This window comes from Aegilops tauschii, unplaced genomic scaffold (genome assembly GCF_002575655.3).
Source record: "Aegilops tauschii subsp. strangulata cultivar AL8/78 unplaced genomic scaffold, Aet v6.0 ptg000228l_obj, whole genome shotgun sequence".
NCBI lineage: Eukaryota > Viridiplantae > Streptophyta > Magnoliopsida > Poales > Poaceae > Aegilops > Aegilops tauschii.
The window spans coordinates 113,778-185,866 of NW_027332516.1; the positions used below are offsets into that span (position 1 = coordinate 113,778).

Sequence of the window (72,089 nt, forward strand, 5' to 3'; positions counted from 1 at the left end):
GCTAATGGTCGAACTATGGGTTGGCTAGGGTCCGGCTCTGTTGCTCTACGAGATTGTACTCCATAATTTTTTAGTAATAAAGAGTATTTTGCAAAAAAAGAAAAACTCGTCTCAACCAGTTTCCAAGAAAAAACAGAATAACTGGATTCGATCGAGTCCTTATCTTGCACGCATCAGATTCGTATCCGTTTTGAACAACATAATCATTAGTTTTTCTTATTGCACAAGGCATCGATAATTAAGTAGTCGATGCTCTTCATTATATATATGTGTAGAAGCGAATACGGTATTACGGCCGAAGCAAATCAAGTTGGACCGGCGGCGTTTTGCATTGCCTCTCAAACTCACGAGCCGGCTTCGTTTCCGTCGTCGATTTCGCCGACTTCGGTCACTTCAGCCATAGTTAACAACAAGATGCATTCCACCACCTTCCCCGCAGTAAAACGAAGATGCATGTCTCCTTCCCAGCTGCCTCCGGCAACCCGGTGCACCACATCGCGCGACGTGTGCTCCGGCGCATATTCCTGGCCAGCCTGGGAGTCGCTGCATGCAGATTTGGTTTGCCTGGTCGCGTCGGCCTTGCTGGCCAGAGGAGATCTACTGGACTACGTCCGCTTCCGTGCCGTCTGCGCGCACTGGCGATCGGCCACGCTCTCTCCACGCGGCCGCGGGGTTGTTGATCCGTGCTTCCATCCACGCCGCTGGATGATGTTCCCAGAGGACCGTGGCCTTTACCCTGGACATCCGGAGCTGGGTGGCTACATCCGCTTCTTTAACCTAGACTCAGGTGCCTTTGTCCGCGTCTGTCTGCCATTGTTCAGGAACCACTGTATTCTTGATTCTGTCTGTGGCCTCCTCCTCCTCCAGAGGGACAAGGACGCAGCCATCCGTCTTCTACACCCTTTCACCCGTGACATTGTTGAGCTTCCACGGCTCACCACTCTCGCCACACAAATGCCCGGGGGAACAAATTGGTCGCTCCAGCGGATGAGATTCATCTCTACGTGTGCTTCGTTTGTTGCAGGAGTCGTCACTGTCTTGCTTACCTTTAATATGTTTGATGGTGTGGCTGTGGCTACCTCCCTAGACATGCAATGGACAATGCTCAGTTGGGAATGCCCAGCGTGGTCAGATCCGGTTTCATTACACGGCAAGCTATACGTGGTTGATATTCCAGAAATCGATGTGACGGGTTCACCATTGATTTTCGAGCTGGACGCAGCGTACCACCATCGAGCCACACCAAAGCTGATCTTCACATGCCCCAGAGAGAAGCGCCTCTACTCGTGCTATCTGGTAGAGCATGGCTCGGAGATCTTAGTGGTTTGCCATGACGACGATTTCCTATCCCATATTACTGTCTATAGACTTGCCGATCTTGTCTTGGGGAAATTTATCCCGGTAACAGACATCGGAGAAAACACTATATTCATGGGACAAAGGAATATCTGTGTATCTTCCAAGGCATTTCCTACCGTCGAGGCCAATACTATTGTCTACTACCGTCCGATCAAGAACCGTTTTGCACAGTACCATATCAGTAACCGCACCTGGTCACGGGCATTAGATCGGAGCAGCCTAAATGGCCGTGCACAAGGCCCCCGTAGCCCTATGTGTCATATCTTAACTTGCTGCTCTCCCGCGCATTGGTACGTACATATGTGGGTTTTTTTTGGTGCATGATAATAGCAACCATATTGTTATTTATAATACACTTGGTTAACCATGGTTGTCTTTTTTTCTCTGTGCTTGTAGGAACAAAGGACTAGATTACCCATCTACAGGTTGTAGACGACCAGAGTGGGAGGTGAAACAAGAGTTTCGAACTGGGGTACAAACGTCATCAATCTTATTCTACTTGATACTATATAATAGTTTTTTAACCCTGAAAATGCAGAACAATTGTTCTACGGCAATTTTCCGTCATATGAAAGAAGAACAATTGAACTGGGATTTACAATAGGATGTACTACTACGCCATGCAATGTTTTTTGATTCGGATTTAGGGTCTTCTGCTTTTGTATTCTACACAACCAAATTAACTCTAATTAAGCTTGTAAAATGATGGACAAAATCAGTGCTGGAGAATATCAGTGCGTAGCTATTTTCCCTATGATGACGTTGTTCTGCTTTTTATGGTGTTATATAATGTTGATTATATGTTAGCATTGCTGGTATCACCCAATTATGTCTTCTTTTGTGCTTAATTATATATTTATTTCTCTTTCAGGCATAAATTAATGACATCTGTATGGGAAGCTAGCAATGGAGGACTTATGGCACCATGCTTCATGGCAACTGGATCATGTCTAGATCTTGCTATTGCAGTATATCAAAATTGTCGGGCCAGCCCATTAGCATATGTTGATTTACAAAGAGATTAAACGTTATAACTTAATGCATGATTCATGGTTCGGGCATGACAAACATTAATGGAAAGAAATTTCATTCTTCTAATCCTACATGATTTATCACCTTCCACGGTGGAGTAAGGTAGTATTAAAAGCCAGTGGAATTAGCTCTCGCTAGGGTACCTTCCCTGCCCCCCTCCGCTGCCGCAGGCCGGCCTAGCCCCCCCTCCCGCGCGCTGGCCGCTGGCCGCCGGTCACTCGAACCCAGCCCCACCCCTCTCCCCCCTCCCAGATCCGCCATTGTGCCGCCTCCCCGGGAGGTGGCCGGGGCGACGCGTGCCCCCTTCTCTCTCTCGGTGGTCCACCCCCAACTCCCTGCTGAAATTTGGGATGAGCTTTAGGCCCATATAGCAATTTCTGAAAAAATCTCTTAAGGGCCCATGTGGGTTTATTGGCACTAGGTGTAATGGGAAGTTTAGTCCCACCCCGGAAGTTGGAGAGGAGTTGGACCTCCTTATAAGGGTTTCCCTTCTACATGCTATTGGAGCTTGAGAAGAGAAGAGGCCCTCACACACTCCTCCGCCGCCAGCCTTGTCACGACGCGCCGCGGGTTGCGGGAATGAGCCGAGCCGAGCTCACACCTACGTGCTTATTTTTGCAAGTCAAAGAGTTTTCTGACAGCTGGGCCACGATCTGAGACGTCGGATCATGAACTGTCACGGACTCGAACGCCTACATAAGTGTGCGGTGTCTCCTAACCCTAGCCGCCATGAACAGATCACATCTGCTCCACACGCACGACAGTCGCCGTTCCTTTGATGTTGTTGCCGCCGGTGACTCCATCCCGTCCACCGCGTACACGGTCGACGGGAGAGCAGGTCTCCAAAACCCCGCCTCCCGGATCCTATACGGGAGAGAGACGAATAGGTTTTTGGGAAGCAACTACGCAACTGCTCGCATCCGTTCGTCTGCTTCCTCTTCGTCCGCATCGCCTTCACCACCCTCAGTCCGACGCCGACCGTCTCGCCGTTGAGAAGCTCGAGGCCGACAAGAAGGCCGCCGAGGACGCAGCTGCTACCACCGCCGTTGCGGCCTCTGCATGGCCTACTGGAGGGTATAACTCGTTTATCCCGCTCCTACTGTTTTCTGTTTTAGCCATGCTAGCGTTATACGTAGATCTGTCTGCAATTAGCGTAGTATTCCCTCCGTTCCCAAATATAAGTCTTTCTAGAAATTTCAACAAATGACTACATACGGAGCAAAATGAGTAAACCTACACTTTAAAATATGTCTATATCATCTGTATGTTGTTGTCCATTTGAAATGTCTAAAAAGACTTATATTTAGGAATCGAGGGAGTATGTGCTTGCATGATTGAATATCGATATATGTGATTATTTCTGTCAATGCCAAGGTAGTGATTTACTCATGGATTATATTAATCGAAAAATTGCCTATTTACTCAACACTCCCCCCCCCCCCCCCGCCACCCCCGGCGCTGGCCCAGGTGTTGTCGGCGGCGGCGGGACTTCCTGTCCCTGCGCGCGCATTTTCCCTTTCTGGGGCAGGGGACGGCGGCGATCGGGGCCCTGCGGGATCCATCTGGGTCCTAGTAGGCCGGCCCCCGGCGCGGCTTCGTCGCCTTCTGCACGGTGGGGAGGAGGAGGAGCTCGGACCGGGGGCGGCGACACCGACGGCGTGCCTGGCGGGAGCTTTACGGGAAGTGAGTGCTCAGCTGGGCCTATGGGACCATGGGCCTGGTATGCTCCTACTATTGCGTCCGATCGGCTACCGTCATTGACAGTGGAGGCTGAGCCCTCCCGCGTGCCGACGGTGCTGCTGCCGCTAGTCCCGATTCCTCTTCCTCGTTGTGCAGACCTCACTTCGTGGTGCCATGGTAAGACAGCGTGGAAGCTTCAAGACCATGTTGGCGCAGGGTGGGGGTCGGTTGGTGGCGGGCTCCGGAGCGCCCAAGGTGAAGGTTGGGATCGGGAGAAATCCCTACCGGCCACTCCGACGCCGACGCGGTGGCGCCTGAGAGTGCCGCCAGACCTTCCTGGAGGGCGTCGGGGGCCACCCTTCCTCTCCCCTGGCCGCATACCGGGGGAAACCCTTGGTAGCAGCGTCGTCGTCATCGCGTCCCTTCTCGGAGGTGTTAATTGGTACCGGCGCTTCGGAGTCTAGGAGCTCGGTGGGAGATTTCCACTGGACGCAGTGGTCGCGAGGCTTCTTCGTTATTGTCGATCCGCCGTTGTCAGCATTTGTTTCTTTTGTATTTTCCTTTTGGGTTCTTTTGGGCGTATTTGTGCTACTTTCGTCCAGCACCTATCGTTGGTTGTATCGGTTGATTGCTTTATAATACAAAGCGGGGAACCCTTTTTTGTCAGTAGGTAGTACTAGTACTTCTAATATTAGGGTCCTCCATGATTGGCAGTTTATGAATGTTATCTTAATTGTGTAGTACCGGCACTCGATGAAGGGTTTTATGTCACGCTAATTGTGTTCAGCCAAATGGATGGTGGCTTGCTTTGGGCTAACCCATATGTACGTGTGATTAGTTATAAGTGTTCTAAAAGAAGTGCGATTAGTAACGAGCACTAGACTATGACGTGTCAGTTTTTTCGTTATTGCAATTGACCTGGAAAGGTGGGTTGAGGAGGATGAATCCCTTGCGTTGTCTTGCCCGTACGTCTTCCTCTTTGGCCAGTGAATTATGAGATGTCCTAATTTCTGGTTTAACTGCTCTTTCTCTGCGTAAGCTTTTAGAGTCAAGAGACTCCTTGGCCAGTCTGAACCCTGTTCAGTTCAATAAGGATACAGTCAGGTTGCAAAATATCTGAGTTCTGCAGTTCACAAGATCGATAAAAGCATGTTAGCCAAGAGTACTCAAGGATTTCTCAATACTACAAGTCTAAATATACAATATTGGAAGTACTAGTAGATATCCCTGTATCACGTAGTAGCTCAGCAGTTGCACATTTGCTTGGCAGTGCAGATCAAAGGATGGAGAAACAAGCCTATTTTCTACTCCCTCTGTCCCATAAAGTCTAGTGTCAAAAACACGTCTTACATTATAAAACGGAGGGAGTACAATTTTGTAGGGACTGTCTAATCTTCAGTAGACTGTTTTCCATTTAGGTTAAAGTCAATTATTTTTTTGTCATATGGTGGGTTGACATGTGTCTTGTTCTCAGTCATGTTGTCGCGGGAAAAGTCGACTGACTTCACCTATGCTCAGATCTATAATACCTAAATAGTTCATCCCCATTATCTTATTTCTTTTAACATGCAAGCTATCCATATCAACAACCCAGGCACATCAACTTTTCCTTATAGACTTACAGATTGGACCCACCATTGGTTAACTAGCTATGGTCAAGCCACGTCATCTATCATCTGCTGATGCCATCATGTTTTTGCACCGAGAAACTATGTCCCAAACGGTGCACTGAGTGCCGTGTGACTCTCGATCTTCTGGTTGAACGCTTAGTTAGGATTAAATATGTCTTCGTTCGCATCGACTGTATCCGAAGAGATATGATTGCTCACCTTTATTTACCATCGTTGGCATCTCAAAATCATTAATCTGAACGTGGCCAGCGCCTCCAGGTCACACCATCATCCACCTTGAAACCAATACGGAGGGGGGAGGGTAGGGAGAGGCGGAACAGAGATAGAACGGCAGCGTGCGGGCTGTGTGAGGTCTGCATCTCGGACCTCCCCAACATGCCGCGGCTGCAGATCCTGCAGATTGCCGCTCAAATCAGCTATCCACTGTTGGCGCCGCCGCCTTGCAGCGCCGGTCTTCTTCTACCTCGAGCTCTCTCACACAAGAGAACACACACACACACACACACTTCTTTCATGGTTTCTCACAGGAACTTATACACACGCACTAACCCGGCCGCTATGCCCGGCCACTAACAGCACGCACACATTGGCCAGCCGCCACACTCGGCGCTGCTAACCCCACTAACTAATTCCTACATGCATGCATGTCCAGCCATCCACTCAACTGCAACGACCTTTTCTCTAGGCCACTAACTAACTCCACGACTAGGCTAATCCTGCATGCACTAACCAACACTACTAGCTTTCCATGTAAACGTGATCACGTCTCTACGTTGGTACACAGCCGCAGCTTTTAGTGTCACATGTCAACTACATGCATGCATGATCTAATCAGCACTAATAACAAGATTAGTTCCAACATCCACACCGGCACGCTGTGCTCACTGCTCACGGTGGCACGAGGTTTGGGACGAGTGGCGGCTCGTGTCCTCCTCACTCAGCCTCCGAGTCCGGTCAGGCGGGTAGCTAGGAGACGGGAGACTAGATCGCGTACTCACGGTGACTCGATCCAGCCAATCACGTCAAGGTGCTACTCAGCCTGGGCGGAGATGCACTCGGTTAGAACCAGACCTTGCCGTCCAACGTGCGGGACATGGCCACCTACCTATTGTCAACTTGATTTTCAACCTCGACGGGTCCCTTACCGGCTGCGGCTGCACACAACACGGGGTGTTTGTTCTGCGACAACCCACCGTGCCTGTTCGCGCCCAGAGACACAAGCACTCTATTGACCGTTTCTGCTCCGGTGCCCCCCCCCCCAATGAACGCTCGGAGCGTGAAACACAAGGATGGCTGAGATCTGTCAAAAACGATTCGTGAAGAGGGGCACGATCGTCTTTTTTATGTCCGCGTAGAGCGCGCGTTGTCGGTGTCAAAACCGGCAGATCTCGGATAGGGGGTCCCGAACTGTGCGTCTAAGGTGATGGTAACAGGAGGCGGGGGACGATGTTTACCCAGGTTCGGGCCCTCTCTATGGAGGTAATACCTTACTTCCTGCTTGATTGATCTTGATGAATATGAGTATTACAAAAGTTGATCTACCACGAGATCGTAATGGCTAAATTCCTAGAAGTCTAGCCTATATGATTATGATTGCCTCTACGGACTAAACCCTCCAGTTTATATAGACACCGGAGGGGACTAGGATTGTACAAAGTCGGTTACAGAGAAAGGAATATTCATATCGGTACGCCAAGCTTGCCTTCCACGCCAAGGAGAGTCCCATCCGGACACGGGACAGAACCTTCTGTCTTGTATCTTCACGGCCCATCAGTCCGGCCCACGTAACATAGTCCGGACGCCCGAGGACCCCCCCAATCCAGGACTCCCTCAGTAGCCCCTGAACCAGGCTTCAATGACGATGTGTTCGGCGCGCAGATTGTCTTCGGCATTGAAAGGCGGGTTCCTTCTCCAAATACTCCAAAATAGCCTTCCGAACACAGGAAGCGTGTCCGACTCTGCAAAACAAATACCACACACAACCGCAGAGAGTATAATATTTCACGAGTCCAATCTGCTGACAACTTTTAATAGCGTGACATCACGTCACCACCCGGTTATTATTTCGAACCGTTTTTTAGCCTGCCGCCCCATATTTCGAGATGCGGTTTCATTGGCACGTCTTGTCAAAGCAGAGATTGTGTCCCCTTATTGCGGGTTTTTCATCAATACGGGCGTGGGTAACCCAACCGTTCTGTTGGCATGATTCCTCAGGAATAGGCAGGTTTTAAGGCCTAGGAGGAGGCATTTGATATTCATCGCCTTTATAAAGGGGCTAAGACACGTCTTTCTCCTTTACGCCAACCCTTTCCTCAACCTTTCCAACCTCGAGTTCCAGCACCCAAGGTTCAATTTAATTGCTTCGCGTTTCCCAGTCATGTCCGGACCCGGTCCTCAAGGCCGATGGATGGCTTCCTCTGTCACAGAGGAGGATATTGTGAAGCTCCGGGCGGCAAGGTACCTGACCGCGGAAATCCCCCACAGGCTTCCTGCTCAAGGGCAGGTTATTCCTACTCCCAGATCCGGCGAGAGGGTCGTATTCATCTCCCACTTCCTCCGAGGGCTAGGGTTCGCTCTTCATCCCTTCGTTCGAGGGCTCATGTCTATTACGGGCTAGATTTTCACGATCTATCTCCGGACTCCTTTCTTCATGTCTCGGCGTTCATCATTATGTGTGAGGCCTTCCTCCGTATTCCCCCACACTTCGGCTTGTGGCTCAAGACCTTTAATGTGACGCCGAAGGTAGTCGACAGGAAAAAAGCGGAGTGCGGTGGCGCTACAGTGAGCAAACTCACCAATACTCCTTGGCCAAAAGGCTCCTTCACAGAAACTTCCAACCTATGACAGCGGGAGTGGTTTTATATCACTGAACCCCGTGGTACCAAGTGTGCAGCTACACCTGCGTTCCGATCCGGCCCTCCGTTATGGCTTGCATCATGGATTAATAAGGGGCTGGACTGGGGATCAATTGATGAAGTGCGGACGCTGCAAAGCCGCATCCGGAGCCTCATTGAAAAGGACACCGGCCTTATCAACGTAATCCAAGTAATGCTAGTCCGCCGGGTCCTATCGTGCCAGCGACGGCCTCTCCGCATGTGGGAGCTCAATCCGGAAGGACCACGAACCCTTCAGCACTTCTTTGGCACGATGCTCAGAGGAATGTGGAAATTATTCTTCGGGACACGAAAACAGTGGCCGGATACTACAGAAGACCTTGGCCTTGACTGCAACCATCCGGATACCTTAATAAGCACTCAACTCCTGAACACAGCTTAGTTAAATATCTCATAACAATATACTGAGAAAACCATATTCGGCCAGGGCTGGATAAAGAAGGCGGAGAGAATTAGGTGTTCGGCCCCTCTTCCCGAAGACTCAGCTGATCCGGTGTTAACAAGGATGCTGGTTCCGGCACCATATCAAGTGTCGGCGAAGGAAGACAACGAGGAGAGCAAGAAGGCCCAAGGTGGCCCTCATTCTGGAGGCACGCCAGACACCATGTCCGGGGAGATTAGAACTCCCCCTTCTGAAGACAAAAGGGAAGGAGAAACTGGCATCCCTTCTCCCCGTGGGAAGAAGAGGACCGCCTCCGAATAATTGAAGATAAAGGCTTCTAAGCGAGGGAAGATATCCCTGTCAGGCGGTTCCGATTCGGGAGACGACGTTGTCACGCGGTTCCTCCGTAAGGATAAGCCCTTAGCCGAATCGTAAGTGAACAAGGGTGTCTTAAACATATCTCGTTCTTTCCTGGTTGCAAGGGTAACATTTAAAATATATGTTTGCATTCCGGCATGCAGCCTTCCTCCACAGTCCTCCTCCTCGGGGGATCTTCTTCCGGAGATGATGGAAAGCGAGACGCCTCCGCAGACCTCCCCGTCCAATGAGGCAGACGACTCCGAGGTGTCGTCCCGGAGGATCTCTCCCGATCAACAAGTGGTGCGAAGGACAATGAAGACTAGGCCCGAAGGTGATACTTCGGCCGTCCAGGGTCCGGGGTGTGCGGCCCCTACGGGGACCAACAATAAAGGCCCTAGACTATCCGGTTTACAGCCGGGGACGACTCTAGGGGTGAATAAGCATATCCCTTCGAAGGGTGTCCGTACTCCTGCAGCCGTTCCCAGGAATTCAGAGGCGCCGGATACATTGATGGGTATGTTGCAACATGCGTCTGTCTCGGAGGAACATCGTACCTTAATGGGTATGGTAGTTGAGAGGGTTCTGTCCGCGAGAAGCGGATTGAATGAAGCCTTCATGGGCCTGCTAAGAGGCCTCGAGGTATGCAATGTAATATTTTCAATTGTGTTATAAATGCAAAATGCGCCTGTGTATAGATAGTAGCCCCTGAGACTCTGGTTGGCGTCCAAAGGGAGGCGGTCAGAGGATCAAGAAAGATATGCCCAGGAAATAATCTGACTAATTGGAACACGGGCTGTTACATCCCTGGCGACTGCCCAAGCTACAGAGGTTGCAGATCTAAAGCAGAAACTTGATGTGGCGGATGATGACATCGCGTTGATTAACAGGCGGCTCGACGAGGCGCAAGGTATGTCTTTGGGGCAGTCAGTATATGCAAGTACTATAATATGAGCATGACGCTGGGAATTGTATACTGAGATATGCATAACTGCAGATAGTGCCGCCGCAGTTGAGACCCTTCGGGCTGAGCTTGCCCGGGCCAAGGAGCAAGCCAGGTTGAGTAATGCGGCTGCCGAAAGGGCAGCTGCTGAATTAAAAGCCGAACAGGCTGCTCAGCGCCAGTGCGAGGTGAGAATATCTACTATGGCACTTGAGCTAAAGGATGCCACCAGCCGATGCGAATTTCTCAAGGAAGATAACAAAACCAGAACGGCCGATCTTGACAAGGCCTTACAAGAGGCGAGGGAAGCACGGTCCGAGTCCAGAGCGGCTCGGGAGGAGATCCGGCAAGCTGGGGAGATCGCGGCCGGTAAGCCTTTTTTATTACAAACTAAATTCGGCGATCCGAAGTATGCCCCGCTTAATCAAATGTGGATTTCTCCAGACGCATTTTTTGACTTGCTGAAGAGTGTCTCCGATGCGACCCAGTTTTTCCAAGCGCAAGAAGGACATGAGACAGAAAAGCTTTTCTGGTCACAATTCAGCATGCCAAAGCATCTGCTGTTGCTGAACGAACAGATGGCCCAGTGGGCCGAGCTCCACAAGATATCCGGATCTACCATGAAGGACGTCGTGGTCCGGCTGTGGCCGACTGAGCCAATTCCGAATAATTATTTCGGTTTGGTGCAGCGACTTGTTGATGTGGTGCCGCGTATCGATGCCGTTAAGCAGTCAATGTGCATAGAAGGTGCACGGATGGCCTTTGCCCGCGTCAAGACGTACTGGGCGAAGATGAAGGCCACTGATATTGCAACGAAAAGTCCACCCAAGGGCAAGGACCATCACACGCCAGAGCATTATTTTGAGGATGTCCTAGAGGGTGCCCGCTTTATAGAGGGTCGGTGCTCGAAAGATATTATGTTTGAGTGAAATGTACCAAATTGTAAAAACAATATTATGATATATTAGGGCTATGTTTTTATACTTTTGCCTCAAAGTTTTTGGTGCCTCATGTGCGGCCGTTTTTTATATAATCTGAAAGTTTACCAGTTGTCGGCTTCGGCCCCCTCGCGTATAATGCGGGGGTGTTCGGAAAAGAACTTGATCACTCTTGACCCAACGTCTTGGTCCATTAAGGAGGTGTCAATGCGGCGAACCAAGCAATCAGACTATAGGGCTTTAATACTTTCACTTAGCCATAGGAGTTTGACGGTGGGTCTATGATATAGCCCCTGGTATGTACGCGGTTATCCGAATAATGTGCGTTTACATACGTGACCAGAAGAATGGTCCTTCCTGTAATACGGAAGGAATCGCGAAGATTCCGAAGAGTCAGCGAGTGGTTGACCAGCTCTCGCCTCATCATGACAGTCAGTTTTCGGCTTTCTCTACTGAGGTGCTCATCCGGACAAACCAGGACACAATCGCAGTAGTTCTCCCTTTACTACCCTAGCTGATAGAGCGGAACGTAAGATAGTAAGCACAGGAGCCGGGCAACCCAACTATTGACCAAAGACATGATTCGGAGCTGATGCATATAAGGCCAAAACTCGTGATGCCGAAGTATGATATAAAGCTGTTCGGACTTGACGGCAACTCATATATTGCCATATCGAGCCCCTGGCAATATATGCCAAGGTGCGTGCGTGAAATAACCACAGAAGCAAAATTCAGTTCTTTGAGAAAAGTGAATACTGAATGCGGGTTATGTTGATTGGCATCTGAACGATACGTCCAGTGCGATCTTAAAGATTATAACGCTACCACCAAGGCTATTTGACATGCCGGGGATCGAAGGCTGAGAAAAAGGGCACTCTACAGGTTTGGAAGAAAGAGTGCGGTCTACAAAAAGCATTTGGTCCTCCTGCCGCACGTCTACGCTGCCTTGCCTTGGTTAAAGGACTTCTCAGCAAGAATAGTCACCTGTGGTAAAAGATAAAAAACAGTTAGAAAAAGGAAAGAGACTAGTAGAGTGCAGACCGCATTGTAGGTTTGTCCGTATTGTGCTTCCGCTGGTGACCAGGGTATTTTAAGTGCATAATTATGTATGCGCGGTACAAAGTTCGCGGCTATATGGGGCGGACGATGGAGGCCGAACTGCTAATCCAGCTCTGAGGTTGATCGGTCCTGTTTAATGGAGACCGGCGGCTTGACGGCCGACGAAATGCGCGGCTTGATAAGGCCACTTTGTACTTCGGCCGCAATAGCCGTAGTATGCTCCTATGTACGGAGGGAGCATTCCGTATTCCCGTTTATCATGATGATGCGGCGTGTACCGGGCATCTTAAGCTGGCGATAGGCGTAATGTGGGACTGCATTAAAACGAGCAAAAGCGGTACGCCCGAGTAGTGCATGGCAGCTACTGCGGAGCGGGACAATATCGAAGGTCAAGCCTTCGCTTCGAAAGTTGTTTGGTGACCCGAAAACGACTTCCAATGTAATTGAGCCCGTGCAGTGGGCTTCTACGCCGGATATTGTTCCCTTGAAGGTAGTTGTGGTGGACTTCATTCTTGAAGGATCAATGCCCATTTTGCGGACAGTGTCTTGGTAGAGTAGATTAAGGCTACTGCCGCTGTCCATAAGGACTTTCGTGAGATGGAACCCATCGACAATTGGATCGAGGATGAGAGCTGCCGGACCTTCATGACGGATACTGGCTGGGTGGTCCTTGCGATCAAAAGTGATTGGGCGGGCTGCCCATCGGCTTGATTTTGGGGCGACTGGCTCTATGGCGCAGGCGTCCCGTAGCACGCGCTTGCAGTCCACTGTAGGGATGTTCATCACGTATACCATGTTCACTGTTTTTACTTCGGGGGGGAATTGCTTCTGACCCTCGGTGTTTGGTTGGCGAGTCTCTTCGTCATCACTGTCACTGGGCGGCCCCTTCGCCTTTTGTTTGGCATTAAGCTTGCTGACTTGTTTAAAGACCCAACAGCTTCTGTTGGTGTGATTGGCTGGTTTAACGGGGGTGCCATGGATCTGGCAGGGCCGATCCAGTATCTTGTCTAAATTGGATGGTCCGTCTCTGTTTTCCTTGAATGGCCTTTTCCGTTGACCGGGGTTGGAACCACTGAATCCGGCGTTAACCGCCGTGTCCTGCGTTCCTTCATTATTGTTACAATGTTTATGTTTATTGCGTCATGGCTTACCGTTGCCGTCTCGGACTTCGGAAGTGCCCGGATCAATGGTGTTGTTGCTTCTACGGGCGAGCCAGCTGTCTTCTCCCGCGCAAAAGCGGGTCATTAGAGCGGTGAGGACAGCCATGGATTTTGGTTTTTCTTGACCGAGGTGGCGGGCAAGCCATTCATCCCGGACGCTATGTTTAAAGGTCGCGACGGCTTCGGCGTCCGGACATTCGACAATTTGGTTCTTTTTAACTAAGAACCTAGTCCAGAGTTTCCTGGCCGACTCCCCGGGCTGCTGGATGATGTGACTTAGGTCATCGGCGTCCGGAGGCCGGACATATGTACCTTGGAAGTTATTGCGGAAGGCGTCTTCCGAGTCTTCCCAGCTGCCAATGGAGTCCTCTGGGAGGCTGTTTAGCCAGTGCCGTGCTGATCCCTTTAGTTTTAGTGGGAGGTATTTGATGGCGTGGAGGTCATCACCGCGGGTCATGTGGATATGGGAAGGAAATCTTCAATCCATAGTGCGGGATATGTTGTTCCATCGTATGATTCGATATTCATGGGTTTAAACCCTTACGGGAACTCGTGTTCCATTACATCATCAGTGAAGCAAAGGGGGTGTGCGGCACCTCTGTATCGGACCAAGTCGTAACATAGCTCGGATGGAGTTCGTCTGCGGTATTCGGCCCAGTGGTGGTTGTGTTTGTGAAGTCCGGCTAGATGGCCGTCGTCGCGCGTCGGGGCGCCCCCCCCCCCCCCCCCCCGTGATCCGTAGATCGATCTGGTCTGACCTGCTCTGTTGTCCAGGTCCTGCTGCAGGTCGTATGTATGACCCCGGGCTGTTGTGTCTCTGCCCTTACGGCAAGGTGGTACGGGCTGGTGTTCGTCTTGAGTTGCCGCTTTGTCCCGTCCACGTGGTGGTCGGTCAGCCGCATTACGCGCTGATGGTACGGGCTCCAGAGCCTCGTCATCGAATTGGGGTAACAATTTGTGCTTCAGGTAACTTTTGGTTGGGCGCTCGAGGCCGTATTCCTCGGCTTCCAGGACATTAGTCCATCTGTCATTGAGCATATCTTGGTCATCTTGAAGCTGCTGTTGTTTCTTCTTCAGGCTCCTTGCAGTGGCTATTGGCCGGCGCTTAAAGCGCTCCTGCTTGAGAGGTTCCTGAGGCATGATGAAATCCTCGTCGCCGAGGCTCACCTCATCCTCGGAGAGCGGAAGATAATTGTTGTCCTCCGAGTCTTTGTTTACGGCCTGTTCATTAGGGCTGAATCGCCCATCTTCCCGTTTACCCTGTTCGGAAGTTGGCTCAATGGGGTCTTCATTGTCTTCGGCATCGTCTGGAGTATTATTTTCTCCTGTGCCGGTATTGCTGTTTTTTCCGCAGCGTGATTTAGAGCGGTGTTGCGGACGTCGACGTTTTGATTGTGTCTCAGGAGGTATATCCTCGACTGGATTTTTCTCATTATCGTCGCCACCCTCTTTGGGTGTATCCATCATGTATATGTCGTACGAAGAAGTGGCCGGCCAGCGTCCGGCGGGCGGCGGGTTTTGGGCCTGCTCTTCTCCGGCATCGAAGCCGTAATCGTGCATGTCATTTAAGCCTTCAACAGTGGCTATGAAGTGGGTGGAGGGTGGGATGTAAAATTCCCCGCCCATAGCCCCTAGTCCGGGCTGGGCGTGGTTCGGACGCTGCTCCTCTGTAATAACGAGGGATCGCATTAGGTCCAGTGCCTCACTTAAGGGCAAAGTTTGGCCAGGGAAAAGAGAGTTTGTGGGGCACGGCGGGAAGAAAACTCCTGGGTTGAGCTCACACGATATCAACTCCGAAGGTTCGGAGCCGGTGTCCGGATAAGAGTCCGGCTCTCCCGTGCCGGGCTCAACGGCCGCTGACAGTCCGGCGGGCTCAGGGATCCCGCCTTCGGGCCCGATGATGCGCTCCGGATTTAAGGCCAGAGCGGAGGTTGGGGTCGTGAATCTTTGGGAGATCAAGTCTCCTCGGATATCCGCGACGTAGTCCAGATTCCTAGAACTAATCTGGTGACCTGGGATGCAACTGTCGATCTAGTCTAGATGGCCAAGCGAGTTGGCCCGCAGTGCGAAGCCGCCGAATACGAAGATCCGACCGGGGAGAAAGACCTCCCTCAGGGCAACATCGTTGTAGATGATTGACGGAGCCATCGAACCTCTCGAAGACGACGCAGCGGAACTCCCAATGAAAGCACCAATGTCGGTGTCAAAACCGGCGGATCTCGGGTAGGGGATCCCGAACTGTGTGCCTAAGGTTGATGGTAACAGGAGGCGGGGGACACGATGTTTACCCAGGTTCGGGACCTCTCTATGGAGGTAATACCCTACTTCCTGCTTGATTGATCTTGATGAATATGAGTATTACAAGAGTTAATTTACCACGAGATTGTAATGGCTAAAACCCTAGAAGTCTAGCCTGTATGATTATGATTGCCTCTTCGGACTAAACCCTCTGGTTTATATAGACACCGGAGGGGACTAGGGTTGTACAAAGTCGGTTACTGAGAAAGGAATCTTCATATCGGGACGCCAAGGAGAGTCCCATCCGGACACGGGAGAGAACCTTCTGTCTTGTATCTTCACGGCCCATCAGTCCGGCCCACGTAACATAGTCCGGACGCTCGAGGACCCCCCAATCCAGGACTCCCTCACTCGTAGAGCCCTGTACGAGCCCTCATCGGCCCAATTACTTTTGTACGCTGAGGGTATACATGTATTGTACGTGGGCGTTTCGTTTTCCCTTGTCACGTTCCCCTTGTCACGTGCGGCGGTCGTGGGCTAGCCATGGGCCACGCCACGCATGAAAACTTCCAAAAAAGTCCCATCCTATAAGAGGGGGGGACCACCACCGGCCGCATCCCCCCACCATTTCCCCCCAAATCGGCTCACTCCCTCCTTCCTTGGCGCATCGTCTCCCCCTCGTCTCCATCGCCCCGCCACCGCGCCTACTCGCTCAACCCCACCGCCTCCCTCTCTCCGGCGGGTTCTCTTAGGCTTCGATGGAGCAAGGTCGTGGCGCTGCCGCCACTGCGCACGGAGTTGTGGTCGAGGCCGCGAACACCGCGGCAGATGCCGTCCAAGAAGTGGTCGCCGTCGGCGGTGCGGGAGATGTTGCACCCGCAGTCGGTGGATTGGTCGCTGCGGCGGCGGATCTGGTGGAGCAGGGGGTGGTGGGCTCGGACTCCGTCGTGCCGGACCTGGTGGTGACGGCGTCTGGTGGCGCACTGGATGTAGGTGCGGAGGCGAGCGACAAGCAGGTGGTGGATGTGGTAATGCTTCTCGTTCCCCTCCTTTCATAGTTGTAGTTGATAAGCAGAAGATTTAGTAGATAGGGTTTTTATAGTAGATTTGTGATTGAATGCGGCACCCCGTTCTGCTTGTTAGGGTTTTTTGATTGAATAGGGAACCCCATTTCAGAGTTAGGGTTTTTTGTAGTTGATTCGTGCTTGAATGCTACAGAGATCATAATGAGAGTTAGGTTTTTTATATTAGAATCTGGATTGCCGCATGTGCTCAGATTTTGTTCTGTCCTGTATATGTTGTTAGATTTGTTGTGCATATTCCCTCAGTGGGCCACGACAGGGGCTGAGCAGCCACCCAGTGTATCTATTAAAGTTGTTATTGTACAAATGAGGTTAAAATCCTACTTTCTTCATTTGAAGTCTATCAATTAATTGTTGAAATGAACACGGTACGTTTAACTAGTGCGCAATTTCAAAATAGTTAGGAGCTTCACTTCATTATCCATAAACTAAAATTGTAGGTAGGTTTATTTTTGATCTGTAGGATTGTTGTACTTATAAAGTCAACCATAAGTAGGTTTGCTAGACATGCAACTATGCCAGATGACCAACTCATATTAAATTCTTGTTGCATAACTCCATGCATGAATGCCATATGAAATAGTTTCACACCTAGCACCAAAAATTGCACAAAGATTTCCTTTCCTAAAGCTCATGGCATTACAATATACCATCTAATATAAGGTTCAGAGAATAGGGCAGCTGATGCACCACTATGTACATTACATGCATGAGCAGATGAACTAAATGCAATTACTTGTTGTCAACCACAATGGCTCACTGATTGGCAGAATGTACTACCTCCATTGGCAGAGAGCTGAGCACTCACAAGATTAGTGTTGGTGCCCAGTCTGGCATTATAGTTTGAAGGACCACAGTCAGCATGACCTAAAATTTTAGTTTGACCAAGCTATCATTGTAGAATGCTTGACCTTTGGGTACAGTTTAATTTTAGGTCAAAGTATCATTTTAGATTATTAGAAGCACATTGCAGATTGCTTGACCTTTGCATACTGTGTTATGTAGTTAGTAGTATAATTGAATTACTTATATTGCAGAAAGAGGAAGCTGCTGGCACCAAGAGGAAGCTGGCCATTGCTGGGTCCAACAACCCATCTGATTCTGACGACGTCGAGGAGGTGACCCCAAGTTGTTTTTTGTCTGTTTATTAATCTGTGTGAGATGTTGTTTGTTGATGATGCCCTATATGAATGCCTCTAAATTGGAATGTTATGTAGTTTATTCATTGATATCATAAAGTTGTGTTGTTTGGTCATTAATTAGCTCTAAATGGCATATTTGTGGTCTTTGTTCATGAAACCATATCTGAATGCATATAAATGGAAATATTGTGTTTTTTGTCCATTAAATTATTCTAAAATGGAAAGTTTTGTTATACTTCCAATTAATTCCTCTAAAAGTTGTGTTGTTTGTGCATTAATTAGCTGTAAATGAGTTATGTGTGGTGTTTTTTCATGAAACCATATATGAATGCATATAAGTTTGCTATTCTGTTGTTTGTCCATTAAATTCTTCTAAATGGAACTATTATGTTGTTTGTGCATTAATTAGTTGTAAATGGGCTATTATGTTTGTTTGTTCATTAAATTCCAGTAAATGGCAATTATCTGATGTTTGTTAATTACATTACTCTAAATGGGAAGTATGTATTTATGCAAATCATTTGTATGTGCAGTACAACTCTGGAGATGAGGTGGAAGAGTGGAACCAAAAGTCCTTCATTTAGCATGAAGCCAAGAAGATCAGTGAGAAGGGGAAGGCGGCGTACTACAAGTGGGGCAAGTTCAGGTGCCCATACTACACCACTAAGCCAATTCCCAAGGATGGGCTGTATGAGCACCTTATGTTGGATGCATGCGGTTTAGCGACGAGTGTGGGAGCGACGTGAAGATCAGGGCAGAGCATGCAGCCCTCCTGAAGGCCATGGGTCCCATCTAGTCACCCTCTGTGAAGCTGGTAGTGGTACTAATCATCAGTATAGTTGATGATGTTTTACTTTTGCACTAGTATGGTTGTGAACTATGAATCTGGAAGGTGGAAGTGGTTGTGAACTGTTTGAAGGTTGTAGTATGGCAGACTCTTAAGTAATCTAGTATGTCTCTGAAGTATATCAACTGTCTAGATGCAGATCAGCTATGCTTTGTTGCAGTGTTTATATTCTGATGCTGCAATGATCACAGTAGGTGCTTCAATGTTGCTTGACTGACGAGACATGCTGCATACAGTGGCCATGTGCTTGGTAATGGAGTGTGTGAAGAACAACAATGGAATGAAGATTTAAGGGATTTTTGTAATAAAAGCGTGAAATCCAAGAAAGAAATTATCCTATTTATTTGAATTTGTTAACTGAAACTGATTTATAAGAAAAAGAACGAGTAAATGTTAGAAAGAAAAAGTAGTGTTTGCAAAATATAACGTTTGAATTAGCATGGAATTTTTTTGTCGATGTTTTCATCTGTCGCATCTATTTGTCTTACCATTACAAATGTTTTTTATAAAGAAGTACACAAGCCTTATCTACATAGGATAGAAAGTGAAATACATGGACTTGAGGTTTTCATAAGTTAGCATGATTGAATCTTCCATTACAAATATATTATAAAAATTAGAAAATGTTGAAAATCATTTTTGTCAATGTTCTTAAGTTAGCATGATTGAATATTCCATTTCAAATATATTTTTAAAATTATAAAATGTTGAAAATCTTTTTTTGTCAATGTTCATAAGTTAGCATGATTGAAACTTCCATTTTAAATATATTATAAGAATTAGAAAAATTTGAAAATCTTTTTTGTCAATGTTCATAAGTTAGCAAGATTGAATCTTCCATTTCAAATATATTTTAAAAAGTGGAAATTTTGGAGGTGGTCGAAAAAATCACCGCCTTCCGGAGGGACCATTTGGTCTAACTTAAGGCAGTTTTTGAAAAAAGGTGATTTTTTGCACCACCTCCAAATCACCCAAATTTTCTTTTACATGGTGACCCACATGTGCCAAACATGGCTATGAAAGAAAATTTGGAAAAAAACATTTTACAATGCCCCCTTGAGGTATAGACCGATGTTTTGATCGTTACAGTTTCATTGCTACTGCTTTCTTCATGACTTATACATGTTCCTCTTACTATGAGATTATGCAACTCCCGAATACCGGAGGAACACTTTGTGTGCTACCAAACGTCACAACGTAATTGGGTGATTATAAAGATGCTCTACAGGTGTCTCCGAAGGTGTTTGTTGAGTTGGCATAGATCAAGATTAGGATTTGTCACTCCGTGTATCGGAGAGGTATCTCTGGGCCCTCTCAATAATGCTCATCACTATAAGCCTTACAAGCGATGTAACTAATGAGTTAGTTGCGGGATGAAGCATTACGAAATGAGTAAAGAGACTTGCCGAAAACGAGATTGAACTAGGTATGATGATACCGACGATCGAATCTCGGGCAAGTAACATACCGATGACAAAGGAAATAGCGTATGTTGTTATGCAGTTTGACCGATAAAGATCTTCGTAGAATATGTAGGAACCAATATGAGCATCCAGGTTCTGCTATTGGTTATTGACCAGAGATATGTCTCGGTCATGTCTACATAGTTCTCGAACCCGTAGGGTCCGCACGCTTAACGTTCGATGATGCAATAACTATGGACCCGAAGGTCTGTGGTAAACTACTCACGCTTCGTCGGAGAGGTAATGGTGTTGATGTAGAAGCCCTCTATGATCGAATCCCCCTCTGGCAGGACGTCGGAAAAGGCCCCAAGATGGGATCTCACGGGTACAAAAGGTTACGGCGGTGGAAAAGTGGTTCCGTGGCTCCCCCTGATGTTTTTAGGGTATAAGAGTATATATATGCGAAGGAACTAGGTCAGGGGAGCTACGAGGGGCCCACGAGTGTGGGGGCGCCTACCCCCCTGGGCGTGCCCTCCTGCCTCGTTGCGTCTCCGACTTCATCTCGAAGTCTTCTGGTTTGCTTTCGGTCCAAGAAAGATCATCGCGAAGGTTTCATTCCATTTGGACTTCGTTTGGTATTCTTTTTCTACAAAACTCTAAATAGGCAAAAAAAACAAAAATTGGCACTAGACCCTCGGTTAATAGGTTAGTCCCAAAAATAATATAAAATAGCGTATTAATGCTCATTAAACATCCAAAACAGATAATATAATAGCATGGAACAATCAAAAATTATAGATACGTTGGAGACGTATCAAGCATCCCCAAACTTAATTCCTGCTCGTCCTCAAGTAGGTAAATGATAAAAACAGAATTTTCGATGTAGAATGCTACCTAACATATTTATCCATATAATTTTGAGGTAATATCACCTGCAGTCATACAACTTACGCTCAATGTTCAGTTTGGTGCTAAAACTTTAAAAATACGAATTTGTGGTCATCTAACTTGCGTCCTTGTGCACATACGGTCACTTTGCTTGTATTCAGACGTATCCTGCGCTGATGTGGCATGCCAGCGTGGTTATGCCCACTGTCAATGATTGGGAACAGCTTGAACGAGGCGCGCATGTTTTTATTTTATAGAAACACCCCCCGTTCTATATTTAATTAAGCAGCAGCCCCTCAATAACACATGTGTGTACAACTTAATCGCAAAGAGAATAATAAAAAGGATTTGAGGGGATTTGAACTCTAGACATCGTATACACACATGCACTAGCTACATACTCGTGACTATAAAGAGATGTGCCTTCTTTAATATAGACGCAGATTCTTTTTAGATTCCATTTTTCCCCACGTTCAGCCAGGAAACCGGTTCCAAAAAATCTCACCTTTTTGGCCAAAAAATTTCAAATGAAATTCAAATTTAAAAAATCGCAAGTTCAATTCATTGTCGTTCTGATATTGTATGCATACGAGAGATATATATTTGACATGGTTTCTGTCATTTAAATTAAAAAATTCAGGCAATAACATATTTTTCCGGGGACCACAAAAATTTCTGGTAACCGATCTGTTATCAGAAATTCGGTCCAGGAGAAAAAACCTGAATACGAGTAGTTTTAATTTCCAAATATAAAATTTATTGTTTATCTTTTAGACAATTATAGGTACTTGGTGTAGTGGTTAGCTCCTGCGGTTTCACACTTGAGGTCGACGAATGGAATCCATCGGGCCCCTTTTTTCCCCGCGGAATTATCCATGCGCCCAAGTTACAAATTTTTTGTTGACTCACTGATGGGTGGGCCCTGTGTAGATTAGTCTAGTTACCTGGTTAGCCTAACCTGTTGTTAGTATCACACTGATTAGTGGCCCCACCCCTAAATTACCAGTTAGACATGTGTGTCTATTTATCTGATTAACCTGGACAAACTTGACATGTTTTTCTTTTTGAGAATAACTTGACGTTCTTTTGTGTGCAATCAAATAGATTTTAGTTGTGCATGTACAACATCAAGCAGCACTCGTGGGATGGATGTATTGTTTAATTAACAGGATGTTGGTTCGAACCCAATCTACCCCATCCTTTTTTCATTATATTTGACGTCTTTTGTCGTCATTAAATAAATTACATAGGGATTTTCTGAAATGAAAAACGGCGTGCTAGGGTCACCGAGCACCTTGTGCACTCCTAGTCACTGACAGGTGGGCCTCCGTCAAGCTGGCGCGCCATGTGGGCAGGCCATACGGCTAGATACGAGCGAAGTGACCGTATTTGCACGATAACGCAAGTTGGATAACCATAAATTCGTATTTTCAAAGTTTTAGCATCAAACTGAACATTGAGCGCAAGTTCTATAACTCTCGGTGATATTACATCTATAATTTTATTTATTGTGGCATGAACGTTTAGATCCGAAAGATTCAAGACAAAAGTTTAATACTGACATCTATATCTATACCTACTAATAAAAGAAATAGGTATTCTTGGTCCGTCATGGCGTTTTGCAGAAACCCCCTGAGTTTTTATTGTAATGAAACCGTGGTACTGATATAAGTTAAAAAAACGATTCGTTTACATTTTATAATAACGCCTTTGACTTTTAAAATAATCAACGTGCGGTCTTTAATAATAAAAAGAGGTGCACGCTGGGACTCGAACCCATGACCTCTCGCAGTGTCTCGGTACATGCCATAGTTAGTCCGACTCAGTATCAAAATAACACCCAAAAAATATACTCAATGAAAGAGTCCGAATCTTACTTAGATACATACAGGAGTCTGAATCCTACTTAGATACATACACCACGTTCACGTCCAGGGCCACATCATACCGGGCCGTGTATACGTACATGCCATAGTCAGTCCGACTCAGTACCAAAATAACACCCAAAAAATATACTCAATGAAAGAGTCTGAATCCTACTTAGATACATACAGGAGGCCGAAACCTACTTGGAGTCAGGTATCGCTGGTGCTACAAATACACCTGTACCTCCACGTGATTCTTACACAATCTCAAGTCTTCAATTCAATTAAATAGAATCAGTTTCACACGTCGCCTTCTAGATACCTTTGGTTCAATTAAGCTGCTAAGCTCCCAAGTCAGATTAACATCAGGTATTTTCGTTGCGTATTTTCATATACGACATCCTTCAACATCTCTTTCTTTTTGCGAATTCTTCAACATCTTTAGGAACACCGGTACCTGCCATGAAATGAATAAGTTTATCATTAGCAATTTGAAATTTCCGAACAAATAGTACACCAAACCGTACTTTGAGCAACAAATTTACAAGATTTTATATATGATACACTGAATCATATTTAAACATCATTGTTGACAAGGAAAAAATAGATGCAATTATTTGACTAGATTGCACACTGAACTAACATATACAAGTTTAATCAATTTTCCATTTCTAATATTTCTTACACTTCCAAAACTCTCATGCAGGCAAGCATTTTGATCACATTCTCCAGAGATGGATGCTAAGGAAAGAAGAAGGAAACTAGACAGAGAGCGCTATGCACAAATGGCCGATGAAAAAAGAGAGGAAAAACCCAAAAAACGCCGTGAAGGCTATCAACAAAAGAAAGAAAAAATATGCGCACAACAAAGGCAGATATATGCAAAAATGCAGCCGGAACAAAAGAAAGCTAGAATAGAACATATCAATGAATTGAAACGCAACACAGCAAGCAAAGACTCCATTGCACTGGAGAACCCTGCATATATCGCAACTGAAAAAGAAGTTGGTACTTCTACCTTTCCTGATTACAGAAAGCATGTCACACCACGAGAAAGGCAAACATTGCTACACCGTCGTAACAAAGAATTCACGACAAGACAGAGGCATGTATCATCGAAACAAGATGTATCTATGACGGAAACCGGCGATGCCAACACAGAACCTCTACAGCAACCAGAAGAAATGATTTACGGTAATACTAAATTTTACACAATACTCGCGTTCAAAATAAATATACAAATGTTTGTACAACAAACCATCTTTTATGGACAGACATCCCCTCATCAATGTTTCCAAGCATCAAAGAAGCAGATACACCAAGTGACGATCACAATAAGGTGGCGTTGTGGCCAGACATCCCGTCTTCAATGTTTCCAGCAATCAAGGAAGTAGATGCACAAATACAAACATTATACAATGATGTTCACGGTAAGGTTATAAAATTTCCTATATATTTTTATGCAATACAAAAATTACATATAAATAATTACTACACAGGCAAGGATGAGATTATATGTGAGCATGATGCTACCATGAAAGAAGTAGATACACCAACACAATCAATCAATAATGACGATCAAGGTAAGGTCATCAATTCCATATATGTTCTTATGAAATCCAAAGAAATATATTATACAATAAAAAATTGCAACACAGGTAATAATGAAGTCATATTTGAAGAGGACATAAACGAGGACGAATACATGTTCTCTGGTCAAGGTATGCTCAATAGAATTTAAATATATTTTAATCATTATATAGCTTCTGTACTAACTTTTATGCTACAAACCAAACTAGAATGGGACAGAGAAGTGGAAATTGAAATCAAAGAAGGCGAGGAAATGCACAACCCTGATCCTTATGATTTCGTCTATAGCAACATACCCAAAAAAACACGTGCTCAAAACAGAAGAAAATTGCAGATTCTGCCATGCAAGAAAATTCAAGTATGAAACTAAGAAATTATGCTGCAGAAAAGGACAGATAAGACTAGCCAATGCAGATACACCACCTGAACTCATGAGACTTTGGACAAGCAACGACTCTGACGCAAGACATTTTCGGAACAATATAAGATTTTTCAATGGCCACTTCTCGTTTACTACTCTATACTGCCATCTTGACAGAGACACAACTGACATGCGAACAACTGGTGGTATTTACACCTTTCGAGCACATGGTCAGATCTATCACAACATACACTCATTTGGTAATAGTAGATCAGATCCAAAGCATCTAGAGCTATACTTCTACGACGATGATCCAAGCTCAGAGCATCGGTACCGCCATTGCCGCGAGGAAATGTACGAGCAAGACAAGCATGTGATCGGGATAATAACCGACATCCTACGGGATAACCCATACTCTCAACAGTTTAGGAGTTTGGGACGAGCCCAAAACCTTGAGGACTACAGACTCGTCTTAAACCTGGACCAAAGATTGGACCAGAGAACATACAATGCGCCAATAAATTCAGAGGTAGCTGCAGTGTGGATTGAAGGAAATGAAAGAAGAGACACTTATGACAGGAATGTAATACTACATGGAAACAACAACGAAAAAGAGCACATTCGATCATATTACGGGTGCTCTGATCCGTTGTCGTACCCTCTATTCTTTCCAAGAGCTGAACTGGGTTGGCATAGGAAAATCCCAAAGAGGGATACAGAAGCGGAAGATATTGGTGCTGATGATATCAGTAATGATGATGACCCAGGTAAAATTTTCATATACTATTATATTCAAAATTCAATTTAACTAACTTTTGATGTCACAATATTTGCACAGATTCTGCCAACGGCCTGTGGGTAACCATGAAAGAATACTACTGCTATAAATTCCATACACGACCAAGCATATTCAACCCAATATTGCACGGCGGACGGCTTTTTCAGCAGTTTGCTGTAGATACATACATAAAGATTGAAAACTCCAGACTGGGTTACATGTGGCATCATCAAAACAAAATAAGGGCGGATCTATACCAAGGCCTTCTAGACAGCATTCAAGCCGGAGAACAGAATGGAGATGCAATTGGAAAACGGAGAGTACTTGCGTCATCATTTATTGGAGGGCCATGAGATAAAATTCGTCGGTATCAAGATGCTATGGCTTTAGTTAGAAAATATGGAAAACCAGATGTATTCCTCACAATGACCTGCAACCCCAACTGGGAAGAGATCACACGTGAACTACAGTTTGGACAAACACCACAAGATCGCCCAGACATTGTCGTTCGTGTTTTCAAGGCGAAGCTAGAAGAAATGAAGAAGCAACTATTTGAGAAGGCCATTCTTGGAAAGGTTAAGGCATATACATATGTCGTAGAGTTCCAAAAGCGGGGATTAGCACATGCTCACTTTTTGCTCATCATGACTGGAAAATACAAATACACATGTCCGGAACAGTATGACAGAATCATCTCCGCTGAGCTCCCTAACAAGCACAAGTACCCAGAGTTATACAAAATGGTAATCAAACATATGATGCATGGTCCTTGCGGTGCATTGAATAAATTTTGTCCATGCACAAAGAATCGTCCGTCATGCAAGAACAATTATCCAAGGCCATTTAATGAAACTACAATTCAAGGTAAGGACTCTTACCCACTGTATAGGAGACGCAATGATGGTCGGACTGAAACGGTATGAAAATGCCAACTGGATAATAGGTGGGTAGTTCCTTACAACCCATATCTTTTGCGGATGTTCAACTGCCACATAAATGTTGAGATATGCTCGAGCATTAAAGTTGTTAAGTACTTGTTCAAGTACATCTATAAGGGACATGACCGAGCATCTGTACCTGTAACTGACAAAGTAGACGAAGTCGAAATTGACGAGATTAAACAGTACAGAGACGCGCGGTGGGTGACACCTCCGGAAGCACTCTGGAGAATATATGGCTTCGAATTAAGCAAAATACACCCACCAGTCTTGCAACTGCAGCTACATCTTCCAAATATGCACATGGTTTCATACCATGGCATGGAAAAAATAAAGAATATTATCGACCGTGATGGCACAGAAAGATCAATGTTGACCGCGTACTTTGAAGCAAACAGCTTACATGAGAAAGCACGAGGCATACTATACAGAGACTTTCAGGAATATTATACTTGGCAAAGACAAGGGAAGTTTTGGCAAGAGAGGAAACGAGCCGCTGTCTTCCAGGTTGGCAGGATGGTCTCGGCACACCCGGCTGAAGGAGAACAATATTATCTTCGAGTACTCCTAAACCACGTGACAGGCGCCACCAGCTACGAAGACCTACGAACAGTCCATGGACAAGTAATGCCAACCTTCTGTGAAGCTGCAGAAAAACGGGGGCTCATTGAGGCAGACAACACACTAGATGACTGCATGACAGAAGCAGAGTTGTTTCGAATGCCATCATCACTACGAAGGCTATTCGCGGCAATCTTGGTTTTCTGTGAACCCAGCGATGTACGTGGCCTATGGAACAAACACCTTGACGCAATGTCAGAAGACTACAGCAGAAACTGCAAATGCAAGCACACAGTCGAACAGATGGTGCTGAGAAATATCAGGGACATGTGGCACTCAATGGGAAAAGACATAGAATCGTTTCCTCTTCCAGAGATCGACAAACGACATGAGACAACTGGCGACATACCTAGGGAGATCGTTGAGGAGACCTCCATCGAGGTGGACCCTGAGGACGTATCGTTGCATAAAAACCTAAACATCGAGCAGAGGAAGGCCTACGACGAAATCCTAGCCATGGTTGACCGCCAAAGAGGAGGTATATTCTTTGTCGATGGGCCAGGAGGCACAGGAAAAACTTTTCTTTATAGGGCGCTCTTGGCCACAATACGCGGACAAGGCAAGATTGCCGTGGCGACGGCCACTTCCGGTGTTGCTGCTTCCGTAATGCCTGGAGGGAGGACCGCATACTCGAGGTTTAAGATTCCACTAAAAATAGATGATGGAGCTATTTGTAGCTTCACAAAATAGAGTGGGACAGCAAAGCTACTCCAAGCAGCATCACTAATAATCTGGGATGAAGCATCTATGACAAAGAGACAAACGGTGGAGGCGCTAGACAAAAGCATGCGGGACATAATGGATAGACCAGATCTTCCATTTGGTGGAAAAACGATCGTATTTGGGGGAGATTTTAGACAAGTGCTACCTGTTGTCCAAAAGGGAACAAGAGCCCAGATAGTAGATGCATCACTACGCGGGTCGGAGCTCTGGAATTGCATGCGTCAATTGAAGCTTGTGCGCAACATGAGGGCTCAAAACGACCCATGGTTCGCAGAATACCTACTACGCATTGGAAATGGAACCGAGGAGACAAATGATGATGGTGAAATACTTCTACCTACAAGTATATGTGTGCCAAATAAGACGGATGATACCGCCTTGGATAGACTTATTGACAGTATCTACCAAACGGGGAATGCTTACCTAAAAGATCCAGAGTACATCACCTCAAGAGCAATTTTATCCACAAGGAATGACTGCGTAGACAAGATCAACCTAAAAATGATTGATCGCTTCCAAGGGGAGGAGATGGTGTACCACAGCTTCGATTCAGTAGAAGACGACCCACATAACTACTATCCACCAGAATTCCTAAACACCCTAACCCCAAATGGACTGCCTCCACATATGCTGAAGCTCAAAAAAAATTGTCCAATCATACTACTCAGGAACATTGACCCTGCTAATGGGCTCTGCAACGGCACCAGACTGGTCGTACGTGGATTTCAGAAAAATGCAATTGATGCAAAGATTGTGGTAGGGCAGCACTTTGGAATGCGAGTTTTCTTGCCTCGGATACCATTATGCTCATCTGACGACGACATGTTCCCGTTCAGTTTTAAGAGAAAACAGTTTCCAGTCAGACTTAGTTTTGCAATGACAATAAACAAATCACAAGGCCAGTGTCTACCTGCCTGAACCTGTTTTCTCACATGGTCAACTATATGTCGCGCTTTCTAGAGCAACCGCGACATCTAACATAAAGGTACTAACAGGTACACACGATGTGAACAAGGAGACAAACAATAGAAAAAATAAAGGTGACACGTGCACAAAGGAGAAGAAGAAAAGGAAGAATAAGATCAGTACAAGCGATACATACACAAAGAATATTGTTTACACAGAAGTCTTGACCAAATAGGTAATGCAATATTTCAACTTTGTGTTTATAAATTCAGTTTCAACTTAGTACGTTCATTCATGACCAATTTAATAATTTATATTACACATTGGATCTCTAATTTTCTAACCTTAAAATTACTTCTTGTATTCTTCAGAACAATCAAGCTGTCAACTTCGGAGTTAGAATTCAGGACTACTTGATCGTCTTGAAGGAGGATGTCTTCATGTTCTGAACCACTAACTCATTCATGGATATTTATTTATATAATATGGCCAATAACTCATTAATTTTTATTTAAATATTTGATCACTTTGATGATCTCTATTATGGTTGTACAATCTATGTATGCAAATTTACCAACGATGAGTAGCTAAGGTGAAATTGAGACTTACCGGTCAAAATAGAGACATATTTCTCGCCTTGGAGCTGATGTTGTTGCACTGATTTTTCTAAACATCTTTCGAGAGAAACTCCTTCTCTAGAAAGGATCCATTCTTAGCAACGAATGTCTTGCCTTCGGATCTGTGATAGAAGGTGTACCCAACAGTCTCCTTTGGGTATCCTATGAAGACACATTTCTCTGATTTGGGTTCGAGCTTATCAGGTTGAAGCTTTTTCACATAAGCATCGCAGCCCCAAACTTTAAGAAACGACAACTTTGGTTTCTTCAAACCACAATTCATCAGGTGTCTCTAAAGCATAACCCCAAAACGATAGCGGTAAATGAGTAAGAGACATCATAGATCGCACCATATCTAGTAAAGTACGATTACGACGTTCGGACACACCATTATGTTGTGGTGTTCCGGGTGGCGTGAGTTGCGAAACTATTCCGCATTGTTTGAAATGAAGACCAAACTCGTAACTCAAATATTCTCCTCCACGATCAGATCGTAGAAACTTTATTTTCTTGTTACGATGATTTTCCACTTCACTCTGAAATTCTTTGAACTTTTCAAATGTTTCAGACTTATGTTTCATCAAGTAGATATACCCATATCTGCTCAAATCATCTGTGAAGGTGAGAAAATAACGATACCCACTGCGAGCCTCAATATTCATCGAGCCACATACATCAGTATGTATGATTTCTAATAAATCTGTTGCTCGCTCCATTGTTCCGAAGGACAGAGTTTTAGTCATCTTGCCCATGAGGCATGGTTCGCAAGTACCAAGTGATTTATAATCAAGTGATTCCAAAAGTCCATCAGAATGGAGTTTCTTCATGCGCTTTACACCAATATGACCGAAAGGCAGTGCCACAAATAAGTTGCATTATCATTATCAACTCTGCATCTTTTGGCTTCAATGTTATGAATATGTGTATCACAACCACTACAGGAAATATGTCAACTTGTGACCCTCACTATTGGCCGCTGAAAGGTCATAGTTTTTCATTTGCGACCTTTTGTGACCAAAAACAGAAGGTCAAAAGCTGGCGGTCGTAAACTGAAATTAGTGACCTTCTTTGTGATATGTAAAAGGTCGTTGGTTCCATGACCAAATTTTTTGTCACTAGCAACCTCCTCAGGCCACGTAGGCATCCAACGTGGCAAGCTGATGTGGCACAAGAATCAGCCCGGTCCAATTCGGTTTTCTACATGGGCCTAGCCCAACAATTCGGCCTTTTTAATATAAATTTTTTCTCTTAATTTTCGCTAGCTACATGGGCCTGGCCCAACAATATGGCCTTTTATATTCTAATGCAACCTTTTATAGTCTACTGCTTTTCTATTTTCAGCCATTTTATTTTGCAATGGGTCCCACTTGTCATGCTTAGCTCAAAATTGGTCCCGCACATTATAACTTGGACCCACTTGTCAGGTTTCCATTTCACGGGTATTCAAATCACATACACAATCATTGTTTCGAACAGACTAGAGAGCAAATGAAACTGGTCCAAAATAATACTACATCAATCTATTACAATCGTTACAGTATATTACAACCCAGATATGCCTACTACTGCCTATACAATTACAACACATAATATGCTACCCTTTGCTGATATGCTTCACAGCTTCGGACATGGATTCGCACTTCACCTATGCAAAAATAAGAATAAACATATAAGAATAAGAATAGGTACAGAACATCAAACAGTAGCCAATGAGGGATCCAATAACTTATAATCAAGAATTGACAGCAAATGCCATGTACATAAATAGTATGACTAACACTAACCAGTATGCGTTCATGGAGTGACTAAAATGTTCTCACTAGCTAGGATTTTTTTGGTATATAATATACTGACATGTGCAACTCTCTAAATTGATCATAGAAATGAAAAGTGTAAGAACAAGTTTCAGAATCCAGGCATGTCAAATTTTAAGCACCAGCAAAATAGATCTAACAAACCAGACCATGATAATCATGCATCAGGATTTATGGTTCTAGAAAAACAGTAAAGAGATGGACATACACGCATCAAGCATACCAGCTACTACAATAAGAGGTCCAGATGCTCCAGGAACTGCACTTCGGCAATCGTGCAGTAGCTAGGGATTGAGGAGGATGAGCTTGTTGTATCCATTGTACCTGGGTCATATTTAGGTACACAATTAGCTAATATGTCAACATTTAGTTACCATGAACATAAAACAACGAACCCGGATAAGAATTAGCAGTGTAGTACAGAATGTATCACTATAGCTTTGGGAAATAGTTAAGTCTTGTGGGTATCTAGTTTACTTGCATATGGCCAACACTAACCAGTATGAGTTCGTTCAATAACTAAAAAGTACTCAGTAGCTGACAATGTATAGTTTACACATATAAACCGAAGATTCAGCAAAGGCATGTTGATAAAACAGTGAAAACAATGGTATCTTGTATACTGCCATGCATGAGCACTTCTTAATATTTATATTCATCATCACAACAACCTATAACCACCTATGCTCACTGTTCAAATCTATGCATAGTTCAAAAGCTTGATTTTGAAACATCAAATGTATCAGAATAATCATATGAATCATCATTTTCTCAGCCCATCTACCAAGTGCAATACTTCATCATTCTAGGTAAATTAAGATGTTAAATGACTAAAACTAGTAGTATGCTACAATCATATGGTACTGGTTAAAAAATGTGACCAGAGGACTACACTTGAACACATCACTTGCAATGCCTACTGGAAGGAGCAAGTGTATAGAAGAAAACAAACATTGGACAGGCTGGCCATCAGTCTTAAAAACCTCAATTTTGTATTCATCAAAGAGAATCTCAGGAATATGTTGTTGTAGCATCATCTGACCAGCCAATCGATCATTAACACACGTGCACACACAGAGCAGAGAACGATTTGAAATCAAGTGCAAGAATTGCTGCAACACATAAAACTAGCATGTTACGGTTTGTGGGTGATGGGGAAAATGCATGTGAAGTGCATAAATCACAGAGGGGTGTGTACAATACACACCATCTTTGACAGCAAGCAAAACAGACAGGAATAGAGCATGTCAACTACTGTAAAGCACAATCACTAGCATGGTGGTGAGAGAAGTTTCCAGACGCCAACCATTCTTCTTGCAGGTGCTGGACGCCCCCGCCTTGTAGCGTGAGTGGAGGTAGCACGCAATCTGCACCAACAAAGCACCAAAAACAACATCAATCCCCTGCGTCACAGTCTCACGGACAGCCAAACCCTCTTAATCCTAAAAACAAAAAAGACGTCAGCACCACCGAGGAGGAGGACGCACCGAGATGAAGGTGAACTTCTGGGGCGGCGTGCCGACGCCGATCTCCCTGAAGTACTATCCATTCATGTAGTTCTTGAGCGACACGATGTCGCCCTCCTCCTTAGAGCAGAGGGTGCCGGCTACACCGCCGCCGAGGAGGAGGTCCTGTTGTGCCTCCTCGCCACCGGAGAGGCGCGTGGCGACATGGCTGTACTGGTTGATGGGGCGCTTCTTGAGCGCGTTCCGCACCAGGCCCTCGGCCTCGGACGTTGGGAGGAGGGTTTGCAGCAGCATGGCCGCGAGGAGCGCCAGGTCGACGCCTCTGCAGGTACCCATAGTCGCGATCTGCAGAAAATCGCAGGGCTTAACCGAACCGTAAGAGGAATTTCGTAAAGTGGAGGTAAATCCTAGTGGGGAAAGTAGCAGAGCATGTTGCGGGTCCATGAGAAGAGAAGTAGCAGAGAGGGAGGGGAGAGCTCACCAGAAACCGAAGAGGATCCCGCCGACCGAGCTCACGGTCTCTCTGCAGGAAGATGGGGACGAGGAGACGGCGAGGAGATGGGGACGAGGAGACGGGGCGAGGAGGTGGAGACGGCGAGGAGATGGGGACGAGGAGATGGGGCGAGGAGGTGGAGACGACGAGGAGGTGGATACGGCGAGATGGGGTGAGGAGGTGGAGACGGCGAGGGTCGGGCGGAGGCGAGGAGATGGGATCTGGGGGATCGAGAGGGGACGGGGACAGAGTGGGTGGGGGTGGCGGCGGGGTCGAGGGAAGGGTGGGTGGGTGGGTGAGTTAGGGTTTTTGTTCTTGGGAGAAGCTCCACCGTTGGATGGGTGCGCGATGGATGGCTCAGATTGCGTTAAATTTGGTGATCCGCGTGAAGGCGGTTCCTCGCGTCTCATTGGTCCGACCACTCTGAATTTTTTTAAAACATAACAATGGGCGTAGTTTGTCAAAATGATCTCATATTTTGCATAAGTGTGCATCTTGTAATGACAAACAATGTTGCCCAATAGAGATTTCATTTTCTTTTCACAAAAAATTCATTTACCATTTTTCGAGTGCATAAAAAGGTTTTTTATGAAGAACCTACCAAATACTTACCATTTTTCGAATGCATAGTTTGTTTAAATGCTACAATATTGTGCACAATGGTGCATCTTGAAATGGCAAACAATGTTGTCTAAGGAAGTTTTCATTTTCTTTGGACGGAAATTTCATTTTCCATTTTTCGAGTGCCCAAAATGAGTTTTTTTGTGAAGAACCTACCAAATAATTGTTGCAAAATTGGACCAAATCATTTTTCCAAAACACTAGGCCATATTTAATGCACAGTTGACCAAATGGTTGGGTGTCAAAAGTTTTGATCCACCTCTAGTGAAAACGATAAATTTCCGCCGTTTCAGCTGGAAGCGGGTCAAATTTCAACTACGGCTGCCTCATAGTTTTCTATTTATTTTTCTAAAAATCATTTCTAGGTAAATAAGTATCTATTTAATCAGAGAAACAGCAAAAAAAATCCAAGATTCAACCACTAGCTAGGAACGGTCATTCCCGCTGTTTTGACCGCATTTTGAAACGGGCATACAAAATTCAAACAAAATCAAAAAATTGGAAAACCTTCGCATTGTGTCATTATATGTGACCAAGTTACCAGGAAAAATAACAAGCTTGTAATACGGCAATTCTTTTAAAAAAGTGTTCTCAGAAATGAGCTATCATCTCTGAAGATTCATGGCTTTCAAGCCAAATGATCAATCTTATGGCCACATTCATGGCATAGTTTGTTCAAATGATCTCATATTGTGCACAAGGGTGGATATTGGAATGGCAAACAATGTTGCCTAAGGGAGTTTTCATTTTCTTTGGATGAAAAAGCAATTTTCCATTTTTCGAGTGCCCAAAATGAGTTTTTTTGTGAAGAACCTACCATATATTTGTTGCAAAATTGGATCAAATCAATTTTATAAAATACTATGCCATGTTTAATGCACAATTGACAAAATGTTTGGGTGCCAAAAGTTTTTATCCATCTCTGGTGAAAAAGACAAATTTCTGCTGATTCACTAGGAAGCGGGACAAATTTGAACTGCAGCTGCCTCATAATTTGCTCTTTATTTTTTCAAAAAATCATTTCTAGGTAGAAAAGTATCTATTTAATCAGAAATACATGGTTTGGTAGCGATACGTTGAGGTTTGGATGGTGGCCCAGGGCCCCAACTCCAAAGCGCGTAGACTCACATGCCCGCCGCGTGGTCACCGCGTGACCGTGGTGTTGCCACGCGTTCCGGGTGGCCTAGGCATGTCTAGTGGGTTGGGCACTCCCCTGATAGGTGTCAGGAAGAAGAAGGCAATAGAAGAATCTCACGAGGAGGCTGAACCGGGCTCAAACATGAATTAGCACCCAAGTGTTTGATTAGTGGTACGGGAAATGCACATGGCCAATGGGCCTGAGTTTTGGACGAGGATGATCATCTACTAAGGACACTATCTTGGAAAATTTGCAGCTCAAATGGAGGAGCCTAGGTGTCACTTGCTTTGCAACGTACCACACTGGACAGAAATATGAATGTTGAAGCCACACTCACATGTATTGTTAGATGGGGCTCAAATTTTGTGGAGAGCTATGATTTTGGAATATAGAAGATGTGGCAAAAATTCAGCTCATTAGGATATGCCTAGCCAGTACTTCCTTCACAACAGTTTGAGCTGAAAAAAAACTTTGGAAATTTGCCAAGGAAGATTTACCATTCAAATGGAGTTGAATATTGTCATGAGGCAATGATGTGGATAGTAAAGAATGCCCAATTGTTTTGGGAATTTTGGGAATGACAGAAATATAGGTTGCTTCACAACCTAGGGCAAAAATTGACACATGGACATGACACATAGGCAAAACTGATAAGGTGGCGCCTTGTCATAGCAATAAGTACCAATGCATCCACGTTCACAACCTCATGACCATTTATATTGGTCGTAATCAGGTAGAAATAAGGTCATTGGCGCCTCTTGTCTGCTTTGTGACCATTTGGTGTAAGCAATTTTAGGGTTTGAGCCCTTCCAAGCGAAATGGCCATGAATTTATGACCAATTCAGCTGGGGTCACTAAGAGAAGGTCATAAGTTGACATATTTCTTGTAGTGTACTATCGAGATTCAACAAAAATAGACCACTCTTCAAGGGTGCATGACCATAAAAGATATTACTCATATAAATAGAACAACCATTATTCTCTGATTTAAATGAATAACCGTCTCGCATCAAACAAGATCCAGATATAATGTTCATGCTCAACGCTGGCACCAAATAACAATTATTCAGGTCTAAAACTAATCCCGAAGGTAAATGTAGAGGTAGCGTGTCGACCGCAATCACATCGACTTTGGAACCATTTCCCACGCGCATCATCACCTCGTCCTTAGCCAATCTTTGCTTAATCCGTAGTCCCTGTTTCGAGTTGCAAATATTAGCAACAGAACTAGTATCAAATACCCAGGTGCTACTGCAAGAATTAGTAAGGTACACATATACCTTTGTTCACCTTGCCATCCTTCTTATCCGCCAAGTACTTGGGGCAGTTCCGCTTCCAGTGACCAGTCCCTTTGCAGTAGAAGCACTCAGTCTCAGGCTTAGGTCCAGACTTGGGCTTCTTCACTTGAGCAGCAACTTGCTTACCATTCTTCTTGAAGTTCCCCTTCTTCCCTTTACCCTTTTTCTTGAAACTGGTGGTCTTGTTGACCATCAATAGTTGATGCTCCTTCTTGATTTCTACCTCCGCAGCCTTTAGCATCGCGAAGAGCTCGGGAATTGTCTTGTTCATCCCTTGCATATTATAGTTCATCACGAAGCTCTTGTAGCTTGGTGGTAGTGATTGAAGAATTCTGTCAATGACACTATCATAAGGAAGATTAACTCCCAGCTGAATCAAGTGGTTGTTATACCCCAGACATTTTGAGTATATGTTCACTGACAGAACTATTCTCCTCCATCTTGCAGCTATAGAACTTATTGGAGACTTCATATCTCTCAATCCGGGCATTTGCTTGAAATATTAACTTCAACTCCTGGAACATCTCATATGCTCCATGATGTTCAAAACATCGTTGAAGTCCCGGTTCTAAGCCGTAAAGCATGGCACACTGAACTATCGAGTAGTCATCAGCTTTGCTCTGCCAGACGTTCACAACGTCCGGCGTTGCTCCTGCAGCGGGTCTTGCACCTAGCGGTGCTTCCAGGACGTAATTCTTCTATGCAGCAATGAGGATAATCCTCAAGTTACGGACCCAGTCCGTATAATTGCTACCATCATCTTTCAACTTAGCTTTCTCAAGGAACGCATTAAAATTCAAAGGAACAGTAGCACGGGCCATTGATCTACAACAACATAGACATGCAAAATACTATCAGGTACTAAGTTCATGATAAATTAAAGTTCAATTAATCATATTACTTAAGAACTCCCACTTAGATAGACATCCCTCTCCTACCTCTTGAGCACTGTGTTGGTTTTCCTTTGAAGAGGAAAGGGTGATGCAGTAAAGTAGCGTAAGTATTTCCCTCTTTTTGAGAACCAAGGTATCAATCCAGTAGGAGACCACGCGTGAGTCCCACGCACCTACACAAACAAATAAGAACCTTGCAACCAATGCGATAAAGGGGTTGTCAATCCCTTCACGGTCACTTACGAGAGTGAGATCTGATAGATATGATAAGATATTTTTGGTGTTTTTATGGTAAAGAGTGAAAGTAAAGATTGCAAAAATAAACGGTGCTAGAAATAACTAAGTGTTGGAAGATTAATATGATGGAAAATAGACCCGGGGGCCATAGGTTTCACTAGTGGCTTCTCTCAAAATAGCATAAGTATTACGGTGGGTAAATGAATTACTGTCGAGCAATTGATAGAATTGAGCATAGTTATGAGAATATCTAGGTATGATCATGTATATAGGCATCACGTCCGTGACAAGTAGACCAAAACGATTCTGCATCTACTACTATTACTCCACACATCGATCGCTATCCAGCATGCATCTAGAGTATTAAGTTCATACGAACAGAGTAATGCTTTAAGTAAGATGACATGATGTAGAGGGATAAACTCATGCAATATGATATAAACCCTATCTTTTTATCCTCGATGGCAACAATACAATACGTGTCGTTTCCCTTTCTGTCACTGGGATCGAGCACCGCAAGATTGAACCCAAAGCTAAGCACTTCTCCCATTGCAAGAATGATCAATCTAGTAGGCCAAACCAAACTGATAATTCGAAGAGACTTGCAAAGATAACCAATCATACATAAAAGAATTCAGAGGAGATTCAAATATTGTTCATAGATAAACTTGATCATAAACCCACAATTCATCGGATCTCGACAAATACACCACAAAAGAAGATTACATCGAATAGATCTCCAAGAAGATTGAGGAGAACTTTGTATTGAGATCCAAAGAGAGAGAAGAAGCCATCTAGCTAATAACTATGGACTCGAAGATCTGAGGTAAACTACTCACACATCATCGGAGAGGCTATGGTGTTGATGTAGAAGCCCTCCGTGATCAATGCCCCCTCCGGCGGAGCGCCGGAAAAGGCCCCAAGATGGGATCTCACGGGTACAGAAGGTTGCGGCGGTGGAAATAGGGTTTTAGCTCCGTATATGATGTTTCCAGGGTACATGGGTATATATAGGAGGAAGAAGTACGTCGGTGGAGCAACGAGGGGCCCACGAGGGTGGAGGGCGCGCCTGGGGGGGTAGGCGTGCCCCCCTGCCTCGTGCCTTCCTCGTTGATTACTTTACGTAGACTCCAAGTCCTCTGGATCACGTTTGTTCCGAAAATCATGTTCCCGAAGGTTTCATTCCGTTTGGACTCCGTTTGATATCCTTTTCCTTTGAAACACTGAAATAGGCAAAAAAATAGCAATTTGGGCTGGGCCTCCGGTTAATAGGTTAGTCCCAAAAATAATATAAAAGTGTATAATAAAGCCCAATTCTAAAATAGAATATAATATAGCATTGAACAATCAAAAATTATAGATACGTTGGAGACGTATCAAGCATCCCCAAGCTTAATTCCTGCTCGTCCTCGAGTAGGTAAATGATAAAAACAGAATTTTTGATGTGGAATGCTACTTGGCATAATTCTCAATGTAACCCTCTTAATTGTGGTATGAATATTCAAATCCGGAAGATTCAAGATAAAAGTTTAATATTGACATAAAAGTAATAATACTTCAAGCATACTAACTAAGCAATTATGTCTTCTCAAAATAACATGGCCAAAGAGAGTTCATCCCTACAAAATCATATAGTTTGGTCATGCTCCATTTTCGTCACACAAGAATGCTCTCATCATGCACAACCCCGATGACAAGCCAAGCAATTGTTTCATACTTTAGTAATCTCAAACTTTTTCAACTTTCACGCAATACATGAGCGTGAGCCATGGATATAGCACTATGGGTGGAATAGAATATAATGATGGGGGTTATGTGAAGAAGAAAAAAAGGAGAAAGTCTCACATCAACGCGGCTAATCAACGGGCTATGGAGATGCCCATCAATTGATGTTAATGTGAGGAGTAGGGATTGCCATGTGACAGATGCACTAGAGCTATAAATGTATGAAAGCTCAACAAAAGAAACTAAGTGGGTGTGCATCCAACTTGCTTGCTCACGAAGACCTAGGGCATTTGAGGAAGCCCATTGTTGGAATATACAAGCCAAGTTCTATAACGAAATATTCCCACTAGTATATGAAAGTGACAAAACAAGAGACTATCTATCATGAAGATCATGGTGCTACTTTGAAGCACAAGTATGGAAAAAGATAGTAGCATTGCCCCTTTTTTTGGGCCTTTTTTTTGGCCTTTCTCTTTTTTGGGACAATGCTCTATTAATGATGATCATCACACTTCTATTTATTTACAACTCAATGATTACAACTCGAAACTAGAACAAAGTATGACTCTATATGAATGCCTCCGGCGGTGTACCAGGATGAGCAATGAATCAAGAGTGACATGTATGAAATAATATGCATGGTGGCTTTGCCACAAATACGATGTCGACTACATGATCATGCAAGGCAATATGACAATAATGAACGTGTCATGATAAACGGAACGGTGGAAAGTTGCATGGCAATATATCTCGGAATGGCTATGGAAATGCCATAATAGGTAGGTATGGTGGCTGTTTTGAGGAAGATATAAGGAGGTTTATGTGTGATAGAGCGTATCGTATCACGGGGTTTGGATGCACCGGCGAAGTTTGCACCAACTCTCAAGGTGAGAAAGGGCAATGCACGGTACCGAAGAGGCTAGCAATGATGGAAGGTTGAGAGTGCGTATAATCCATGGACTCAACATTAGTCATAAAGAACTCACATACTTATTGCAAAAATCTACAAGTCATCAAAAACCAGGCACTACGCGCATGCTCCTAGGGGGATAGATTGGTAGGAAAAGACCATCGCTCGTCCCCGACCGCCACTCATAAGGAGGACAATCAAAGAACACCTCATGTTTCAAATTTGTTACATAGGGTTTACCATACGTGCATGCTACGAGATTTGCAAACTTCAACACAAGTATTTCTCAAATTCACAACTACTCAACTATCACAACTTTAATATCACTACCTCCATATCTCAAAAAAATTATCAAGCATCAAACTTCTCATAGTATTCAACACACTCATAAGAAAGTTTTTACTAATCTTGAATACCTAGCATATTAGGACTAATTTCACAATTAAAGCAAATTACCATGCTGTTTTGTAGGACTCTCAAAATAATATAAGTGAAGCATGAGAGAATAATAGTTTCTATAAAACAAATCCACCACCATTCTCTAAAAGGTATAAGTGAAGCACTAGAGCAAAAACTATATAGCTCAAAAGATATAAGTGAAGCACATAGAGTATTCTAATAAATTCCGAAGCATGTGTGTCTCTCTCAAAAGGTGTGTCCAGCAAGGATGATTGTGGTAAAATAAAAATCAAAGACTCAAATCATACAAGACGCTCCAAGCAAAACCCATATCATGTGGTGAATAAAAATATAGCTCCAAGTAAAGTTACCGATGGACGAAGACGAAAGAGGGGATGCCTTCCGGGGCATCCCCAAGCTTTGGCTTTTTGGTGTCCTTAGATTATCTTGGGGTGCCATGGGCATCCCCAAGCTTAGGCTCTTGCCACTCCTTGTTCCATAATCCATCAAATCCTTACCCAAAACTTGAAAACTTCACAACACAAAACTTAACAGAGAATCTCGTGAGCTCCGTTAGCGAAAGAAAACAAAACACCACTTCAATGGTTTATAAACTCTTTTACTAGCCATAGATTCATTAAAATAAGCAAACAACACACGAAAAACAGAATCTGTAAAAAACAGAACAGTCTGTAGTAATCTGTAACTAACGCAAACTTCTGGAACTCAGAAAAAACTACCAAAATAGGACGACCTAGAAAATTTGTTTATTGATCTACTGAAATTGGAATCAGTATTTTATCACGTTCTGGTGATTTTTAACAATTGTTTTTATGAACAGAAAGTTTCTGGAATTTTCAGCAAGATCAAATAACTATCATCCAAGAAGATCCTATAGGTTTCACTTGGCACAAACACTAATTAAAACATAAAAAAATCTAACCAGAGGCTAGATCAAATATTTATTCCTAAACAGAAGCAAAAAGCAAAAAACTTAGATAAAATTGGGCTGCCTCCCAACAAGCGCTATCGTTTAACGCCCCTAGCTAGGCATAAAAATAAGGATAGATCTAGGTATTGTCATCTTTGGTAGGCAATCCATAAGTGGCTCTCATAATAGGTTCATAAGATAATTTTATTTTCTTTCTAGGAAAGTGTTACATGCCTTTCTTTAAAGGAAATTGGAATCTAATATTCCCTTCCTTCATATCAATGATTGCACCGATCGTTCTAAGGAAAGGTCTACCAAGAATAATAGGACATGAAGGATTGCAATCTATATCAAGAAAAATAAAATCTACGGGCACATAGTTCCTATTTGCAACAATAAGAACATCATCAATTCTTCCCATAGGTTTCTTAATAGTGGAATCCGCAAGGTGCAAGTTTAAAGAGCAATCATCAAATTCACGGAATCCTAGCAAATCACACAAAGTTTTTGGAATCATGGAAACACTAGCACCCAAATCACACAAAGCATAGCATTCATGATCTTTAATTTTAATTTTAATAGGAGGTTCCCACTCATCATAAAGTTTTCTAGGGTTATAAACTTCCAACTCAAGTTTTTCTTCATAAGATTGCATCAAAGCATCAACGATATGTTTAGTAAAAGCTTTATTTTGACTATAAGCATGAGGAGAATTTAGCACGGATTGCAACAAGGAAATACAATCTACCAAAGAGCAATTATCATAATTAAATTCCTTGAAATCCAAAATAGTGGGTTCATTAATATCTAAAGTTTTGATCTCTTCAATCCCACTTTTACCAAATTTCGTATCAAGATCTAATAACTCCGAATTTTTGGGACGCCTTCTAGGTAAAGGTAACTCATCTCCAGTCCCATCATTATCAAGATTCATATTTCAAAACAAAGATTTAATAGGAGACACCTCAATAACTTTTAGATCTTCATCTTTATTCTCACAGAAATTAGAAGAACATGCTTTCATAAAGCAATCTTTCTTAGCACGCATCCTAGCGGTTCTTTCTTTGCACTCATCAATGGAAATTCTCATGGCTTTGAGAGACTCATTGATATCATGCTTAGGTGGAATAGATCTAAGTTTCAAAGAATCAACATCAAGAGAAATTCTATCTACGTTCCTAGCCAATTCATCAACCTTAAGCATTTTTTCTTCAAGCAAAGCATTGAAATTCTTTTGCAAATTCATAAACTCCTTAACACTAGTCTCAAATTAAGAGGACAACTTATTAAAATTTCCATAAGAATTGTTGTAGGAATTACCATAATTATTAGAGGAATTACTAGGGAACGGCCTAGGATTAAAGTTTCCTCTATACGCGTTGTTACCAAAATTATTCCTACCAACAAAATTCACATCCATAGATTCATTATTATTCTCAATCAAAGTAGACAAAGGCATATCATTAGGATCAGAAGAAACACTTTTAGTAGCAAATAATTTCATAAGTTCATCCATCTTTCCACTCAAAACATTAATTTCTTCTATCGCATGCACTTTTTTATTAGTAGATCTTTCGTTGTGCCATTGAGAATAATTAACCATAATATTAAGTAGCTTCTCCTAAAGTGATTTCCATAAAAGTGCCTTCCGCAGCCGAATCTAAAAGATTTCTAGAAGAAAAATTCAATTCGGCATAATTTTTTTGTATAATCACCCAAAGATTCAAACCATGTGTAGGGCAATTGCATATCATTAATTTCATCCTCTCCCAAGCTTGTGCGACATGTTCATGATCAAGTTGCTTAAAATTCATGATATCGTTTCTAAGAGAGATGATTTTAGCGGGAGGAAAAATACTTAGAGATAAAAGCATCTTTGCACTTATTCCATGAATCAATACTATTTTTAGGCAAAGACGAAAACCAAGCTTTAGCACGATCTCTAAGCAAAAAAGGAAATAGCTTTAATTTAACAATATCATTGTCCACATATTTCTTCTTTTGCATATCACACAAATCAACGAAGCTATTTAGATGGGTAGCGACATCTTCACTAGGAAGGCCGGCGAATTGATCTTTCATGACAAGATTCAACAAAGCAGCATTAATTTCACAAGATTCAGCATCGGTAAGAGGAGCAATCGGAGTGCTAAGAAAATCATTGTTGTTGGTATAGGTAAAGTCACACAATTTAGTATTATCTTGAGCCATCGTGACAAGCAAGCAATCCAACACAGGAGCAAACAAGAAGCAAGCGAAAAAGAGGCAAACAAAAAAGAGAGGGTGAATAAAACGGCAAGGGTGAAGTGGGGGAGAGGAAAACGAGAGGCAAATGGCAAATAATGTAATGCGAGGGATAAGGGTTTGTGATAGGTACTTGGTATGTCTTGACTTGTGCGTAGACTCACCGGCAACGGCGCCAGAAATCCTTCTTGCTACCTCTTGAGCACTGCGTTGGTTTTCCCTTGAAGAGGAAAGGGTGATGCAGTAAAGTAGCGTAAGTATTTCCCTTAGTTTTTGAGAACCAAGGTATCAATCCAGTAGGAGACCACGCGCGAGTCCCACGCACCTACACAAACAAATAAGAACCTCGTAACCAACGCGATAAAGGGGTTCTCAATCCCTTCACGGTCACTTACGAGAGTGAGATCTGATAGATATGATAAGATAATATTTTTGGTATTTTTATGGTAAAGAGTAAAAGTAAAGATTGCAAAAATAAGCGGTGCTAGAAATAACTAAGTGTTGGAAGATTAATATGATGGAAAATAGACCCGAGGGCCATAGGTTTCACTAGTGGCTTCTCTCAAAATAGCATAAGTATTACGGTGGGTAAACGAATTACTGTCGAGCAATTGATAGAATTGAGCATAGTTATGAGAATATCTAGGTATGATCATGTATATAGGCATCACGTCCGTGACAAGTAGACCGAAACGATTCTGCATCTACTACTATTACTCCACACATTGACCGCTATCCAGCATGCATCTAGAGTATTAAGTTCATAAGAACAGAGTAATGCTTTAAGTAAGATGACATGATGTAGAGGGATAAACTCATGCAATATGATATAAACCCCATCTTTTTATCCTCGATGGCAACAATACAATACGTGTCGTTTCCCTTTCTGTCACTGGGATCGAGCACCGCAAGATTGAACCCAAAGCTAAGCACTTCTCCCATTGCAAGAAAGATCAATCTAGTAGGCCAAACCAAACTGATAATTTGAAGAGACTTGCAAAGATAACCAATCATACATAAAAGAATTCAGAGGAGATTCAAATATTGTTCATAGATAAACTTGATCATAAACCCAACAATTCATCAGATCTCGACAAACACACCGCAAAAGAAGATTACATCGAATAGATCTCCAAGAAGATCGAGGAGAACTTTGTATTGAGATCCAAAGAGAGAGAGAAGAAGCCATCTAGCTAATAACTATGGACCCGAAGGTCTGAGGTAAACTACTCACACATCATCGAAGAGGCTATGGTGTTGATGTAGAAGCCCTCCGTGATCAATGCCCCCTCCAGCGGAGCGCCGGAAAAGGCCCCAAGATGGGATCTCACGGGTACAGAAGGTTGCGGCGGTGGAAATAGGGTTTTGGCTCCGTATATGATGTTTCCAGGGTACATGGGTATATATAGGAGGAAGAAGTACGTCGGTGGAGCAACGAGGGGCCCACTAGGGTGGAGGGCGCGCCCCCCCTGCCTCGTGCCTTCCTCGTTGATTACTTTACGTAGACTCCAAGTCCTTTGGATCACGTTTGTTCCGAAAATCACATTCCCGAATGTTTCATTCCGTTTGGACTCCGTTTGATATCCTTTTCCTTTGAAACACTGAAATAGGCAAAAAACAGCAATTTGGGCTGGGCCTCCGGTTAATAGGTTAGTCCCAAAAATAATATAAAAGTGTATAATAAAGCCCAATAAACATCTAAAACAGAATATAATATAGCATGGAACAATAAAAAATTATAGATACGTTGGAGACGTATCACCCTCTAATCATCTAAGTGATCACGTGATCCAAATCAACTAAACCATGTCCGATCATCACGTGAGATGGAGTAGTTTTCAGTGGTGAACATCACTATGTTGATCATATCTACTATATGGTTCACGCTCGACCTTTCGGTCTCAGTGTTCCGAGGCCATATATGCATATGCTAGGCTCGTCAAGTTTAACCCGAGTATTCTGCGTGTGCAAAACTGGCTTGCACCCGTTGTATGTGAACATAGAGCTTATCACACCCGATCATCACGTGGTGTCTCGGCACGACGAACTTTCGCAACGGTGCATAATCAGGGAGAACACTTATACCTTGAAATTTAGTGAGAGATCATCTTATAATGCTACCGTCAACCAGAGCAAAAATAAGATGCATAAAAGATAAACATCACATGCAATCAATATAAGTGATATGATATGGCCATCATCATCTTGTGCCTTTGATCTCCATCTCCAAGGCACCGTCATGATCACCATCGTCACTGGCGCGACACCTTGATCTCCATCGTAGCATCGTTGTCGTCTCGCCAACTATTGTTTCTACGACTATCGCTACCGCTTAGTGATAAAGTAATAACAATTATAGGGCGATTGCATTGCATACAATAAAGCGACAACCCTATGGCTTCTGCCAGTTGCCGATAACTCTTTTACAAAACATGATCATCTCATACAATAAAATTTAGCATCATGTCTTGACCATATCACATCACAACATGCCCTGCAAAAACAAGTTAGACATCCTCTACTTTGTTGTTGCAAGTTTTACGTGGCTGCTACGGGCTGAGCAAGAACCATTCTTACCTACGCATCAAAACCACAACGATATTTCGTCAAGTATGTGATGTTTTAACCTTCAACAAGGACCGGGTGAAGCCACACTCGATTCAACTAAAGTTGGAGAAACTGACACCCGCCAGCCACCTGTGTGCAAAGCACTTCGGTAGAACCAGTATCGCGTAAGCGTACGCGTAATGTCGGTCCGGGCCGCTTCATCCAACAATACCGCCGAATCAAAGTATGACATGCTGGTAAGCAGTATGACTAGTATCGCCCACAACTCACTTGTGTTCTACTCGTGCATATAACATCTACGCATAAACCTGGCTCGGATGCCATTGTTGGGGAACGCAGTAATTTCAAAAATTTCCTACGCACATGCAAGATCATGGTGATGCATAGCAACGAGCGGGAGAGTGTTGTCCACGTACCCTCGTAGACCGTAAGCGGAAGCGTTATGACAACGCGGTTGATGTAGTCATATGTCTTCAAGATCCGACCGATCCTAGTACCGAAAGTACGGCACCTCCGCGATCTGCACACGTTCGGCTCGGTGACGTCCCACGAACTCACGATCCAGCAGAGTGTCGAGGGAGAGCTTCGTCAGCACGACGGCATGATGACGGTGATGATGAAGCTACCGGTGCAGGGCTTCGCCTAAGCACTGCAACGATATGACTGAGGTGGATTATGGTGGATGGGGGCACCGCACACGGCTGTAAACAATCAACTTGTGTGTCCTAGGGTGCCCCCCTACCCCCGTATATAAAGGAGCAAGGGGGAGGCCGGCCGGCCTTGGGGCGTACCAAGGAGGGGGGGAGTCCTCCTCCTAGTGGGAGTAGGACTCCCCTTTCCTAGTCCAACTAGGAAGGAGGAAGGGGGAAGGAAGGAGAGGGAGAGAGGGAGGAAAGAGGGGGCGCCGCCCCCTCCTTGTCCAATTCGGACTCCCAAAGGGGGGCGCGCGGCCAGCCCTAGGCCCTCTCCTCTCTCTCTCCCACAAGGCCCATGTTGGCCCATTAGTTCCCCCGGGGTTCCGATAACCCCCCGGCACTCCGATAATTATCCGATGACCCCCGGAACACTTCCGGTGTCTGAATATAGTCATCCAATATATCAATCTTTATGTATTGACCATTTCGAGACTCCTAGTCATGTCTGTGATCACATCCGGGACTCCGAACTATCTTCGGTACATCAAAACACATAAACTCATAATACCGATCGTCACCGAACGTTAAGCGTGCGGACCCTATGGGTTCGAGAACTATGTAGACATGACTGAGACATGTTTCCGGTCAATAACCAATAGCGGAGCCTGGTTGCTCATATTGGCTCCCACATATTCTACGAAGATCTTTATCGGTCAAACCGCATAACAACATACGTTGTTCCCTTTGTCATCGGTATGTTACTTGCCGGAGATTCGATCGTCGGTATCTCAATACCTAGTTCAATCTCGTTACCGGCAAGTCTCTTTACTCGTTCCGTAATGCATCATCCCGCAACTAACTCATTAGTCACATTGTTTCCAAGGCTTATAGTGATGTGCATTACAGAGAGGGCCCAGAGATACCTCTCCGACAATCGGAGTGACAAATCCTAATCTCGATCTATGCCAACTCAACAAACACCATCGGATACACCTGTAGAGCACCTTTATAATCACCCAGTTACGTTGTGACGTTTGGTAGCACACAAAGTGTTCCTCCGGTATTCGGGAGTTGCATAATCTCATAGTCATAGGAACATGTATAAGTCATGAAGAAAGCAATAACAACAAACTAAACGATCAAGTGCTAAGCTAATGGAATGGGTCAAGTCAATCACATCATTCTCTAATGATGTGATCCCGTTTCATCAAATGACAACTCATGTCAATGGCTCGGAAACTTTAACCATCTGTGATTAACGAGCTAGTCAAGTAGAGGCATACTAGTGACACTCTGTTTGTCTATGTATTTACACATGTACTAAATTTCCGGTTAATACAATTGTAGCATGAATAATAAACATTTATCATGATATAAGGAAATATAAATAACAACTTTATGCCTCTAGGGCATATTTCCTTCACTTCAGGTTATTGTTAAGACCAACAAAAGGTATGAATGGCATACCATAGCGGTTCATCTTGTACGTGCTGTAAAATACAAGCATGTCACCGAAGTCCTCATAGTCATGACGAGATTGGGAGTCACACCAGAACATCCTATTCAAGTGTCCTTCCTTATCTAGCTTGTGCTCGAAAAAGAAGTTAGGATCCCTCTGTTTCCTACTGGCCATGATGCCTATGGCTGTGGCGGCATCACCTTTTGAAAGCAGCTTCCTCTTCTCCCTGGCGCAAAGGTTGTATATTTCACGTCTGGTTAAACCAACACCGCCATACCATACATGTTTGCTGATGAAGGAATCCATCATGTCGTGAATTCTAATCCATGCAGCTCCAATGGACATTATCTCATGCTTCCGGTACTCTTTGATTTTTCTGTGGGACCAAAGAAAAGGTACCTCGTCCGGTCCTGCCAACATATGGCTATGCTTGTCCTCAAAACTTTCAACATACCAAACCCCACGCTTTGGTCAAGCTTGACGGTCAGGTGTGCTTCGCAAAAGCAGTGTGTCTCGGCTCTGAGCCTACGGATGTGTCCTTCCTCGGTTAGCAACTTGCTGTCACGTTTCCCTTGTCTGGAACAAACAAACCGCCTATAATGCATATGATGTGACTCGGTTTTGCTATACCTGACCTTATTCTTTCTAACTGAAACCATTAACTCTAGCATAGCTGTTGTAGAAATCATACGCAGCATCGTGAGACATAAAAGTCATTTCCATTATCTGCATGAACATATCCCTCTTATCATCTGCACTAGCAGTATCTTGGACATTCTTTGCCCCATCATCTTCTGTCACCTACACAATCAAAACATAGCCATGAAAACAGTTTTCTATGGTTTAACATTACTTCCATAGAACATTGATTACACACATACCTCACTCATGATGACCGACGACTGTGAATCCCCAGAATCAGGTGCATCTAATGATTCGTTGTTAAGGCCTGTCTCCACGTCGGATTCACCTTAATAGTCGTACGCATTATGACATTCAGAAATGAACTGAAAAATACAACACAAATACATAATTACTTATCATATAATATTCCAGAAAAAAATCAATTTGCAAGCCAACAAATTTTTTTACTTCCGTACCTCACTAATGTAATCTTCATTCGGGAGCTCCGAGTTGTTTTCCTGACCATCATCATGCTCATCCATCTATAAATTTTCAACACAAAAATATAATGTTGTCGGATGCCACCAAAAAATTACAACATGATAATGCCACTCACATTAAGATCTTCCCATTCGTTCCCATTCTCTGACCGATCTCCACGATCTGAATTTTCATCATCTGACCAATCTTCTATCCAGTCTTTCATCAGTTCTCAAACTCCATGTCTACCATCATATCAGTTAACTCCTCGTCCATCATTTCCTACAACAAATAATATGTATCAACACATGTCAAAACATTATCAATGAAGAAATATAACACATAGCACACGATCACGGATGTTATGTAAACAACCCCAACCGAGGCCGTTCAGATCTGCCAAACCAAGTCAGGAAGATGGCCACGGCACCCATCGTGATCACTTTCAATCGCGAGGAGCAGCACTACAAAACCTAGCTAGATCTGTGGTTACCTTTGCCGCCGGATACCTAGGTTAGCCGCCACATCAAATAACGATAGTCGTGGTGGACACAGCCGACGGCAACCGACGCTACGTGAACCCTACACTGAAAAAGCCCATATCACGAGGAGCAGCACTACCGGAACAAGATCCACGATCGCATGTGCCGCCGGGTAGGTAGGTTACCCGCCTCGCTAGTTTAACCACTACCTCTGACGGCGGCAGTTCGTTCGATGTTACCGCGAGCAGGACTAGAGGGGTGCGGGGGGACGCGGGATGCGGTACCTGTGAGCGCTGGAGATTCACGACGTTGCTGCGCCCGCTGTCCGACGAGATCGCCGGCGATGAGACAGCTGCCGCTGGAGATCTACTGCGTGAATTATGGAGCTGCGTGGATGCTCGCGAGATTGATGGAGCTGCGTGAATGATTGGATCCGGCAGGTCCTACGTGGTCGTGGGATCGTGTGATGTTTTTTTTGGACTAGGGTATTGTACGTATATGATCTGGGTTGTACAGGGATAGACAGGGCTTGGATCTGAGCTACGGCGGGGCAGGAAAAAAACAAACTCGCGGGGACAGAAATACCCCTCGGAAATTAGGTTAGGGGGAGCACCGGAGGAGGGCTCCTCTACTTTGTGCATGCACAACAATAGCCGGGGGCTTTGTCATCCACGCGATAGGGACCGTACATCTTGGCTTGCCAGCGTCGTTGGATGATGCGGACGGTGGGGTCTTGGACACAGACATGTTCATGTCACAGTTTATGCCGCTGGAAGGCACTTGACAATTATGGCGGGTCCATCCTGTGGAGGTGCTCCTACGACATGGACTCAGGTGCTGCAGTGCAGATCAACTTGCAAAACCGGAACATGTACTTTTTGCTTTGTAGGCTTACAGTGATGCCAAAATTTGAAGTCTATAGTTTTTTGTTTGCTTGCTTATTCTATTTAACTAATTTTATTGGCATGTCGCATCTTTCAACAGCTAATTTTTTGTTTGTTTGAGAAAATTACAGGATCTGTAATGCTTACTCTTTAGTCCATTCTGATTATGTTTCTTGCAGATTACATATTTGTATTGTTCAACTAGCCTTCAACTTAATTACTCCATACGGTGTGCACAGCCTCACTAAAGAATTTGCAGGTTGGTAATTTCCTTCACATTTCGTTTGGATGCATTTAAACTCCCTATTGTTTGCATAGATACAGTCGCAGGATTCATAGGTGGCATCTTCCTACTGCTCCTGCTCTTTACCACTGGCACGGTGGCGCATGCAGGCAACCCAATCAAGGTTCTGGCAAAAGCCCTACCCACGCGTCTTTTTACTCCATATTGCCGAAGAGCAACGCTATCTTGCTGGTGCCACCGCCAGCATATTTTGTCAGTTCTGTCAGCTCCAATCTAATTAGTAGTGGTCTCTTTGTATCTCAGTCAAATTTTCTCAAGCATTCAACCAAAGTGGGGATCAATATATCCACTAGCATAGTTGGTTATTATGAGTTGCAGAGGAGCTCGGTTTAATTGGTGTGGACAAATCTAAGAAATTTCCTGGTCCTATTGAAGTTTATTTTATTTGTCTTTCCTCATGCATCGATTGATTTTAAATTTTTTTATTCATCATAAAGGAGAGACTAAAATAAATCTCTATAGGTTGCCACCGCAGGTGGAGTGATCGTCGTGAACTATACTCTAAAAATATCATCGGTGACCACTAATGAGGTCATGGGAATATGGTTCTATAATAATATATTTTTTTACTCAAAACTTACAAGCTAGAATTGGTAGCTTCATTTGGCTTATGTCAGTGCCTGCTTGCAATAACACTTCCTGAAGCAATGTTAAGGAGTTGACATGTTGCTGAAAATTAACTTCATTTGCTTGCTGTATCTGCACTTCTACACTATTTGTTGAATGAAAACTCCACCTCTGTGTTACATCAGTCTTTAACTTGCAAAACGAAATCACCTAACCAACATCTCCCTTTGAAAAACACTCATCTTTATCAAATCATCTTAAATATTCGTGTATATACCAGAACCAGTGTTAAATGCTATATGGAAGTATGACTAATCTTCTCAAAATACTTAACAACCAAAAAGAGATCAGTGGCCCATTAGTAAAAAATAAAACAACCATTTAATGGTTGTTGAGACAAAACCATTAAGCATATTTGAAGCCTACTAGATGTCCCGCAGCAACGCGCGGGGTATTCATCTAGTTTGCTAACAGGTCGGGCGCCCTATTTGGAGGCACACTTCACCCAACCCGCTGCTTACTTCATTTTTCTTTTGGGCTGGGCTACCCGTACCAGTAAGAGAAGTGAAAAAAAAATGAAGTCTACGAAGGCTGATCTTCTTCTCAAAGGAAGCACGGTGGTGGGCAGGCACCACACGCCCCCGCGGAGGCACAGCGCTGGACAGAAAAGAACCAGATCGCCTAGGGGGAACAGAGATATAAAAAATAAAATCAAATAAGAGAGTAAAGATGAAAGATGGATTGTGAAATCCAGATCAAGCAGCTTGGGGTGATTGATGCTTACGAGCCTGAGCACCAACCTGGGTGCCTGAAGAAAAATTTGCTGAATGTTTTGGTAAATCTAAGAGAAACTTGGCTACTTCATGTTTGTCTGACAACCTAGTGCAAACTACCCCCAGCACCTGTGCATGCTAGATGGTCGTCTGTCCATTACCAAACTGTACAATGAATTAAAGATTAAACTGAAAATCTAAGCAAAAGCAAGCTTTTGGGAGCGCCACAAGAAAATATAAAAGACTGAGGGACAAGCCAAGCTATATGAACAAAAGATGCAAGAAAATATTATGACAAAATGTGAAGAGTTTTATATGACAAATCGGAACAGTCCATCAAGTAAAAAATGCCCAAAAAGCAGTGAGCATGCCAACTTACCTTGGAATGTATAGAAAACAAGCTTCCTCTCACTTTAGTGTAGTGAAGATGGAGGTGTCACTGTGCTCATGTTCATCCTCCCCACTACCTGCAAAACTATAAAATGAGGAAATATCATAGCATCTCTCCCCACTGAACATAACTTTTTTTTTGCAAATACCACTGAACATAACTTAAACGACAATGAACAAAATTATGGTAGTTTCATGTGCACTGATATGTACTAACTAATCTGAACACTGATATGGACAATAAGAAACTTAGAAAACATAAGACCTGAGGAAAAAGGAAAAAAATACAATTACAAGCTTATTGTATGCAACACACTGCTTGTTGTAGGATATGGCGTGTGATATGTTCCTGGAAACGGTTACGAAATGCAATCGCAACTTTGTGACACAACAATTAGATTCAATCACATTACCTTTATCTATTATTTTGTATTTGAGTTCCTTAGTCTAAGATAAGAGTTCTCTATTCACTAACTAAGCTTATTGTCCGAGGCTTTTCAGTCCATCAATTAATTCTCTTCAGTTTGCACCATTCTTCAGTCTCCAGTTTTTTTTGGAAATGGAGGTATACCCCTGGCCTCTGCATCATGATGATGCATGCGGCTCTCTTATTAAAAATCCAGAAAGTATCAACGTAAAGGTCTTACAGCTCACAAATGGAGCAAAACAAAGTACATAAACCGGAAAATTACAAGCGGACAAAGACAACCGATACGGTAATAGTAAGGATAAGCTCTCTAGACTCCTATCCTCTTATGCGAACGCCATCCGAACCGGTTGAATATAACTCGAGCCACCATCTCCCATTGGTTGCACCCAGTAACCAAAGCCTCCCTGGAGTCCATAGGAGTGAGTAAGGACCACGTACGGATCCAAGCTATAGCTCTGAAGATAACCTGCAAAAAAGTTAAGTTGTGTTGTCTGTTAAAAATCATATCATTTCTGCGGTTCCATATAGCCCATAATAACGCACATATTCCAATCCGAATACGAGCTGCCGTGATCTGTTCAACCCCAGCTAACCACATCCCAAACAAAGACGCAATATCTACTAGAGGATTGATATTAAAGGCTATATGAATCATTATCCAAAGTAACTTGGCAAGTGGGCATTCAAGGAATAAATGTTGTATTGTCTCCTCCTGAGCACAAAAACAACACCGCGAATTGCCGACCCATCGCCTCTTAAGTAAGTTGTCCTTTGTGAGTATTACTTGCTTGTGGACAAACCGCATAAAAATTTTAATCCGCAAAGGAACCTTAACCTTCCATGTATGTAGTGACCTTGACACGGAGCCAGAATTAATCAGATCCGTATAAAAAGATTTCACCGTAAATATCCCATTTTTAGTTAACTTCCATTGTGTTGAGTCCGGCATGTCGGAGAGTCGAACTTCAATTAATCCCCGAACCAAGTGCATCCAGGCTGTCCATCTCTCGCCCACTAACGTACGTCTGAACTGGATGTTCAAGGGAATAGTTTGAAGGACGATACCTACGTAATCCTCCTTACGTTGCACAATATTGTAAAGGATGGGATATTGTAAGGCCAGAGGCGTCTCTTCTAACCACGTATCCTCCCAAAATCTTGTTGACATCCCGTTGCCAACCAAGAATTTGACCCTACGAAAGAAAATATCCTTCGTTCTCATAAGTCCCTTCCAGAACGGCGAATCAGTCGGTCTGATGGTAACCTGGGCTAGCATTTTCGAGTGCAAATACTTATTGCGCAGGATTTGAGACCACATGCCCTCCGGCTCTGTCTCTAACCTGTACAACCATTTGCTCATAAGACATTTATTCTTAATTTCCAAGTTCTCAATACCGAGGCCCCCTTGGTCTTTAGGTCGACAAAGGATATCCCATCACGCAAGACGGTATTTCCTCTTGGCCTCATCAGACTGCCAAAAGAAACGAGATCTAAAAAAATCAAGTCGCTTTCGGACCCTTTTCGGAATTTCAAAGAACGAAAGTAAAAACATTGGCATGCTAGTCAATACTGAGTTAATCAAAACTAGCCGACCTCCGTATGACATCAGCTTGCCCTTCCAGCAGCTGAGTTTTTTTTTCAATTCGTTCTTCAATACATTTCCATTCTTTAGTCTTGACAGTTTAGTTATCTATTAGTCTTTAGACTTCCATTATATCTGTTTTAGTTTCTCTGACTGCACCTTGTGTCCGATGGTCGCCATGGCGGGATCAGAGCCTGAAAGGAAACTAACTCGATCAATGCACATGTATTGTACTAAATATAGAACTAGCCTAGCCATTATGCCATATTTTTTTTAGAAAAGGAGGAGAACCCCCGGCCTCTGCATCTGGACGATGCATGCAGCTACTTTATTAATTATTCACATAAAACTTTACAAAATCATACAACAGTAAGACTAAAGCCACCGTCTAGGCAACATCTGTCCCTACTCTTATACAGTTGATGTAGGGATGCTGATAGTCTGGGGCTAAAACCAAAAAGACCTCGCAGCTAAGCCTAACATCTGACGCCTGTCGGGTATGGGGCACCCACCAGTCCGGCGCACTCCTCAACCAGGACGCCTGCCGGGTATGAGGCCGCCGCAGCCACCTGCCACCAATCCATCTTTAGTGTTGTACCGTTGCATCTACCTTGCCCGGTCTAGCTGCCGTCGACGCCAGACAACTTCGTCCACCTGCGCGAGTCCATCTCCACACATCGGAGACCAAATCTGCACTGCGCCACACCGTCAAGATCCGTCCCCATCAATGTGTAGGATGAAGCACCGCTCCACCAAAGATGCGGTCCGCTGGTCCCTCGAGCTCGTGTACACCTCCAAAAATGACGCCCCCAAGGGGGAAACGACACAAGCGCGCCGTCGTCTTCCGATCTACTGATCTAGGGTTTCCCCCGGAGGTAGTAGATAGTGGTCTGGAACTTCTCCACCATGATGCCTTCTAGAAGGGAACGACACCGAAGAGCGCCACCATTGTCGGCCTTGGCATCTAGCCAAGAGCAGGTTTTCACCCAGTCTGTTCGAAGAACTCCATCCAGCTTCCTGTGAACGGATCGCTGCCTTCTTTGCCGGAGACTAGATCTGGGCCAGGGGTCCAAGATCCGCCGTCGCCCGCCGCCACGGCCGGCCCCCACGCTGCTCTCGCAGCCGTGGTGGCACAACCTCCGCCGGAGTTCCCCGGGCCACGCATCGATGACCAGGGACACGCCAGCCACCGCCGATCAGGCCAAGTCAAGCCGGCTGCAGCACCGACGCCATCGCGCCGAGCTACAACACCGTCGCTGGGCCGCACCACCGTCTCCCGGCCACCGGATCCACGCGTGCCTGCCACCAGGAGCCCCGCCGATCCCGCGTCCCCCACATGGAGGAGCCACCCCCTGCTGCTGAGATCCCGTGCTGGGGAAGGAGAGAAGAAGCCCCGCCGCCGCCAGCGCCGCGCACGGGCTTCGCCCGGCGGACGCCGTCCGGCGGCAGCGAGGAGGGGGCTGGGACGAGAAGATCTAGAGGGCCGCCGGCGGATCTGGTCTCCCGTGACGCACGCACGCGGGGAGCGCGTCGCGGGAGCGAGACGAGGCGTGGGAGTTATCTCAGCAGTGGTTGATGCTATTGGGGCCGGCACTTGCCCTGGTCACCTCGTAACACAACATGATGAAAACAGCGGGCAATCAGTTCGTCCCAGTCGACCAGCCGCTCAGACATGCCGGGGTGCCACGCCACCACCGTGATGATCAAACTCAGAGAAGTCACCATGCATCATGCAGATGAAGACAACACAGGTTCAGTAGCTAGCAGGGTTCACCACACACAGGACACTTTACTAGTACCATCGTAGCAGTACTATCAGCTTTAGTTTTTTCAATTTTTTTGTTACTCATTCCTCAGTTTATCTGTTTTTTTCCTCAGCTCCTTTTATTTTATAATTTTATTACTTATTCAGTACCTTGGTTTAATCTGTTTCTCTTATTTTTTTTTCATTTTTCTTCTTCTTACTCTATTATTTTGCTCCTTCCGCTCTCCGATTCAGTAGTTTTATTAGTTCTTCTTTATTTCCTTAGTTTTATCTGTTTCTTAGTTTCTCATTTTGTTCATTTCATTTTTATTCGTTTTATCATTTCAATTATATCTGTTTTTAGTATTAGTTTTATTTTATTATTATTATCAGTTTTTTACCAGTTAAGTTTTCAGGTTTGTAGTTGATTTAATCTATGCATCAGATTTTATTATTCCTGTTTGAGTTTTGTATCATTTAGTTTTTCAGTCTGAGATGCTTGTTCAGTTGGTTATAGTTACTTTCTTTATCATTATTTCAAACCTTTCAGCTTTTTCAGTATATTTTCTTGGTGGTTAGTATATATTTTGATCTTGATTATCATTTTTAAGTTTATTTTCATCGTACCCTAATAGACCTCTCTGCTTACATCCAGAAATAAGAGAAGGATGTTCCTACAAGCCTCCTCAGAGCTCAGCGATCGTGGACCGTCGGATACGTTTGCTTGATGAGTTTTGGGCCGTCCAATCGAGCGCGTGGAAGAGTTGGGCCGTCGGATCTGGGATGGGCACTATACAAACCAGAAATAGGAGAAGGATGTTCCTACAAGCCTCCTCAGAGCTCAGCGATCGTGGGCCGTTGGATACGTTTGCTTGATGAGTTTTAGGCCGTCCAATCGAGCGCGTGGAAGAGCTGGGCCGTCGGATCTGGGATGGGCACTATAGAAATGAATAGTTACTCGTTTCGCTCGCTCTTGCTCACTCCGTGGCTCCTGGTTGGGTCTCGCTGACTCGTGCGGCAGCCCATTTGGTAGGCCCCGCATGTCATTCTCTGTGGCTGTGGCGCGTCCCAGGTGGCCCGTCGGCACGCTCCAGCGGTAAAAATCTCGTTGCCACCGCCGAAATTCCCCTGCCCCGCCGAGGGTAATATTGGGATTTCACGTCCTGGCCCTGTGCGTGGTTGACGCTGGTTCGTCCGTGCATCGATGAGGTGGGGGACGGCGCTTGGCTGGCCTCTTCGTGCTCCCATTCGCCCCCTTTCCTCTCGATCTCCTCTCCTCTCACCACCGGCGCTCCTCTTCCTCGATCTGCCGCCATTCTTCAAGTGGCCTTCCCCCTTTCTCCTCCTCTACGCCGCCGTTGCCCGTTCTCCTTCTCCCGCATCTCCTCCCCGTCGTCAGGCGCGCTGTGCCGCCATCCTTCCTCCTCCCCATCGGGGCCAGGCAGAGGAGGAGGAGCGTGGTGCGCGGACACGAGGAGGAGGCAGCCGGCGTCAGCGCGCGCCGCCCGGCCAAGGTCTTTTCCTGCATGCGCGACCTCCTCGCCAAGCCCTTCCCATACGCGCGGGTCCTCGGCTCCTCGCTGCCTGGCTCTACCTCTACTGCGACCTCGTCCAAGACGCCCGCGGCGCCGCCGCCGTCCGCGCCGACGACGGCCAGATCCAACACCGTTGAGGAGACCGTCGCCATGGTGCTCCACTATGCCTCGGGGATCGACCAACCCCACGACGCCGCCGCCGTCTCCTTCGTCCAGCCGGCACGCCGCCGCCGTCTCCTTCGCCCAGCCGGCACGCCGCCGCCGTCTCCTTCGCCCAGCCTGTCGGATCTCCATCGTTCACTTCCCCGGCGTCGTCGTCGTCTTCGCGTGCACACGACAGGAGGTGTGCGACCCTCCTCTCTCGCGCACTGCGGCTGCTTCGCCCCGCCATCGTTCCTCGGGTGTGGTCGCGCCTGTCTTCCTACCACGTCGTCGCTCCTCCTCCAGGCCGCCGACGGCACCCGTCCTCCTCCCTCATCCTCTCCAGGTGGCTGGGACGCTTTACGGTGAGCAAGCCTATCTCCCGCTTCCCTGCTACACTGTATCCATTCGAGTTGCGTATCCTAGATCGGAACAGTATGCCATTGCGTCTGAACTTCGAATTGAACTGCAGCTCGTAGATGCGAGGCTCACTCGGATGTGAAGGTGCCCCCTGCATTGGAGTCCAAGGATGCACTGTATGCGTGAGGTGTCACACGCATCCATGGTTTTCTGGGACTTGCTTATTATATTCAACAATTGCATATTTAGAGTGCGTTCGATCCTATGATGCAGCTTAACAAAGACACGTATTTGTACATGTTCAACCAGTGCCATAACTGAATGTTGAGATTGCTGATTGTACTATAAATATGAATGCATGAGAATTCATTAATGTTAGCCGATGCTGGTAAATGGTGTTGAGCCTGCAAGCTGATTTTGCCTTGGCTCAGTTACATAAAAAAAATCCTGTGTCTATTTCATATGCAGGAGCATGACACTTCACAATTGTCCATTGTTTCTATCATTCTTTTTCCATACCATTGTATTAAATCCATTTTCAGTTTAGATTATTCGATTTGGGCGAGAAGCGAGGTCGTTTGACTTGCAGCGACCTGCAATTTACTCCCTGTGGTCTGTCGTTGTCTCGTGTTTAGACTTAAAGTTCAGTCTGGTCATATGATTGGTGTATGTAGTTGTGGTGGCTTGGTTTGGTTAGAACCGTGTGATTCCTTTTGCCTCTAGAGCTAACTGAATTGTTATCTACCGGTCTAGCCCACTCGCTCGATTTCTTGGATGGATTGCAGTTTCGGGTTATGTCAAGAAATATTTAAATGGGAAACTATTTTTTTGCTACTGAGTTCTCACAGCTTACATCTCTGCTCTCAATTTTCACTATTGAGCTTTATTTAATGGATGGAGTTGCAACGCTTAAGGTACATCGGGATTGCACGAGTTCTTCGTCGAATTCAAGACGATTTGATTCAGTCCTTCAGAGCAGGGCTGCAGGGGGTTAAGTGCGCGATGGCTGGGCAGAGTCAAGTGCGCAATGGTTGGGAGAAACTTGTACATGAGGTTCACCTGCAGCACGGGGGATGCCGAGGGGATGAACATGGTCTCTAAGGACGTCCAAAACGTGCTGGACTACCTGCAGCCAGGATGACTTCCCTGACATGGATGTTGTCAGCATAGGTATTTTTCCCAAGTCATGAATTTATACACTGAAAGTTGACTCTGCTATTGGCTATTGTAGGTTAGCTTGTTATACACTGAACGTGGTTGTTGTTAGATTTTTGTTTCTGAAGCTTGGACAATCGGCTTAAAAAAGATGTAACTTTTATATTGTTTTGATATTGTTCTGTCAGCTTTCTCAACCATGTTAGGCAACTGTGAAGTAATTAGTCTGAACACAAAATAAATCCCAAAAATATGTTGCTGCTTTCTCTGTAGTATAGAGTGATGGTCTTGAAATAGAGGGCATTGCTCATAGGCAAAATATAAATATGCATAGTAGTAGCTTGTCTCATTTATAAAGTATCATTGAATTTAAAATACATGTTATTCATCTTGACTGCCAGTATCAGATTTGTGAAGTTGCCATTATGTTCGTTTCCTTTTCAAGTTCCGCGACTGTACTAGCTTAAATAAGTATATCGGCATCAAACTAGATAAAATTGTACTCCCTCCGTCCCATAATATAAGAGCATTTTTTACACTAGTGTAGTGTCAAAAACGTTCTTATATTACGGGACGGAGGGAGTAGCATTTGTTTGTTAATGAAGGATCCTTAAATTCTCCCTTGAACGTCATACCTTGCCCTATTTTGCAGCTCAGGGTTGTAATTTGTCTAGGAGCCGGCTATTGGGTCAAGCATGGTCAATTTTAGTTGCTCTATTTCATAAAATTTGCCTGTTCCTCAGTGTCTAGGACGACCAGTAATTTTTGTTGTTGTTGGTAGTTGTCACAGCTCACAAGTAGATTTGGTGTACTGCGCATCATATACAAATGCTGCCTGTAGCCAAATATTGACTACCTCTAGATGGATAGATTCATTTGATTGCATGACCTGAATTTATGATACTGATTTTATAGTACAAAAGATGCGAGGCATCTGTTTTTTGTCATGAAAAATGCATAGGACCATTTCCCTTTTCTTGTATTGTTACCACTTTGGAAGAGTAACCTGTTGTTGTGACGAATCAGGTTGTTATCGCACTGAGGATGCTATGGGAAAACAGGGACATATTTGATCTTGTTATCAGTGATGTGCACATGCCAGACATGGATGGCTTTAAGCTTCTTGAGCTTGAAATGGACCTCCCTATCATCAGTAAGTTAAAAAAAATATCCATCTCATAGTTGCCCAATTTCCTTACCGGTCTTGGTAATAGGAGCCCATGAGGTACTTCTGTAAAGTACATACAAAGATGTACTATATATGTAGTATCAATTCGGTACACTGAATCCTATGACTTGTATCTCTAATTAAGGAGGGGGAAATGTCAAAGCAGTTAAAATAATCCTAAACAATCTGGAAACATATAGCTTTGAATAGACATATATTATTTTGCTGAAGAGTTCAGTCCATGCATGTTTTTGCCACCTAATTTTAAGTCCTATGATGATTATAAAAACACCTCGCCCCGCTATCTTGTTATATTAGATGTTCTCCTGCTTTGGCTAAATCAGATACAGGCTCTAAGCATATTCAGTTTAAATAATGCCAGTCTTAATTTGGATAAATGAAATAACAAGACCTTCAGACTAATGTGGAACAATTGGTCAATTTTTTTTTGGTTCTTGTCAGTTTAGTTAGTGGCCTATATGAATTTGATTTGGCCTACAATATTTTTGTACAGTTATTGATTTGCTAGCATATATTCTAAACTTAATTTTGTTAGCTCCTATTTGGTGTTCTTTCTTATAATACCTTTTTATATGTCGCAAGCTTATTTTGTTCACGAGAGTTTCTCCGTGTTTCTGAAGAGAAGATTTGGGTTCAGAGCACCTTCGGTTATAAGAATTTGTTTTCTAATTCTTGCTGGTCAGTCACAAAGCATTCATATTTGTTTGCTTTACAATTTTTCTGGAGTAATGGAATGTTAATTGGCTGGTGGCGGCATGTTCAAGTATGGGGAATGATGAGCTCCTACTTCTTTTTATGCCAGCTCTATGCCGTAGGTGAGCTGCGACCTTCTTCCCCACGTGTTTGTGATAACCAGTTAATCTCCAGAGGGAATTGTGACTGTGATTAGTATCTTTAGACATTGGCCATATTCGGCAGTACTCACCGTCCCTTTCATTTCTCCTTATTTCTTAAATGTATTGGCCTATGGTATATACAACTGAAATTGATGTGCCAAACAACAAGAAATAGAAGTAACAAGAAATAGCTATATATTGGAAGATTTGAATGCCATTTTGTTAAAGTAGTTCTGAAATGCTGCCTCATTTTTTTCCATTGTGTTGTTTCTCATAGTTTTAAACTAAAAGGATGAACTATAAAAATTGTCTTTTATCTTTCATATTTTTTTATGTTGAAGCGGCTACGTAATATCTGTCCAAAGCGATTCTCTTTAGATGTGATGTCAGATGTATTCCAGTTTACAGTAGACGATACAAATGGGTTGTCCCTGTCTTGTGTGTTTCATGATAGTCCACAAGATTTTCTTAATTAACATTTTGAGTAGTCTCTTAAACAATCTGGTTAGAAGAAAACGGGGATGGCGCTACGTTAGCTTTGCATGATTAGCTCCGATAGAATAGGTACTGCATTTCCTTAGTTGGATCCGCTCTTTCTCTCTCGTGCAGTTGTTGCTTCCGGCTATTTATTCAGACTGAAAACATGCGTAGTTAAATCTGAATGCATATATTATTTTGAGGTTAATTTCAATCCATATACCGGTTGTTAAGGAGTATTACATGATTTTAATTTCTCAATTTTATGGAAGTGTTATTTCTTTCCAGGTCTTTGGAATAACAGTTCTGCATTTTCTTATTCATGCTATTTGGACCGAATTTGCAGAACCCTTAAAGTCAAAGCTAGGATTTTGACCTGGTTATCTCGATTTGGCTTTTTATCTATGCACATGCCGTGCTCTTAAGGCTTGTAGAGCTGGTGAATTCCCCTAATCTTTCTATTTGGAGCACCATTTTGTTTGTGGTGCTCAAAATTTCACTGCAACTTTTTAGTTCCATTCTTAGCTATGGTATGTCGTGTGATGCTAAAACCTGTCTCGAATAAATAGATGGCGCATAAAAGGGTGATGAAATTGTATCAGTCTGGATATTTCGCTTGGAAAAAATTCTCACGTAGCAGGAAAGTTCTCTTTATACGGTGTCAAACCATTTATTTATTATATTACAAGTGGAAGAGAAGCTTCTTATGAGGATATATAGTTTGTATGCTGCTTCCTTCGTGTGAAGATCCTTTTTTTGTGGGGGAAGTTCTTATGGGCATAGATAATGAGTACTCCCTCCGTAAAGAAGTATAAGAGCATTTGGATCACTACTTTAGTGATCTAAACGCTCTTATATTTCTTTACGAGAGTACCAACTATTGTACACTGCTGATGGATTACTTAGACCCCCGTACAAAACAAAGGGTTGAATTGTACTATATGTTCTCTAATCCATTGGGCCGAAAATGAACAACTAGATCTGATTGCTAGATTTTAATTTGATTTTGGACATTGTCGTTCCTAGCTATATATAGTAAGTTTACTTTCTTTGTTCTTGCCACTAACTAAATCTTTGTGTTTCTTTTTCCTTTTGCTCAAGGCCCTATGGTACTATCGTTTGAGTGAGAGTAGTGCCAGTGTTTCACAAGGTAATGTCACCACTTCTGAAAATTACGTGTCTACTATTGGTGTTAAGATCTTGCTCCAAATTCCCATGATCTAGTTAGTGTTCTATGCAGAACAACAATTTTGGGTTTTGGGTAATCTCTCAATAGTTTTGAAATGGTAATCTTGCCTGACCATTGAATTTTTGAGGTTGTACTTGCTAATTATTGACCGGTTGCAACTAACTACAATACATATATGCCGCTTAACACAGAATATCAAAGTTGTTGATGCAACAAAAGCAATTGGTGCCACATCCAGTTCGTCAGATGATGTAAATATAGTGGTTGACATGCTCAGTTGTTCCACGTCTGTTACATATTAATAGTGTGGTTCTTCTAACTGTAAAATTTGGCAATTAGAAGAAACCTTTATGGTGGTTTGCTTTATTAGCTATATCAAATATTCTACTCCTTAGTATAAATCGGATGGGGACTTTGAACATAATCAGTTTAAATAATGACGTACTTTTGTACTGTTATTTTCTTCCTTTATCTCCTCGTATTATTGATCATGTTTTGCTTAATTATACACCATATATGTATATAAAGTTTTCAACTTTATTCATGTTCTTGTGTTCTGGTTATACTTCCCAGGCTTTGGAGTTTTCTCTGATAGCAAGATGGTTTTTGGAAAATATTTACCAGGAACTTCAACTAGGCATGAAACACATGAAAAGTGGAAATAAGATGTGCGAACAATCATCTGTGTTTTGGTAACCATGCTGATGAGGGCGGAGCTGCCATTGAGGCATGTTTGGCCGATCGTGGTCCATTAGGGTTTAACTACATAGGAACATGTTATCTTACAATTAGTGTGCTTTTCTACAATTAGTGTATTTGGCCTTGATAATTGAATATATATGGACATGTTATCTTACAATTAGTGTGCTTTTTCTACACCTTTGTGTAAAGGGTGGAGCCTACACAATGCCTAATGAGCCATGCTTTTTCCCTCCCAGTAAAATGCTCTATTTTCAAGTGGCATCATACAGTGAAGGAGGGGGTCTGGATCAAGAGCCGTAATGTTGCTTGTGACGGCATGTATAGCACTTGCGCGACCCTGGACTCTGGCTTCTTGCAAGTAAGCTCCTTTTGCTGGACTCTGGCTTCTTCTTGCAAGTAACCTCCTTTTGCTCTTCTACGCCCCCCTCCTGTGAGAATCTCTGGTTGGATTTGGGTAACCAGACCCCAAGAGATGTAATCATGTTTGGATACGAACTGTGCATGCTAGCTTGATTTAGTTTATAGGAGTAAATTTTATAGATGAATTCTGTATGCTTGCTCGATGGTGATACATGCCATATCTCTGGATTGACTCTATGAGGTATCCATTAACGTCTGAGGTTTCACACGGAAATGAGTTTGTTGCATTCTCATGTTGAAAAGAATTAAAGACACCTAGCAGAATATGATGTAAAAGTTTTTAGTTCTTATTGGGCCCGTCCACCTATCAAGGTTTGCCGAAAGTTATCAACTTGCTTTGTAGGCTTTGTATCATGTATCTTTGTTTGTGCAAGAAATCCAATTGGAATTGGTCTATTGTCCTCCGCATGTACTTTCTTTTATTGCTTATATATTTCAACCACTTACTTATGTTGTCTCTTAACCATTTCCGACGACTCAGGTTGACCATACTATTGTGAGAATCTCGGCCAGGATCATTCTTTATATCATGTTGGATCATCTTGGAATTCGTAGAGCCATTTACCGTCGAAAGATGTACTCATAGAACATAATCAGTGTGATTATGCTTTTCTACACTTCTGTCCTGAGCAATGGGATATGTATTCTGTACTGTATGACTACCCTCTAACGCACTACTCAACCTTCAGTCTCTGTATGTACAAATGACTTGATCTAATTGTTATGGATGACCTATGGAGTGTTTTGCTTTCTATATAAATGACTTGCTTTAATTCTGATTTATCATATTGCGTAGCTTTTGACCTATTCCTTTTTGCCAAACTTGATGCGTCAAGCTTTGAGCTACTATACTGACAGTGAAGATAAAATTCCAATATACTCTCCTGCAACATGCTCATATCACCTACTACTCCACAAGTACATGGTCTATGTAAGATAAACGCTCTCTTTGCTAAAAGCATGGGCTTTGCATTATGTTCCTACTTTAATTACTTTCGCTCCTATATTTGGTATCGAACTTAATGATGAGTGGTTATCTTTTGTGGTCTTATGAACATGCTGAACTCGATGTTGCCTTATAGTCTTATGCCGATATTGAACTCCATTATGTCTTCTGTCACAAACAAATGTTTTTTCTTCACTTCATTTTGTTATCATGTTTGAATTCATACGCTTAACGTAGATTCCTACTAAATTACCACTACTTGTTTCACCAAAATGTTGGGACCGGCACCCTCGCGCCTTGGCGCGATCCCGATCTAGTTTGTAACATGCCTCGTCTTTTCTGCCTCTTTTTAGCATGTGTGCACGTGTGGCTCTTCTGATGTGAAATACCGGAACCTACAATCAAACACAGCGGACAATGCAAAACTTTTAAGGTAATAAAAGAAGATTGAAAAAAGACAATGGTATAGACTTACCCCAAAAAAGACGCATTTCTTGTTGGCCCATGAGGATTTGCATACTCAGCATGCCATATGTGGAGGAAAGGTATGAGGTTATTTAGCTTTGAAAAAAATGATAAACACAAAACTAAGTAAGCTGAAAGAATAATGAAGAATGAAAATGAAACATGAACTGAACTGAACTAAATTGAAAATGAACAATTAACTTATCTAAAAGAAACTGAACTGAACTGATAAAGGAACAAAGAATGGAACATTGGCGAGCTACAACACTTTCTACAGGCGACCCACCCGCCCCCCGCGTCGCCCTCCTCTGGCGACACGGGGGAACCCCAGCCGCTAGCACTAGCACCTCCCTCCGCCGCCCTCCCCCGCATCGCCACCGCCGGAGGGCCGGCAGGCGAAGCCGCGCGGGGCTCCAGGAAGGCGGCGGCAGGGCAGACATGGCCTCTCGCACGCCTCCCCTCCACACCTCGCATCCCACGACCCACCCCATCCGCGGCTGCTGGCTCCCGCTGGTCCGGCTGGGCTTCGACGTGCCCTCGCTGCGCGGCTCCGGTTCGTCTTCACCACCACCACCCATCCCCGTGCGCGAATCTGGGATTCCTCCGGTAGCACCCCCCCAGCGGCTGACCCCACTCCCGCCGGCCCAGCGGGAAGATCCGACATTCCTTGGCAACGGCCATGGGCGCCCATCCCCACGGCCCTTTGATACGTCTTCAACGTATCTATAATTTTTTATTGTTCCATGCTGTTATATTATCATTTTTGGATGTTTTACAATCATCTTATAGCAACTCTATATCATTTTTTGGGACTAACCTATTGACATAGTGCACAATGCCAGTTGCTATTTTTTGATTGTTTTTTACTTCGCATAAAATCAATACCAAACGGACTCCAAACGCAGCGAAACTTTTTGGAGAATTTTTCTGGACCAGAAGACAGCTGGCCAAACAAGTACTAGAGGGGGGCTCTGAGGGGAGCACAACTCACCTGGGCGCGCCTGGGTGCCCAAGCGCACCCTGGTGGGTTGTGCCCACCTCGGCGCCTCCCGCACCGCCTCTTTGCTCTATAAATACCCCGAAAATAAAAAAACCCTAGGGGAGTCGACGAAACACAATTCCAGCCGCCGCAAGCTCCAGAACCACGAGATCCAATCTAGCCACCATCACGGAGGGGTTCACCATCCTCATTCGCTCCTCTCCGATGATGCTTGAGTAGTTCATTGTAGACCTACGGGTCCGTAGTTAGTAGCTAGATGGCTTCCTCTCTCTCTTTTGATTCTCAATACAATGTAACTATTTTTGCGGTGTGTTTGTTGGGATCCGATGAACTTCGAGTTTATGATCAGACCTATTTTATCCATGAAAGTTATTTGTGTTTTGATCTCTTATATGCATGATTGCTTATAGCCTCGTATTTCTTCTTCGAATATTTGGTTTAGTTAGGGCGATTAGATCGATTTTTCTTGCCATGGGAAGAGGTGCTTTGTGATGGGTTTGATCTTACACTACGGGAAACCGTTATACACAGAATCTTAGCAGTAGCGCTGGATAAAATAAAGCGCTACTGCTACTTAGGAGTAGCGCGTCGCTGTAAAAGGCGCTACTGCTATCCCTTTTAGAAGTAGCGCATGATAGTAGAACGCGCTACTGCTAAGTTTGAAATGGGCGCACATGGCTAGCCCCACTTAGTGTCCAGCGCCACTGCTACTTGCCGTAGTAGTAGCGCTTTTCTTCAACCCGCGCTGCTACTAACCCTAACTTATCGTCCCCGCACGGCCGACCCTCTCACTTTCCCTATCATTCACTCTCCCCCACACCTGCGCCATCGTCCGCCGCCGCCGCCGTCGCCCGACCACCGTTGTCGGACGCTCCTGCTCCTCCGGAACCGAGGTAGTCCCTCCCTCCTCCTCCCACCGCGCCCTCCTCCCTCCTCCTTCGGCTGCCCCCTCCTTCCTCCTCCTCTGGCCACCCCCTCCTCCCTCCTCCCTCCTCTTCCGGCCAAGCCCTCCGCCGGCAGCCCTCCTCCCACCGCCCCGCTCCCCCTCCTCCTCTCTCCTCCCTCCTTCCCTCCCTCCTCCGATCCCACCGCCCTCCCCCCTCCTCCGCCCTCCCCCTCCTACTGTTCTTGTATAATATAGTTTTCTACTGTTTTTTTAGTAAGTGTTTAATAGAATTAGTAAGAAAATTAATAGAACTAGTTGAACTAGTTTATTTTTAGTAAGAACTAGTTTATTTTTATTTATAGTAAGTGATTAGTTGAACTAGTTGAATTAATAGAACTAGTTTATTTTTAGTAAGAGAATTAATAGAACTAGTTTATTTTTAGGTGTATTTAACAGAATTCTAGGTTGATTCGTTTTGAAGTGGACATGTCATATTTTGAACATGTCACATTTGTTGTTATTTTTTTAGTTAAAGCATTTATTCCCGCATCTACATCGACAATGCCTATCCTGCATCCTCGTGGTCGACTCGGTGGAGGAGGCCTGCTTGATCAGAGGGTCCATGTCCGGGACTGGGCTCCGCCGGGCTGGTACTGGGAGGTCCTACCTTCCACGGGGCGCAACTTGGTGAGGAGCCAGCCCGTCGTTGACCCGAACCTTCTTTGGTGGCGGTCGCGTGGGCCATTGACGATGGGGAGGCTTGCGTCCCCCGCGGAGGTGATACGTCACCGTGTCAGCGAGGAGGACGAGCACGTCCGTCGCTACATGGTTGCGTTGGAGGGCAGGTTCAATAATACCTGGCAGGTTCTTCAGGGAGATCACTGGAGCTATGATCCTGTGATGGTTCCTTCTCTTTGGGTGTCCACCGCTAGCGCCGATACCCGTCGTTCCCTAGGGTTGTAACTGTATTAGTGAGGTTATATGTATGATACTATTCGAGATGTATTAGTGATAATATTCGACGATGTACGAACACAAGAGATGATTTAGTTTTGCTTATTGAATGCATGCTAATTTGAATACTAATTTATTTTATGATTTAGTTTTGCTTATTGAATGCTCAAATTGGAGAACTACTCCTATTTTGAATGCTCAAATTGGAGAGCGCTATATATGCAAGGCGTATGCATTTGATTAGTTGATAGTTTATAGGGTTTCACTAAGTCCTAAGATGAGGATAATAATGTTTTTATTTATATTTCGTTTTTGCAGCCAAATCTCCATGTCGTCGCCGCTGTCGTCCCCGTCACCGACCCCCTCCGACCTCGAGGTGAGACCAGCCAAATCTCCAAGTCAATATGAGTCCTATAAGATATTTTGAAATGTTTTTGTTCATATTTCCAACCATTGAAATGTAATGACCATCAAGTTTGAATGCAATGACCATCAAGTTTGAATGCAAATAGGATATGTGCTTGCCCAAGTGGCCATGTTTGCAGGTAGCACCTCCGAGTGGCCTATGTTTTACCGGAGTGTTGATTAATTTCCGTTCCGGCAAATTTTAGGCGCTCGATATGTCCTTTTTTTAGCAAAGGTCATGTCGGATTTTTCCGTGAATTTTGGCTTGACTTGTGCTACAATATGTAGGAAATATCGAGTGGCCTGGATTTCCAAGAAAGATATTTAAACGACATTTCGGGTTGACTTTAAGTCTGTCGAGGCTCCATACATGACAATCAAAAAATGAGTGAGGGAGAAATTCTGCACCATATATGAGAGAGGAAGAATCCCGACTGTTGTTGTGGGGGTCGTTCTCCTTCTTCTCCTTGTGCTAGACCTTTGTTATGCACTAGGGGAAGGAGGAGTAACGACCATCATCGACGGTCAAAAAATCAGTGAGGGAGTGTGTCCACCATATATGAGAGAAGAAGAATGTCGACTGTTGTCGTGGGGGTCGCTTCTCCTTCGTTCCCGTGTGCTAGACATTTTGGTTTAATGCACTCGGGACGAAGGGAGGAGCGACCATCACCAACGGTTGAATATATACACCACGTGAGCTGAGAGTTTTCAAAAAAAGACTCGGCGGACCGATAGTCAACCCGTGCTGAATAATTATGATCTAATTTAGTTTTTGTAGTACATAGACTGAATTTTGGAAGTTTAATCTTTGAATTATGAACATAGGAAATTTCGTCGGACGACGAAAGTCTCGCGGAGTGCTCCTGGTGCGGCGACGACGGGGGTTTCGGCGACAGGCCTCACTTGGTAGAAGTTCGGCGCTTCAGCATTACGATCCAGGAGACCTTCGATGTTGAAATGGTACGCAACGACGCAAAGTGTTTTTTTTCGTAATTAAGCTCGACTTCTTCTTGTCGAACGTGTAATTTTTGTCTTTTACAATTCGAATAGCTTATCCCATGCCATGCAAGACGCCATGTCTTGGAGAGGATGGATTTTGAAGATCATGAAAATATGGAAACAAAGATAGTTCACCCAAGGACCCATCATGGTTTTGATTTTGATGTAAATCTATACAATTCTGAGAGCGTATCCAATTTTGGTTGCCCGAATTGGGAAGCACTTTGCAAGGCAAATGATTTCCATGAGGGTATGCTTGTCACCATGGATCTTGGTGATCCTGACATCGAGGAAGACAATATGGACATTTGGGTCCTTGTTGATACGCTTCCAATTCTACCGCTATGTGAGTTTTTCAAACATAGTTATTATGTAATTTATATTGTTTATTTCAAAATAGTTGACAGCTTATTTCCATTGATAGCTTATTTTCATTCTTCAAAGAATGTGTGGAAGATGGTAGACAGAACCTACTACACCAAAGGCAAGGAATTAACTTATCAGGAGAAAAATCATCTGATCTCATTTATTAATGATCTTGAGAATTACAATATCTATTATCAAACTCCTGCACATTATGGTCAATACGTGCCACTAGTGAACATGTTGAGCAACGTTAACATCCATGGAGATGGCATGGTAAGATTTTTTACTATTACGACATCCGTGCATCTTTTGCATAAATTCTTCTAAAACTAAACTACATTGCTAACTACGAAGTTATTACTATGTTTTTCAACAGAAAATCCCGAAGGATTGTGTGCCTTATCTGATGTTTCCGAAAGGTCGCCTTGATGTTATGAGCTTACGGCCAGGTCATCCTACACATCACAACTATTCATACCAGATTTCTAAAACCGATGAAGACTTGACAACCAAAGATTGGAAACAATGTATGGTCAGTCATAGGAAGGTACTTGGAAGCAACATTGTGCGACGTGCAAGAATTGGAGACAGGATAATCTCCATTCTCCATAATGGAGAGCCAGGGCCTATCTTGTTTTATGCTATTTTACCTAAGAGAGTGTAGTAAGTCCTATTAGAGAGGAGTAGGTCCTAGGTATAATGTGTTATTATGTGATACAATGTGTAAGAGTTGATGATGATGATGAGTAGGAGTTGTGATTATGACTAGTGACCAACTTGCTATATGATGTCTCATTGACGAAAATGATGATCATGAGGAGTTTTTATATGACAATGACGTATTATGATGATAAGTTGTTAATGATATGATGATGACGATGATGATGAGTTATTATGTTCAAGTGCATGGATCCAAAGTGACCATTGGTCACTTTGGATCCATGCACTTGAAACTAATCCACAGTTCTTTCACCCAATGATGTAATAACTCATTCTGATGTAAAAACAATCTCTAAACTGCTACTGTTTGGAAACTTGTATAATGGCGTATGAATACGACATAAAACAAAAAAGAAATACGTAACAATAGTAGTAGCGCGGGTAGAGAGGCGCGCTGCTAGTAACTACCAGTAGCGCTCTCTACCAAAAGCGCTACTGCTAAGCAGGTATAGCAGTAGCGTGGGCAAACACATGCTACTGATACACTTTAGCTGTAGCACCGTATCAGTAGCGCGCCACCCCACGCTACTGCTATACCTAAAACCGGCGCTAGTGCTAGCCTTTTCCCTAGTAGTGTTACGGTGCTCAATCCCGGTGACAGATGGGTACATGACACGTATGTATCGTTGCTATTAAGAATAACAAGATGGGGTTTATTCCTACATGAATAGATCTTGTCTACATCATGTCATTGTTCTTATTGCATTACTCTGTTTTTCCATGAACTTAATACACTAGATGCATGCTGGATAGCGGTCGATGTGTGGAGTAATAGTAGTAGATGCAGGCAGGAGTCGGTCTACTAATCTTGGATGTGAT

The 72,089-nt window shown here is 44.1% G+C and overlaps 3 protein-coding genes, 1 long non-coding RNA gene and 1 other non-coding gene across 10 annotated transcripts in view; 3 read left to right on the forward strand and 2 right to left on the reverse strand.

The window, feature by feature from the left end:
* Positions 1-1,769, forward strand: part of LOC141028536 (uncharacterized) — a 4,573-nt gene extending 2,804 nt beyond the window's left edge. Inside the window, exons 1-2 of the mRNA XM_073506099.1 lie at positions 1-1,603; positions 1,756-1,769. The exon at positions 1-1,603 is cut by the window's left edge and continues 2,804 nt beyond it. Coding sequence (XP_073362200.1) covers positions 250-1,603; positions 1,756-1,769 — 1,368 coding nt within the window. The 5' untranslated portion in view covers positions 1-249. The remainder of the gene's footprint in view (positions 1,604-1,755) is intronic.
* A 21,125-nt stretch (positions 1,770-22,894) lies between these two features.
* Positions 22,895-28,103, reverse strand: LOC141028535 (uncharacterized). Its single transcript, XR_012190767.1, has 2 exons — positions 24,159-28,103; positions 22,895-23,357 (listed from the first exon to the last, which is right to left on the reverse strand). It is a non-coding gene; the product is annotated as an uncharacterized lncRNA (long non-coding RNA).
* A 51-nt stretch (positions 28,104-28,154) lies between these two features.
* Positions 28,155-29,266, forward strand: LOC141028537 (uncharacterized). Its single transcript, XM_073506100.1, has 2 exons — positions 28,155-28,769; positions 29,189-29,266. The coding sequence occupies exons 1-2, from the start codon at positions 28,155-28,157 to the stop codon at positions 29,264-29,266; spliced, it is 693 nt and encodes a 230-aa protein (XP_073362201.1).
* A 2,945-nt stretch (positions 29,267-32,211) lies between these two features.
* On the reverse strand, positions 32,212-32,291 carry LOC120963611 (small nucleolar RNA SNORD36). The gene has a single exon (XR_005755371.2). It is a non-coding gene; the product is annotated as a small nucleolar RNA SNORD36 (small nucleolar RNA).
* A 25,437-nt stretch (positions 32,292-57,728) lies between these two features.
* LOC141028534 (uncharacterized) lies at positions 57,729-66,198 on the forward strand. 6 transcript variants are annotated; one of them, XR_012190763.1, is made up of 6 exons: positions 57,729-58,566; positions 58,674-58,748; positions 59,476-59,731; positions 60,743-63,368; positions 64,346-64,505; positions 65,011-66,198. XR_012190763.1 is itself a non-coding variant. In XM_073506098.1 (2 exons), exons 1-2 carry the CDS (start codon positions 58,052-58,054, stop codon positions 58,678-58,680), a joined length of 522 nt encoding a protein of 173 aa, XP_073362199.1. In that variant the 5' UTR covers positions 57,729-58,051; the 3' UTR covers positions 58,681-58,939. The 6 variants fall into 6 exon arrangements, 1 of the variants encoding a protein (XP_073362199.1); XR_012190766.1 differs by having other exon boundaries at positions 64,346-64,467; XR_012190764.1 differs by having other exon boundaries at positions 60,743-60,869; positions 61,488-64,505.
* The last annotated feature ends 5,891 nt before the right edge of the window (positions 66,199-72,089 follow it).

Bases quoted from the DNA above. Each gene is read 5' to 3' on its own strand.
- LOC141028534 (XM_073506098.1), top strand. From the start codon at position 58,052: ATGCGCGACCTCCTCGCCAAGCCCTTCCCATACGCGCGGGTCCTCGGC.
- LOC141028537 (XM_073506100.1), top strand. From the start codon at position 28,155: ATGAGGGCTCAAAACGACCCATGGTTCGCAGAATACCTACTACGCATT. The intron at 28,770-29,188 runs GTCAGACTTAGT...TGTATTCTTCAG, and splicing joins TTAAGAGAAAACAGTTTCCA to AACAATCAAGCTGTCAACTT.